Below are 72,089 nucleotides of genomic sequence, written 5' to 3'. Positions count from 1 at the left end.
AATAAGTTTTGTGATTAACATATGAAAGAATTGAAACTAACATGGTCATTATAACAGATGAGAGACAGATCAAACAATCCAAATCTTTTTCAATATATCATTTCAGTTATATCACACTGTAAACCTTGCTATAAATTCTGTGTCTTACAATCTTATACTCCACAACCACCTGATGAAGGAGCAGTGCTTCAAAAACTAGTGCTTCCAATTAAACCTGTTGGACTATAATCTGATGTTGTGTTAATTTTAACTTTGTACACCCCAGTCCAACACCGACATCTCCAAATCCTGTCTTTAAGAGTTTTTTTAATTCCAGACTACCAAAGATACAATCTCTGGGATGAACTAAGAGAGGCTTACAGGTTGAGTCCATTAGGAATTCCCTGGGTCATCTCAATTCTGTACTTTATCACTTACATTAGGTTTCACCAATAGTTTTCTCTCTACGTAATAAGTAAAACTTTTACAGTCACTTCTCATGTTCCTGGAAGCTTACTCTCATGCTCTATTTTCCTTCTTAATCAATCCCTTGGTCCTCCTTTACTGACTTTTAAACCGATCCCAATTCTCAGATCTGTTTTCTTCCTTCTAACTTGTATGCTTTTTTGTTGCATCTAATACTATCTCTAACTTCCCTCATAATCCATGGTTAGACCACTGTTCTCTTTGCACTCTTGTGCCAGACGAAAATAGACATTTTTTTTGTCATTCACCAACTTTCTGTTTGAATATTTGCTATTGTCTATCCAAGGTCACTCCTTTCAGTATATTTCCCAATCCATCAAAGCCAACTCATGCCTCACACCATCATTGTTTTCCTTATTAAAATTCAAGACCCTATTCTTAGAATCAACAATCCAACTCTCCATCTTGGTGAAGAATTCTATTGTACTATGATCAGTCAACCTCAAAGGGTCTCATTATCAATTATTCCTTTCCCATTGCATAATACCTGGTATAAGATGGCCTGATGTCTAGTTGGCTCCTCAATAGATTGGTCCATCCCATATAAACCGCATGACTTCCTCCTCTACGGTACTGTGAAAATTTTGATTTATCTAATCTATATGCAGATTAAAGTCACCCATAATTATAGATGTTCCTCAGGTTTCCTGTTTAATGTCATTCCCAAAATGATGACTACAGTTTGGGACTATGTACCACTCCAATTAAGGATTTTTACCTCCTGGTTTTTCTGAATTCTGCAATATCTGAGCTAATATCTTTCCTCAATATTATGTTTATATTCTCTTTACAGAGTAATGCAATTCCACTGTCTCTTTCTTTTTGTCTATCTTTTTGATGTACTTGATACCCCAGATATTTAATTCCTATCCATAATCACACTGCATTCATGTCTCCAACTATATCATACCCATTTACAAATAATTTGTGTGATTAATTCAACCACTTCAATTAATTCAGGCACAAAGACTGAAGCCTTAACTTTCTAATGTTCCTTGTCACATTTGTCCTATTCTGGCTATGGCCTTCTTTGATTCCATCCTCTGCCTATCACGTCTCATTCCCCGTTCTGTCATTTGATTTTGTCCTTGATTCTCCTTCCTCTCACACTTTGCATAGGTTCCCATTCCTCCGCCAAATTAGTTTAAACTCTTCCCAAACATTGAACAAATACTCTCCCAAAGGCGCCAGCCCTCATCCTGCTCAGATGTAACCTCTCTTGTATGTCCTGGTCCCACCCCTCTCAGAATTAGACTCAATGTCCCAGAAATCTGAAACCCTACACCTCACACCATCTTTTAAGTCATGTGTTCATCCAATTTAACCTGCTATTTCTACTTTGACTCGCACATTGGTATTGGTAGTAATCCTGAGATCGCTACCTTTTGAGATCCTACTTTTGAACTTGCTGTTTAACTCCTTATATTGTGCTTTTAGGACCACCACAATGTAAGCTCCACAAGTGAAACTGAACCATTTAGAATCCATCTGTATCAATCTGCATCTCCAACAGTTTCACCAATATTGCAACTGTAAGTGATAATAGTTCAGGAATTAGCAAGAGATATTGGAACAAAGTCTAACAATACCATATGAGATTGGTGCAAAAGATACAGTATTATCATGAAGGAAGCTTAGGTGTGTTTCTGATACATGCTTCAAGTGCAATTATCCTGACTAAACAAAGTCTGGATGATCTCTTTATGTTCCGGTGATAACATTTTAAAATTTAAAATATGGGTGTCTCCAGAACCACCAAAATTTGGCATTCCACATCCCAGAAATTATGCACTTACTTTGGTGGAAAAACAAATGTCCAAAATTTCTAGATGTTTTCATATGGAGGATCTAAAATTCCTTAGTTACATTACCATATGACTAGAGGAACAGAACTCAATGGGAATCTGAATGTTTCTCCAACTTTTAGCTGAATTGTTAACATCCATCCTTATTCTTCAACATTTCTGACAGAATCTGAGGCTATTGGTAAAATTGTCCATCATGAATTTTAATATTTATTGTACATGCTCTATCAGAATAAAACTAGGCCAGTGCAAGCCATAGTATTGTAAAGCTGACATTTGTCATGTCTTAATAGCATTTGCCTAATTTATATTAACCTCATATGGATTCAGATAATTTGCCTTTTAATTTATGGATCCAAAATAATTCTCCTTTAGATGTCTCCATCAGTTTTTCTTTTGACAGAATGATTAAAGCAGTTACATAAACAAGTTGCCATATTGCTTATAATGCAAATGACTTTAAAAGTTTTTATTTTTGTTCAATGACAGATATTACAAGTGAAACATTTCCAAAACAAACATTTAAATAGCACTTTTCTCATGGAGTGTGCAACATTTATCTTGGTTATCAATACTTTTACCGCAGTCAAAAGATTTTGCACCGAAGTACCATACCAGAGTTTGAGTTCATAGGACCATATGATAATAAAGAATTAGACCATTTCTGCATTTTGAGTCTGCTCCACCAATCAAACATGGCTGCTATGTTTCTCAATCCCTTGTCCTGCCTTCTTCCTGTTACCTTTGATGCCCTTCCTGATCAAAAATCTATTTATCTCCATCTCAAATATATTCTGTGGCAATGAATTACATAGATTCACCACCCACTGGCTGGAGAAATATTTCCTCATCTCAGTTCTATAGGTTTGTCCCTTCACTCTGAGGCTGTGCCCTCTGGTCCTAATCTCTCCTACTCATGGAAATATCTATCAGGCCGAGCAGTATTAGATTACCTACAGTGTGGAAACAGGCCCTTTGGCCCAACAAGTCCACACCGACCCGCCGAAGCGCAACCCACCCACACCCCTACACTTACCCCTTCACCTAACACTATGGGTAATTTAGCACGGCCAATTTACCTGACCTGCACATCTTTGGACTGTGGGAGAAAACTGGAGCACCCGGAGGAAATCCACGCAGACACGGGGAGAATGTGCAAACTCCACACAGTCAGTCACCTGAGGCGGGAATTGAACCCAGATCTCTGGCGCTGTGAGGCACCATGCCGCCCCTGCAAGTTTCAATCAGATACCCCCCCTCATCCTTCTCAAACCCATCAAGTACAGACCAGGAGTGCTCAACCACTCCTCATATGACAATCTTTCATCCCTGGAATCATTCTGTTAACCTCCTCCAAAGCCAACACACCCTTCCTTCAGTACTAGGTCTAAAACTGCTCACAAGATTCCAAATGTGGTCTGATCAAAGCCTTGTACAGCCTCAACAGTACATCCCTGTTCTTTTATTTTAGTCCTCCCAAAATAAATGGTAACATTCCTAACTGAGCTTGTATGTTGACCATAAGGGAATCATGAACCAAAGATTCCTAAGATCTTTTGTGCTTCAGATTTCAAAAACCTTTTGCCATTGAGAAAATAGTCTACACCTCCATTATTCTTAGCAAAGTGAATAACCTTACAGTCTTTGACATCGTGTTCCATCTGCCACTTCTGTACCCCTCTCCTAATCTGTCAAAGTCCTTCTACAGCCACCTCAAGGATGCCTGCCCCTCCAGCAATATTTGTGTCATCTGTAAACTTGGCAACATTGCTTCATCCAAGTCCTTGATTTATAACATGAATAGTTATGGTGACAGAAATTATGTCAAAGTAAGATCATATCTATCTGTTCCAGTAGCTTTTGTGGACAAAAATAACAAGTTTTATTTGTTACCAAACACTCATCCTTCAACCAACACTTCCAAAATTAACTGGTCATTCACTGCATATTTGTGAAGCATTATTGGCAGTAAATTAAAGTAATTAATTGTGAAGTGATTTCAAGATGATAAGAGACATGAACGCAAATATTGTAGTATAATTTTGTTCCCAAAGATGAAATATGGATGTTTCAAATACTGACAAGGCTCTTTCAATTGTGCACTTCCTATATCCTGTATTGATCCTCCTAATTTGTTTTAGTACGTGGGCATGTCAAGTACAGAAATGAAAATTGCCAATGACTCTGTCCTAAATCAAGATACATAATTGAAAATTAAGCAAACAGAAAAATATTAGCCAGCCAAACATTTTGCTGCTTTGTAAATTTGTTAGGAGAAAAGATTCAAGTATTTATTATTTGAAGGGGAACATTTGAGCCCTTCTGTCATCCTAGCCAGGAGTTATCACCCAATTTACAGCTGGATAATTGTGAACATGTTCCTGATATTTGATGAATCACCTTGTTGTTGCGCAATCCCTCTAATTTGACAGCTACATCTTACATAATGGTAATTTTGTACTTTATTTTGCATCCAAAGGAAGAGATGATTGGTTTTTATTTCTGCCTGGAAGCCAGATGCATAGAAATAATTAGGTAGATAGAAATAATAATCACAAAAAGAAACAAAAACACACTTGCCAAACTAATGCAATCAGTACAATGCCTCTCAATCAAGACAATAAAAAGGTAATACCTCTTCATCAAAGCATGTGCCAAACAAAATAGTTAAAGATTGAATTTTTCTGTCAAGTCAATGGCAATTTTTTTTCTTTCTCCAGTCATGGGATGAGAATGTCACTGGCGAGGCAGTATTTATCGCTCATTCAGCACAACATAGAGGGCCAAAGGGGCCTGTACTTTGCTGTTCTATGTTCTATGCCAAAGTTAAGAGTCAACCAGATTGTTGTGGGTCTGGAGCCACATGTCGGCCAGACCAGGTAAGGATGGCAGTTTCTTTCCCTAAAGAACATTAGTGAACTAGATAGGTTTTCCCTAACAATTGATTTATGGTCATCATTAGACACTTAATTCCAGATATGTATTGAATTCAAATTCCACCCAGGTCCCCAGAACATTACCTGGGTCTCTGGGTTAACAGTCCACTAGGCCACTGCCTCCCCTTCTAATTGGATCTAATATAACTGATCTGTCACAGATAATTACTACATTGGCATTATAGACCATCCCTGTAACTCTGACTTGAAATACCCTTAAATTTATCTAATGAGTGAATTGTAGGCATGATTATAAACATAAATTCCACTATTTTTCTTGTGTCTATTGTTAAGAATTTTTAATTTTGATGAATACTGGTTTTTTTTGTTCTGACATCACACTGGCATCCCCTATCTAAAAAGAATTATGTGCAAACCCTCAATTCATCCGCAGACATACAAATTTTAGTAGTGCTGCACTTAGGTTAAAGGCTTACCCAGTAAACAGCTCATGTTTCGACAGATCCATTTATCAGATTCTAAAACCTTAGAATGTTTCACACTTACTGTATTTTCCCTTACCTGTTGGCCCAAAATTTGCTGATAAAACATAATGATATATGATTGACGTAGAATTACTAAGATGCAAACCAGTCTGCAATATATATTTTACATATAGAAGAGATCTCTATGAATCATCATAACTGCTTGCTGATATTTGCTGTCCTACCATTATTTTTGTACCACCAATAATTCTTCATGAAGTCACTATCATTTGCAAATTAAATGCTTATTGCACTCCCCACAGAAAGTTAAATTGTGAAGTAATTAATAGCACAGATATCCTTACACTGATGTGATCATTATTAAAGACAGTCAGTCAACCTCTCTTGTACAGAATGTGAATGATTAACAGTGTAGAAACTCATTCTTTCAGGTTGTGAATTTTTAAAAGACTTTTGTAAGGTCAAATTTTACTTTTTACTTTAAAAGAGGTTAATGATTTTTTACAAAAAAAAGTTCACATAACGTGGGCATTTCTGGCAAATTCAGAATTTATTTCTCATCTATAATTGTCCTTGAGATGGTGGGTCACTTTGAACAGCTGAGCTCCACTTTGTAAAAATATACCTATAGTTCTGTCTGGCATGGAATTCCAAGGCATTTGTCCAGTAATAATTAAAGAATGATGATCTATTTGCAAGTAAGGATGGTGTGTGATTTAAAGATGTTGGAGATTCCATGTGCCTACAGTTGCATGTCTTTGTTTTAATGGCAAAAATCAGAGATTTGGAAGTGTTGTTGAAAGATCTTTGGTGAGTACTCCATCTTGTGGGTATATATTCTGCAACCTTATGGTGGTGAGGGGTGTAATAAAGTGGAATTTCAGATGGTGAATGCCAAGTGAAGTGAAATGCATTGTCCTAGATGATGTCAAGTATCTTTCATGTTGAACCTTTACTCATCCAGGTAAGTGAAACGTATTGTAACACAATTCTAGCTTGTGCCTTGTAAGTACAGCAGAAGCTTTTGGAGCACTTAGAAAGTGAGTCACTTAGCCACAGCATTTATCTGGCTGATCTGTTAACTTTCTGGTTGATGGTGCCTCCACAATGTTGATTGGAAGGGAAGATGATGGTAATTCCATTGAATGTTCAGGGTAATGGTTACACAAATGCCTTTGTGGTGCACTTGCCATATATTAGCCCATGCTTAGATTCTGTCTTGGCTTTACTGAATCCTGCACAGACTGCTTCTTTATCTGAGGAAATACCAATGGAATTTAGTACCAGGCATTCATTAGCGACTGTTGATTTCTGACCTTATGATGGAGGAAAGGTTAAGCAGCTGAAGATGGTCGGGCCTTGAACATTACCTGGAACAGCTCCTGCACTGATGTCCTACTGCTGAAATGATTGGCAACCATCTTCCTTTGTGTTCAACATGACTCCAACTAGTGGAGCAACATTTGATCAAATGTTGTTTGATGTCATGGATATTGATTTTCAACTTACACATAGATTCAATGCTTTGTTCATATTGGGATCAACATTTTTCTGTCTCTCCACGTCTCTCTCAAACAAATATTGCTTTCTCTCTTCATCTTTAAGTCTCTGGTTTGACATTGGGCTCACCCTCTTATATCTATTTGGCGATCTTTTAATTCTAATGGATAAGGAGTTACATTGCTTGTTCCATTGTTCAACGGCATCCTCAGTAACTGTAGTTATTTGCACTTGCAAAAACTTATTTGGCACCAAATACTTGAATGCCCAAACATTATCTTTCTTTGTATTACTATAGTCTTACCAGATCATAGGGCTGCTCTGTCTTAAGTTAGAACAATGACTGGTGGTAATTTAACCTGAGAGTCACCATACATCAGGCAAAGGGAGAGATTAAGAAGGAGAGTCCTTCATGGTAACCTCAGCCCATGATGGTAATTGACCCCATGCCATTGGCATCATGCTACTTTACAAACTGACTATCCAGCCAACTGAACTAACCCAATCCCTGCCCAAATGTACATGAATGAGAGCAACAGGACACACTATGCTGCAGAATCTAGATCTACATATCAGGATTGTTATTTCAGTGTTTTTAAAATAATATAGACATCAGAAGATTTATTACACATGAACATAATTCGACTTCAAGCTCAACAATGAAGCATAAATTCATTAATTAGTAAAACTATTCCCACAATGATTACTGGATTGACAGTTTTGAAATTTAATGTTTCAGTTTAAAGATGTATTTTGATTAAAATTGATCTTAATATACAATGCATGTGCATCAACTGTTTGGTTAGATTCTCTTTAAAGTGAAAAATGTCTACTCCAAATTTATTTCAGATGGAGAAGAATGCAGGAAAACCGTAATAAGTTAACCAGCCCTTGAACCTGCACCCAGTCACTGAAAACATAACCAGTCTATGATTTAACTCCATATCCCTCATTTGAATAACAGATAACTATTAATCTGAATTAACCATTGACCCATCATCAACTGCTCTTCTGGACAGGGCATTCTGGGTTTCTAATGCCCTTTTCATGTGGAGATAATTTTAACTTCACTCCTGAAAAGCTGTGCCCTCAAACTCTAATCTTGCCAACCAGTGGAAATATTTCTTTCCTTTCTCTGCCATTTCTTGAAAATATTTGATCATGTTTCTCCTTAGTTTTCTACATTCCAGTGAATGTTGGACAACTTTGCGTAATTTGTTTCTCACAATTAATGCCTGGTGTCCAGGTGTCCCTCTGATAAGTCTACACTGAGCTCAATCCAAGGTCAATATATCTTTCCTAAATTGTGGTACTCAGAACTGATCACAGTCTGCTCAAGATGTGATCTAACCAATGCTTTGTACAGATATAATTTGATGTCTAAGCAAATGGATGGTAATTCTCTAGCTATAAAGGACAACATTGCATTAAGCTTTTTGATTTTTTTTTCTCTGCCTGCTCATAACATGTTAGTGTAGACAAGCAGGAGGCTGGAAGAACACAACAAGCCAGGCAGAATCAGGAGGTGAAGTTGACTTTTCAAGTCCTGAAGAAGGGTTACGTCCGAAACATTGACTTCTCCACCTCCTGATTCTGTTTGGCTTGCTGCGTTCTTCCAGCCTCCTGTTTGTCTACTTTGGATTCCAGCATCTGCAGTTTTCTTGTCTCAATATTTTAATGATCTACGTGCATGGACCTTAAGTCTTCCATTATCTGCAGTGCTTCTAGCTTTTCACTATTTAAAAAGTATTCTCATCGATCACTTTTCAATCAAAAGTGGATGGTCTCACATTGTCGCATGTTTCCAATAATTCTGCTCTTGCATTTATTTTGTTAACATTGTTGTTATTTTAAGTTTGTGTGTCTCCTGATGATGCGATGTCCCACGTCGATTAGCACAGTGGCTGGTGCAGTGGTTAGTCTACTCGCCATATCTTGCTGTCAGACTAGCAGAATAACTTTTGAGAAAAGAAAGCTTAGTGCATAGGCCTGTCCTGCCTGTACTGAGTCTCGACATCTTAAAACTCAATGAAGTGCTTCTGTACACCAGTCAATGTAATCTGGGTACCTTACAGATCCAGGTTAAACAACAAGATATTCTGAGTAAATCAGGTGGCCAGATACATGGTTATGCAAGTCTACCAGCGTATCGTGACATCCTGCTGCCCAGGAGCCAAACTCTCAGCTTGTGTGTGTTCCAGGAGAGAAGAAAGCAAGTAAACCCTGACAGAAAATCGGGGTTGGAGTCCTTTGGATGGTAACCGGTTATTCATCAGGCAGCTTTCTAGCAACATTTACTGCAGAATTTACATTAAATAGTACTGATTTTGGGAAATACCAACAATGCCAAGATGGGTGGGAGAGCTCTGAATTTGGGGCAAGTTGGGGTTCCAAAACTATTTACCCAGGCCTCCCTCCCTGGAAAGGGCACTTCTGCTTTGTGGATAACATTGTTACACACAGGAAGAAACAATTATCAGTTGCAAGCTCTCATTCAACTCACATAAAGCACAAACACCAGGTGTTACCTGTAAGGGCTGGAGAAACAATTGTGTACTTTGGATAGCTCAATTTGTTCAGTTAAGTACTATCCTGCCATGACTTGTTTACTTCAGTAAGTACTTTGAGCTAATCTATTTACCAGGCAGGACCAGGTAATGTCACCACAGTCCCAAAGTGCCATAGGGTTGCTCCCTCGCAGGCCACGACAATTGGTGGTGAGCTAAGCTAAGGCTTACAATATCTCGGACAAGGGGTGAGGTTGAGAAGGTACGACCTTTATGGTGGTCTCAACTGGTGTAGGAATTGAACCTATATTGTTGGTGTCATTCTGCATCTTCAAATAAGTTACCCGACCTCCCCCACGGGCAATAAAAAGACACCAGTTGTTCACAATGCAATCTGGAACATTAGGACCATGCATCCTGCCCTCACTGATGATCTTCTGCAGATTATTACATTGCAGGGGGCTGCTGTCATTGATCAACTGACTTACAATGCTCAGAATAGACATGGCTATACTCAAAGAAACAAAGCTCATTCGAAGAAGCTTCTATAAAGAGAATGTTGTTCTTACAGAAGAAATTGAAGATGCAACATGTAAGTGTGGAATGGATTTCACATATAAAAACATTATACTCACTATGATTCAACCATCACCTCAGAAGGCTTACTTTACACTTCTCAACATTCGCAGGCCCAGGCAATATCATATGGGCCTGCGAATGTCTATGTCTGGACATTTTCCCTTAATCCAGATGTTCAAATTCCTTTATCTGGATATTTGCATGTATTTAGTCATTTCAAAAGATTTAAAAACTCTTTGTCGATTAAATTTCTTGAATAAACTCAGCAACATCAATTTACAACACAGTTATTCAATGGAATAATACAAACAGTTTTATTCTAAGCCAGCATATATTAGGAACTGAGTAAAACAACTTACACTGGGACTCATGGAGAAGTGGGATTTGAGATACACAGTGCACTCCTCCCTCCCAGCCATAATGCTACTGGGAGCTTGCTATCAGGCTGAGACCAATAGTTCACCTACATCTGTCAGACAATAATGTTTGCAGGCAAGACTTGAAGTTGATCAGGATCAGAGTCAAACCATAAGAAGTCTTAGCTACTAACCGGAGTGGCTGGAGGCAAATAGTCAAGAACAGGGAGAAAGACAAAGGACAAAGCAAAAAAAAACAAAAGAGAGAGATTGCCAGAAGGAAAAAAAACACATCAGTTGACCTTGGGCCAAAACTATTCACCTGTGCCAGTTGTGGAATGGCCTGCCACTCTCAAGTCAGCCCCTGTATTCACAATCGATGACTTAATACAGAAATGACATATACTTCAGCTGCAGTCTATACACTTCAGAGACAAATAGATACCATCCACACAATGTACACTGCTTAACAATGGCAGCCTCCTTGGGTCACCCCCTAATTTCTGATGATGAGCTCATGCTCCAAACATCGATGCTCCAGCTCTTTGGATGCTGCCTGATCGGCTGTGCTTTTCCAGCATCACATTCTTTGACACTGATCTCTAGAATTTGCAGTTTTCACTTTCTCCCACCTAACTTCAGTGTCAGGAGAAAACTTGGATTGTAATATTCCATCACAGACTCAAAGTCTTTAATATGATGAACAACTAAGATAGATCTTTGGAGGGTGCCACAAGTTGCATCCTGCCAGTTTACCAAAGTCATAGAGATGTATAGCACGGAAACAGACTCTTCGGTCCAACCCGTCCACGCCGACCAGATATCCCAACCCTATCTAGTCCCACCTGCCAGCACCCGGCCCATATCCCTCCTAACCCTTCCTATTCATATACCCATCCAAATGCCTTTTAAATATTGCAACTGTACCAGCCTCCACCACTTCCTCTGGCAACTCATTCCATACACATACCACCCTCTGAGTGAAACAGTTGCCCCTTAGGTCTCTTCTATATCTTTCCCCTCTTACCCTAAACCTATGCCCTCTAGTTCTGAACTCCCCCATCCCAGGGAAAAGACTTTGTCTATTTATCCTATCCAGGCCCCTGATAATTTTGTAAACTTCTATAAGGTCACCATTCAGTCTCTGACGCTCCAGGAAAAACAGCCCCACAGCCTGTTCAGCCTCTCCCTATAGCTCAAATCCTCCAACCCTGGCAACATCCTTGTAAATCTTTTCTGAACTCTTTCAAGTTTCACAGCACCTTTCCAATAGGAAGGAGATCAGAATTGCATGCAGTATTCCAGCAGTGGCCGAACCAATGTCCTGTATAGCTGCAACATGACCTCCCAACTCCTGTACTCAATACTCTGACGATAAAGGAAAGCATACCAAACACCTTCTTCACTATCCTTTCTAACTGCAACTCTCCTTTCACGGAGCTATGAACCTGTACTCTAAGGTCTCCTTGTTCACAACACTCCCTAGGACCTTACTATTAAGTGTCTAAGCCCTGCTAAGATTTGCTTTCCCAAAATGCAGCACCTCACATTTATCTGAATTAAACTCCATCTGCCACTTCTCAGCACATTTGCCCATTTGATCAACATCCTGTCATAATCTGAGGTAACCTTCTTTGCTGTCCATTATACCTCCAGTTTTGGTGTCATCTGCACCTCTTGTGCTCACATCCAAATCATTTATATAAATGACAAAAAGTAGAGGACCCAGCACCAATCCTTGTGGCACTTCATTGGTCACAGGCCTCCAGACTGAAAAACAACCCTCCACCACCACCCTCTGTCTTCTACCTTTGAGCCACTTCTGTATTCAAATGGCTAATTCTCCCTGTATTCCATGAGATCTAACCTTGCTGACCAGTCTCCCATGGGGAACCTTGTCGAATGCTTTACTGAAGTCCATATAGATCACATCTACCACTCTGCCCTCATCAATCCTCTTTGTTACTTCTTCAAAAAACTCAATCAAGTTTGTGAAACATGATTTCCCATGCACAAAGCCATTTTGACTATCCCTAATCAGCCCTTGCCTTTCCAAATACATGTACATCTTCTCCCTCAGGATTCCATCCAACAACTTGTCCACCACCGACATCAGGTTCACTGGTCTATAGTTCCTGTTCCTGGCTTGTTCTTACCACCCTTCTTAAACAGTGGCACCACGTTAGCCAACCTCCAGTCTTCCGGCACCTCACCTGTGACTATTGATGATGCAAATATCTCAGTAAGAGGCCCAGCAATCACTTCCCTAGGTTCCCACAGAGTTCTCGGGTACACCTGATCAGGTTCTGGGGATTTATCCACCTTTAACTGTTTCCAGACATCCAGCACTTCCTCCTCTGTAAAATGGACATTTTTCAAGATGTCACCATCTATTTCCCTACATTCTATATCTTCCATATCCTTTTCCACAGTAAATACTGATGCAAAATATTCATATAATATCTCCCCCATTTTCTGTGGCTCAACACAAAGGCCGCCTTGCTGATCCTTGAGGGGCCCTATTCTCTTCCTAGTTACACTTTTATCCTTAGTGTATTTGTAAAAACCCTTTCAAATCTCCTTAATTCCATTTGCCAAAGCTGTCACATGTCCCCTTTTTGCCCTCCTGATTTCCCTCTTAAGTATACTCCTACTGCCTTTATACTCTTCTAAGGATTCACTCGATCTATCCTGCCTATACCTGACATATGCTTCCTTCTTTTTCTTAACCAAACCATCAATTTCTTCAGTTATCCAGCATTCCCTATACCTACCAGCCTCCCCTTTCACCCTGATAGGAATATACTTTCTCTGGATTCTTGTTATCTCATTTTGGAAGGCTTCCCATTTTCCAGCCGTCCCTTTACATGCGAACTTCTGCCCCCAATCAGCTTTCAAAATACCGACAAAAATGACCTTTCTCCAGTTTAGAACTTCAACTTTTACATCTGGCATATCCTTTTCCATCACTATTTTAAAATGAATAGAATTATGGTCGCTGGCCCCAAAGTGCTCCCCCACTGACACCTCAGTCACCTGCCCTGCCTTATTTCCCAAGAGTAGGTCAAGTTTTGCACCTTCTCGAGGAGGTACATCCACATACTGAATTTTCTTGTACACTCTTAACAAATTCCTCTCCATCTAAACCCTTAACACTATGACAGTCCCAGTATATGTTTGGAAAGTTAAAATCCCCTACCATAACTACCCTATTATTCTTACAGATAGCTAAGGTCTTCTTACAATTTACTCTGCCTCTGACCGCTCAACCTCAAGTTAAGACTGTCAACTGTAAGCGATTTTATATGGGTGTCAAGAAGGCATTTTTATAAATAACAACAGATATTCCTCCATTCAATACATAGTCACTTCTTCAAAAAAGTCAGGAATATAGGCATTTATACATGAATAAATTCATACTGCCTCCCTCTATTCAACTGAAAATATTCAAGGTGTTCACTTTTATTCTATCTCTAAACACAGAATCTAGCAATATACTGAAAATTGGTATTAAGGTTACTGGTCTTGAATTCTCCGTTTCAGTTTCTCACGTTTCTTAAACAAAAGTTTTCAATCTAAAGAAATACTTCCTAAGTCAAAACAACCTTGGCAGTGTTTAGTTAGGAACTCTGGAATGTTCTAGTGTTAAACACCTTCAATGGGACAAGCCAGAGACTAGATGAAAGTGAAAACTGCAGATGCTGGAGATTAGAATCAAGAGTGTGGTGCTGGAAAAGCACAGCAGTCAGGCAGCGCCAGACAGAAGGAGAGTTAATGTTTTGGGAAAAGCCCTTCATCAGGAATGAGGCTGTGAGTTAAGATAGTGGGAAGATAAATGGGAGGGGTTAGGGCTGGGGGAAGGTAGCTGAGAGTAAGATAGGTAGGTGGAGGTGGGGGTAATGCTGATAGGTCAGACAGGAAGGTGGAGTGGATAGGTAGGAAGGAAGATGGATAGGTAGGAACAGGTCATGAGGGTGGTGCTGCGCTGGAAGGTTGGAACTGGGATAAGATGGAGGCAGGGAAATGAAGAAACTGGTGAAATCCACATTGATGCCATGGGGTTGGAGGGTCCTGAGGCAGAATATGAGGCATTCTTCCTCCAGGCGTTAAGCGGTTAGGGAGTGGCGATGGAGAAGGCCAGGACCTGCATGTCCTTGGTGGAATGGGAGGGGGAGTTAAAGTATTCAGCCATGGGGCGGTGGGGTTGGTTGGTGCAGGTGTCTCAGAGATGTTTTCTGAAGCACTCTGCAAGTAGGCGTCCTGTCTTCTCAATGTAGAGGAGACCACATCAGGAGCAACAGATACATGTGTGGAAATGTAGATGAAAGTTTGATGGATGTGGAAGGCTTCTTTGGTGCCTTGGATGGAGATGAGGGGAAGTTGTCAGGAAGGGATGGTGGTTTGGTGGGGGGTGTGGACCTGATGAGGGAAACGCTTAGGGAAAGCGGATAGGGGTGGGGCGAGAAATATATCTCTGGTGGTGGGGTCCATTTGTAATTTGCAGAAATGGTAGAGGATGATGTGATGTGTACAGAAGTTGGTGGGGTGGAAAGTGAGGATCATGGGGGTTCTGTCCTTGTTGTGGTTGGAGTGATGGGGTTTCAGGGCAGAGGTGCGGGAAGTGGATGAGATGCACTTGAGGGAATAATCAACCACGTGGGAGGGGAAATTGTAGTCTTTAAAGAAGGAGACCATCTGATGAGATCTGTGGTGGAACTGGGCCTCCTTGGAGCAGATGTGGCAGAGATGGAGGAATTGGGAATAATTCCTCCACCCAAGCCAGAGACTGTCCACTAGGAAAATCCATAATGAGTAAACCAGCAAAAGTCTTGTTTAAAAGCATTCAAAGTTTTAAGTTGATGCAATACCATTTTATATCCTTAAAAGGACTAAAGAAAACTCTATTCACCAAAGAAAAGACCGTGGTGACAGTAAAGGTGAAGGACAATGTAAGAAGAAAAGAACAAAGCACTCCAGAATGTAAAAATATAACACAAATCATAGGGAATGTAAAAAATCTAAAGAAAGTACTTCCTATAAAACCCTGGGAAGGAAAGCATCTGCAGAGAAATATTTCAGTACCATTATTTTTATTAGTTAATTTGCTTATTCTAATTACGATAAATCCCTATCCTGAATACAACATTAGTTTTTTCGGGATGTCCAGGATTTCCATGCTACTTTCTCTACAATAGATATTGATGCTGTATAATTATTTAACGCACTTTCAATTTCCTTGTTTCACTCAAAATATAACCAGTCTGTTTTAAAAGGCTTCAATTGTTTGTAATTTTGTTGGATGTGGCATCCCTTGCAGGTTTCTTTTTATAACTACTTTTTGATGCTCTTGCTATTTGTCTTCTCACTCTCGGCATTTCTTGGAATCTTTTACATTCCCAATGATTTGTGTGATATTTTTACATTCTTGAGTGCTTCATTCTTTTCCTTTTACATTGTCCTCACTGTCATTTTACTACCACTATGGTCTTGTCTTTGGTGAGTAGAGTTTATTTTGTCCTTTTAGAGATAAAACAAGGCACTGCACCAACTTAAAATGTTTAATACTTTGAAACAAAGCTTTTGCTGTTTTACCTATTATGGATTTTCCTTGTGGACAGTGAGTGTCTCGTCCCATTGAAGGTGTTTGTTGTAAATCTAGATTATTTTCCACTGTTTAAGATTTTACTGATTATCAAGCAACAGGAAGCATGCTTTTGAGAACAGAATTATATCAATGTGTTAATGTTATACCTTAAGTATGAGCTCAGTAAAAATAGCTGATAACTAGTAGTTATTCATTTCAGTATAGCACTGTATAGAATGGGACTGCATCTTCATCTGAGCTCAGAGAAACCTAAACATGTTGTGACTTGTAAACTGCACATGTTGTGACTTGTAAACTGCATAATGTATTTTATAAGCAATGCTGATGTATTTGAGGAGGGTGTAGAGGTGCTATATATGTCTTATGAGCCAGTTAGAAGTGCTATCCCAGTGCTCCAAAACAATATTCCATCTCCCAATAATGTTAACTTGCTCACCTCATTTCCCTCATCCATAACACATGCCATCTCATACCATCCCTCTGTTGATCTGTATCCTTAATGGCCTCTCAGATCACCCTCAACACCTCTCTGAGCCCACGTATCTTCTATAGTCCATACGCACAATAAACAGAGTTCAGTTTCTATGCAATATCAAGGAAAACATCTTACATTCTTTGATGACAAATAGGTCAGCATCTAATAAAATACACATCATTGATTTTGAGGAAAGAAATACATTCTGTTTTTCAAAATATAAACTTTGTGAGATATATAATCTTACAAGCATACACAATAGCAGAAGTAAGCTATTTGGTCCCTCAAGTTTACTCCTCTATTCACTATGATCACGGAAGGTTTGTTTGCATTGTGAATTCTACATTTCTATCTATTCCTGATCATCCTTGATTCCCTTGCTTGACAAGAATTTACACCTATCAATCTTAAAAATGCACATTCCCACATGGCGAGTCGACAGTGTTGTGGTATTATTGTTGGACAGTTAATCCAGACACCCAGGTATTGTTCTAGGATTCGTTTGAACCCTAGTTCTGGATTTGAATTCCACCATGACAGATGGTGTAATTTGAATTCAATTAAAATCTAGGTTTAAGAGTCTAATGATGACCCTGAATCCACTGTTGATTATTGGAAAAACCCATCTGGTTCACTAATGTCCTTCAGGGAGGGAAGCTGCCATCCTTACCTGGCCTGGCCTACACATGACTCCAAACCCACTGCAATGTGTTGACTCTTACCTGCCCTCTGGGCAATTAGGGATGAGCAATAAATGCCGCTAAGCCAGCGATTCTCTCATCCTGTGAATGCATTTTTAAAAAAGAACCATGACTTCACATCTTTCAACTCTCTGAGAGAAAATTTCACCTTCTTCTCTGTCTGAAAAGGCATTCCTTATTTTTAATTTTGTGTCCCCTTTTCCAGGACTCTTCAAGAAGAGGGAATGATCTTTTGCCTGTCCATTTTGTCAATACCATCAGGATCTTTCGTACTTCAATCAAGTCATCCCTCACTCTTCTATAGTCCAGTGGATCCAAATCCAGTCTGTCCAACTTAACCTCCTGAGATCATTCATTCAATACACATATTGATCCAGTAAACCTCTTCTGAACTATCTAGATAAGACAATTGCTGGTCTCTAATTGACCCATAGCTTTCATTAGCTGGAAGTTTCACCTTGGGTCCTTTATCTGAGTAAACATCTGATGGTGTTCAGTTCAGTACTTGACTACTACTTAACATCGTGGCTTTTCCAAGAGCTGATTATGAGGGTCTCACAATGGCTCTGCAGCTGGCCATCGAAACCCCAATGCACAAAATTCAACTTTTCCCATTGAATTTGCTGCTAGCCTACTGTCACAAAGGGATGCTGAAGCTTCAATCCAGGGCGTACACACAACGTTCTTGTGGACCCTTAAGGGAGCAGTTCAATTTTAAAATAAATGGTCAGATTTTCATGGTTCTAATCACCAACAAACAGAATTAGGGCAAGAAAAAAAGGGCACTGAGCAACACCATATACTTCACTCCTCAGTTATTTTCAAGCGTGCAGGGATGAAAGAAATCTTAGAACATACCTACTCCTATTAAGCAGGAGGGCATTAACATCATAGTCAGCTTATTGAGAGTCCAATTCTAATTAAGACCTTTACATGTTTGGAAAAGTGGCTGAAATTTACTAACTGTTATATTTTACTCCAAATCCATGGAGGCATGAATCATTGACTGGTGGCAGAGAGTTTAAAAGATAAGCGGTTTTGTCTCCTGTTTTACAGTTCATCACAAAATGCTGCTCAATGAGTTGTATCTCTATTCATTCAGGTTAGTCATAACAGTGCTCTGATTGCAAGATGTAACTATTCATTAAACAACGTATTCGTCAAACTTTTATTTAGGCCAACTGGCAAACTGTCAAGTAAGGGTTCAACATCTAAATGTAGTAAAGTCTTTAGTTGGATTTTTAAAAATTCTCATGAAATGGTTAAAATGATAAAAATGCACTTTATAAAAATGTAAGCATAGATTAGATTGAAAACAATGTCCAATTGTTTCAGCTTTTTTGATTGCTTTATGTCTTCAGTGTAGACATCTATTATGATAGCAATTTTAAAATCTATTTACTTTGGGCATTTTACTGGTATTCGAGAACTTCCAAGTTCAATTAAGTTTGTGAGTTCTGCTCATGAAGTGGATAATGATGGAGGAGCTGAGTGGGAAGAAGAGCTTGTAAGGCTGAGGAAGGTGAGGAAGATTAAAAGTGAGCAGGAAATTCAAGAATATATAAATGAGCTGCTGATTGCTCCAGAAAAATCAGGCTGAGTCTTTGTTTTGTGGAATAGAGATTGACCGTTCAACCTGTCTTACTTTGGACTTACCCTGTCACCATTTTCACCTCCAGGCCACTTGCACCATGTCAATCTTGTAAATCTTGACTTCCAGCAGTCCTGAGGCGAAAGTGGGAGCTGGATGCAGGATTACTGTTCGGTCTAAATTTCTACCTTGGACAAGAAACTTGTGGCCAAGATTTCATGTTTGAATAACAACAAGGAGTTTCCCCCATTTTTCAGTCCAACATTCATCAATCAGTCAACACCATATGAGAGAAACAGTGGGAGAATCATTTCTCCCATGTGTTGTAAGCTACTTTTAGCTTTGTAGTGCTGTCTTTAATTTAGTTACAATGCAGTAAGAAGAAACAAGTTGCCTTCAGAACATATGATCCATTCCAAATGCAGACAAGTATCACAAAAGTGATTTAGTTTGGTTAATGAGCAGCTAATTTTGTATTGAAATTAAGTAATATAATTCGAGTAATCTTTTTTAAAAGCTCAATTTAATCAATTGTGTGTATAACTGAAGCTTCCTTTGAATTTCAGTTTTTCCATAAATTACTCAAAGAGTAATAACTGCTATTCATCCCATTGTTGTTACCAAGAACTTGTTATGGACAAAATGGCTGCTACTGGTGACTGCATATTCACTATACTAAGGTAACCTTTTCTACATAAAACACTTTGGAGCATATTGTAGAGACAGGTTTATATAGCATTTTTATCTAACATTTCTTTTCATTTGTCAAAAATGATTACATATTTCCAGCCTGGATAATAAGTTTTTTTTTATTAAGAGAACAGGCATAATGACTTATTTACTGGTAAGAATAAGCAAATCAGTTTTCCCTTTTATAATAAAGCAACTAACTTTTATATTCTACTACTCACATTCACGCCAATCTAGAAATCTAACGAGCACCTTTAAAAAAAAGCTTCATCTCACATTCTCACATATAATGTCAAAAAACAAAATCACAGAGTGAGGAACACACAGATTGTAGGTGTGATGGCAACAGGTACTAATAAAGTTTGTGTTAGATGCAGGATTGTTCAGAAAAAACAGGAGAATGACACTGAGTCCCAATGCTGGTTCAGAGAGCTGGTACAGACACAATGGGCCAGATGGCCTTCTCTGCACTGTAACAATTCTCTAATCTCAAAAAAAGTTGAAGTAACCCCAAATATAAGATAAAGTCTGACCTTGCTGCATAGAATTCTGATACTTTGGTATCAATTTCCACTATCAGCGTGTGGGTGGGGCACAGCAGGAAAGGGTAAAGGTAAACAGGATCTTAGTGATAGGAGATTCAGTAGTTATGGGGACAGATAGGAGATTCTGTGGCCGCAAATGGAAATCCAGAATGGCGGGTTCCCTCCCGGGTGAGGGTCCAAGATGTTGTGGAGCGGCTGCAGGAATTTCTCAAGGGGAGGGTGAGCAGCCAGAAGTCACTGAGCACATTGGCACAAATTACATGGGTAGAAATAAGGATGTGGTCCTGCAGAGTGATTACAGAGTTAGGAAAAAGTTTAAAATCAGGATCTTGTCAGTGGCCATCTCGGATTACTTCCAGTGCCATGTGCTAGCGAGGGTAAGAACAGGAGGATGTGGCAGATGAATGCGTGGCTGAAGAATTGGTGCAGGGGCAAGGGGTCAGATTTTTAGATCATTAGGATCTTTTCTGGGGCAGAGATTACCTATTCAAGAGGGACAGATTGCATCCCAACTGGAGGATGACCAGAATGTTTGCAGCCAGGTATGCTAGTGCTGCAAGAGAGAGTTTAAACTAGATTGGTGGGGAGGGTGGTGGGATCCTCAACAGCGTGGAAGCAAGTGGGAGGCTAGAAGGAGATACAGTAGTCAGAAATAGTGAAGTGAAGAGACAGGCCAGGCTAGAACACGAGAGGGAGCAAGGAATGCCTGTTGGATTAAATTGCATCTATTTCAATGCAAGGGGACTGACAGGTAAGGACGATAAACACAGGGCATGAATAGATATGTGGGACTGGAGTATTATAGCCATTACAGAAACATGGCTAAGGGATGGACAGGACTTGCAGCTTAAGGTACCAGGGTATAGATGCTTTAGGCAGGACAGGGGCAATGGAAGGAGGGGAGGGGGAGTTGCATTTTTGATTAAGGCAAATATGACAGCAATAATCAGACACAAAATAACTGAAGAATCATCCAGTGAAACTTTGTGGGTGGAGCTAAGAAATAAGAAGGGGATGATGACTTTATTGGGGCTGTATTATAGGCACCCAAATAGTTAACAGGAATCAGAGGAACAAATATGCAAGGAGATTGGGGAGACTTGCAGGAGCAATAGGGTGGTCATAGTTGGGGATTTTAATTTTCCTAACATAGAGTGGGACTGCCAGAGCGCTAAGAGCTTCGACGAGGTAGAATTTGTTAAATGCATTCAGGAAAGTTTCCTCAAACAGTATATCGAGGGACCTACATGGGAAGGGGCAAAATTCTTGAGAAATAGGGCAGGACAGGTGACGGAGCAATATGGGACCAGTGACCATATTTCTATTGAATTCAAAATAGTTATGAAGAGTGTCAAAACTGGCTCACAGGTGCAAGTTCTAAATTGGGGCAAGGCCAATTTTGATGGAATTAGACCAAAGCATGCAGGGATTGATTGGAGTAGTTTGTTTGTAGGCAAAGGGACCTCTGGCAAGTGGGAAGCCTTTAAAAGTGTGATAGCTAGAGTTCAAGGACTATATGTTCCTGTGAGGGTGAAGGTCAAGATTGACAGAAATAGGGAAGAGATGTTGAGGCTTTTACCAGAAAAAAGGAGGGGTGGCTCAGGTACAGGCAACTGAATCAAGGGAATCCCTGGAGGTATACAGGGGATACCAGAGTTTACAGAAGGTGGAAATCAGGAGGGCAAAAATGGGGCACAAGATTGCCTTGGCTGAGAAGATTAGGGTGAATCCAAAGAGGTTATTTAAGTATATTAAAGGAAAAAGAATAACTAGAGAGAGAACAGAGCCCCTCAAGGACCAAACTGGACATGTATGTGTAAATTGTGGGAGATGGGCAGGGTCCTGAATGAATATTTCACCTCTGTGTTTACCATGGAGAACGACATGAAAATGTGGGAACTTGGGAAGTCAGTTGTTATATCTTGGGGACAGTTTATATCACAGTAAAGGAGGCATTGGACGTTTAAAATGTATGAAGGTGGATAAGTCTCCTGGTCCTGACTAGATATATTCAAGAACACTGTAAGAGGCTCGAGAAAAAATTGTGGGGGCCCTTGCTGATATTTTTGCATCATCGTTAGCCATGAGAATGAGGTCCCAGAAGATGGCAAATTTTCTTTAGTTTTCTTTGCCTTTCTATAGTTCTCAGATTTTTCTTTGCAGCCCTTCTTGAATAAGGGCTGCAAAGAAAAACCTGAGAACTATAGACCAGTAAGCCCAACATCTGTGGTGGGTACGTTCCTTGAGAAGATTCTGGGGGATAAGATATACACGCATTTGGAAAGACAGGATTTAATTAGGAGTAGTCAGCATGGCTTTGTGCATGGGAATCATACTTCACAAATTTGTTAGAATTCTTTGATGAAGTGACCAGGAAGGTTGACAAGAGCAGGGTGGTAGACGTAGCCTATATGGATTTCAGTAAAGCCTTTGATAAAGTTCCACATGATAGGCTGCTCTCGGAAGGTTAGATCACATGGAATCCAGGGGAAACTGACAAATTGGATACACAATTAGTTTATCAGACTGGAGGCCTGTGATTAGTGGAATGCCTCAGGTTGGTGCTGGGCCCATTGATGTTTGTTATCTATATCAAAGATTTGGATGAGAATGTACAAGACATGGTTAGTAAGTTTGCAGATGACACTAAAATAGGCGGTATCGTGGACAGTGAGGGAAGTTAGCAGAAATTGCAGCATGATCGTGATCAGCTGGCGAAGTGGACTGAGAAATGGCAAATGGGGTTTAATACAGATAAGTGTGAGATCTTGCACTTTGGCAAGTCAAATCAAGGTATGTATTTCATAATGAATGGTAGGGCCTTAAGGAATGTAGTGGAACAGAGGGACCTTGGAGTTCAGGTGCACGGTTCTCTGAAATTGGAGTCACAGATAGATAGGGCAGTGAAGTAGGCTTATGGCACACAGGCCCACATCAGTCAGGGGATTGAATATGGAAGTTGGGAAGTTATGTTGCAGTTGTATAGGATGTTGGTGAGGCCGCACTTGGAGAGTATTGTCTTGAGGTTTGGTCAGCTTGCTATAGAAACTGGAAAGAGTGCAAAAGAAATTTACAAGGATGTTGCCAGGACTCAAGGGATTGAATTATAGGGAGAGGTTGGACAAGATAGGACTTTTTGCTTTAAAGCGTAGGAGACTGAGGAGGGGATCTTATAGAAGTGTATAAGATCATCAGAGGCATGGATAAGGTGAATGCACTCAGTCTTTTTCCCAGGGTCGGGGAGTCGAGGACTGAAGGGCATCAGTTTAAAGTTAGAGGGGAAAGAATAAAAAGGAACCTGAGGGGTAACTTTTTTACACAGAGGGTGGTATGCATAGAAATGAGCTGTCAGTGGAAGTAGTTGAGGTGATTACATTAATAACATTTAAAAGGCAATTGGATAAACACATGAATAGGAAAGGTTTAGAAGGATATGGGCCGAATGCAGCATGGCTCGACATTTTGGTCGGCTTGGACTTGTTTGGGCTGAAAGCCTAACTCCATGCTGTAGGACTCTATCATTCTAATAGAAACTGAAAACAAACAATTATAGACATGAATATATTCTAAATTTTCAGGCTCAATTAAGCTCCCTATACTACAGATCACAATATTTTGGTAACCTAAAATGTAAGATGAACAATCTTTCCATTTCAAACACCATGTTTCAGCCAATATTTTGTGTGTACTCAACCACTGTATTCCTTGTAAGAAATTGTATGTTTGCATTAAAAGTCAGTCTCAGTTTTTCACCTCAGGAATGCATGCTTTAATCATATTGTCAACGGTTGAATGGGATTGAACAGGCGAGTGTGGACCATGTAGTTAAAATGATGTGTGGGAATTCAAGTCACACCTACTCAGAATATTGGATTTAAAGCATGTTCTAGCTCGATGGATAAGTTGTCACCATGTGATTATTTGGTTACAAGCTCCCTTGTCATCAATATTGATGCAGCCACACTGCAAGGAGAGTTTTGAGGCAGAGTGACAGCAAACAAGGAAATTCCAACAAGGAAGCAAATTCTGCAGTGTGGATCCCATGAACTTGTGAGATATCCTGGTCCATAGATGGAGAAATCTGCATGTCAAGAATTGACCTGCTCAGTCATATGAAAACCCATAACAGGTACTCACTCACAACCCTCAGTAGGCATCATCCTCAAATTGAGCGACAGAGGACAATAAGTTACAGCAAACTGTACATGACAAATGAGGAACAGAAATATCCATCAAAAAATTATGAGGAACATAACTGGTTCCAAACAAAAAGAGAAAATGTGGTTTGAGAATAGAAGAAGAAAGAATCTGCCCAAGAGAAAATGCACATGTCCAAATGTATCATCAGAACAAGGACCAGTCACTGTCTTGATCTTAAGAAACATATTAAATTGACTCCTTGTACATTGTCAAATTGTTAGCTTGTTACCAGAAATGTGAAGTGTGCCATCTGCACTTAAGTAGTAAAATCAAGCCCCTAGTTGAGTAAGGGTTTCAGTGCAGCAGTGAGCTAGTATAACTTCTTTGTGGAACAAATATATCTTGTATTACAGCAGAAGACCAAGATCACTCTGAGACTACGAAAATACCTTAATGGTAAAATGACCAGCTTTCAGCTTTTCTATTTAGGCAACAATCCTCGAGAAGGTGTCATAACTAAAGTGACTTTGAATGAATTCACTGCTCACAATGTGGTCTCCTTTACTTTGGCAAGACCAAACATAGAGTTGGTGATTGCTTTGTGGAACATCTCTGCTCTGTATGTAAAAATGACCTGACCCTCCCAGTTGTTTGCCATTATAATTAACAACATTGCTGTTATGTTAACCTTTCTGACCTTGACCTGCTGCAATGTTCTAATGAAGCACATTGCAAGCTCAAAGAACATCTCCTTTTCTGATAAGCACTTCACTGCCTTCAGGTTTCAATTTTGAATTCCATGACTTCAGAAACTGACTACTTTATGCTTGTTCTCTATGCTTCTTTCTCTCTCCCCTGTGCCCACCCTTTCCCAGCCTTGCCTTGTGTGTATATTTATTTTGCTCTTACGGAGGTCCAGCTCTCCCTTTTACACCTTAAATTATAACCATTTCACATGTCTTTTTCTCTCTCACTATAATTCACAACCCCTTTGTCTTTTGCATTGGGTTTCTACATCATCTTGATCCTCCTCTATCTCTATCAAAAGTATTTTAAAATCAGTTTTCCAAAATCTTTCAGTGCTGAAGACGAATCATACCGGACTCGAACTGTTAACTCTGTTCCTAAATCCACATACGCTACCAGACCCTCTAAGATTCTCCATTTCCCATGTTTTTTTCAGATTTACAGCATCCGTGGTATTTTGTTTTTAGTGAAATAAGTATTCCCCCAGTTTATAATCATGCTAAGTAGCTGACTGATTACTGATTATTTTCTTTCTCAAGACTCCTCAAAGCTATCATAAAGGAAGCTTCTTGTCACCAGTAGGAGGAGCCTAATCAATATTCATTATGGTAAAATCTTTCTGCAGTTGTTCTGCAAATCCCAGTTGGACATTTCTGAGATATAATACTCAATTTCATTGGAGCAGGTGTTCCAAGTGTTCTCATTGTCATATAATTAAAAGCATACAAGTCACTGGTATTTTGGGTTTCCTTTTATATATTTAACATATATTTCAATCAAGAATTGAGGAATCCAGAAATAGACACAGATCAAAAATAAGTTGTCTCTCATTTAAAATGGAGATTAGAAGGATTTCCATCATTCTTAAATTTTTTCAAGTTTGATTGCCTCTTCCCCAGTGAACAGTGAAGGATGAACCATTGAATATATTCTAGTCTGACTGACTTATAACGCAATCACATGTTATAGGGGCAGGCATGAAAGTGGAATTAAGGGCAAATTCATAGAAACCATGAACTTATTGAAATGTGTAGCAGGCTTGAGGGATCTAATGGCTGCCTCCTATTTATTAAATTCTTATGTTCTTGCATGTATTTATCTTCAGTACTGGATCACCTAGATCTGGATCTTCCTTGATAGTTAATTCCATGAGAAGATTTTTGGACATTGGGTTTTATCTTTCCTTTCCAGTGAAGGACTCTTTTATAATTACAGTCACATCTCTCCATCTTCCCTTAAAGTATGGCAGTTTCAACCTCAATACAAAAATGTCTTCATTCCCTTCTGCAGAATGTTAAATAGTATACTTTTCCAATTTCCATACTTAATTTTAAACTGGAAAGAAATTACTCTGTAAAATGTTTGAGTCATGATATTGTTATTTCTAAATGAAATTATTCAGCTCCAATTCAATAACTAAGTCTTAAGGTTGTTTCATGTCATCTTAAATAAACAAATTCTAAATTAATCCCTATAGCAGCTGCTCAGGTCACCTTGAATGATAGATGCAGCAACAGAGAATCATCATGTCTGCTACTTGACCATGAGCTGCCTGAGAAACAGGGTCAAGCTGCAGGTGCCCAGGGCCACTGTTCCAGCTGCTCAGATCTCCTGTAAAATAGTGGCCTTGGTTAATTTTCAAGTGGTAGACATTAGACAAACAAGTGTTAAGCTACATACTTTCACCTGATACTTTGTTTGCAGTGAAATCATAACAAGAACTTTTCATTTATCATACTGACTTTGCTCACACGGGTAAGAGTCCTTGATCACACGCACATTTCTTTGATTAAATAAGACTTTTTGTATTGAAAGAACTTGAAGAAATAAGAAGTGCATTGTAATGTTTATTCAAAGGAGTTTATAAAATAATAAGATATACAAAATAATTTACTTTATATTTGTGATATGTAATTCAAACCCCACATTCTATTAAAAGTCTTTGCAACATTTACATTCCTTTTGTTTTTCAAGTAGATAGCTGTGCCATTAGAAATTCCTGATGAATTAATGGATGATTGTTTCTCTTTTTAATTGACTTATCACATTTTGTCAAACTATTAAAAATTATCAGCATAATTGTTATAACAAGCAAAATACTTCGAAAGTATAGCATTCTGTTAGCAAATTGGCACATTTCAAAAGTCATTACTTCTGTTAAATTTTAGTATTCAAGTAGAATTTTTGTAGATGTGTATCAGATGCTTTGTAAACTCACATTTTCCTCCCATTGGCTCTTCATTTACCTCACTATAATCCTTATGATTACTGTACACTTTATCCATAACAATTGATGTCAGTTCACTGATACATGAATTGGTCAAATGCCATTTCATTACATGGGCTTTTAGAGATTTTACTTATATTCTGAAAATGCATTCTGTGATTCATCCATTCAAAATTCATAAGATTAGTTTATGATTATACAAGTCAAATTCTGTTTATAATACAAAATTCTATTAGTTTTAATCAATGTTATCTGATTTTGCAATTCTATTTGTTTTCAAAATTACATAATTATTGGAATTGATTGCACGATTTCTCAAATTACTGTATTTTCCTAGATACAATTTAAGTCATAATGGTTGAGTTAATAATAATTAATGATCCACAAAAACTTCAACAATTCAACATCTCCCATGTTGGGTGCTCAGAGCAGTTCCCAATGTCAATTGATACTGATGCTCAAATAGATTGTTATTTGGATACCACAGCAGGGATGCACTCTTATGTCAACCAGAATGAGAGAACATCACAGACTAAACCACAGTCCAGATACAACCTGCCGAAGGCATAATGCAAATGTAATAGATTTGTGTATTAAAAATGAGGGAAATAAAATCAAACACTAACTTATTTGTAAAATATCAAGTTCAGCAAATAAGTGCATCAACTTTACGAAAGCATCAAGCTAAAGAAAAGATTACTAATGTATATAGAAACTACAAAGTATTTCACCAATTTACATCATCCTTTGGTCATGGCATTATTGCCACAAAAAGATTATCTTTTGTTCTGTATGCAATAAGAAAACTAAAGAAGGGAATTTATATACTTTCACATTCATTTAATAATCTTAATTTATAGCCATATCCTGTAAGGGCATTATTAATGATGTTGTATCTAGATGAAGGCTCGAAGCTATAGCGACAATAAGTTGGATATAGTCTTAAAGAATGTTTTGAAAACAAAAATGAGCTCAGATGTGTAAAAAGGAATTCTATTTCTATAAGGTTGTCATAATTCAGACCTAGTGATCTATAGGAATCTTCTCTGCACTGAAGTTCTCTTGCCAATAAATCGGAGAACTAGGAAACAGAGACTAAGCCTAAAAAGGTAAAATGAATTGTTCACATCTAATGGAATTTTATGTCGAATAAGACTGAAATATCACATGCAGAGTGCGTTGGTAGTTACCCACAACTTTGCTGGACAGTGTGAAGCAAAAAGTCATGTTGTAGAATAAGTAGGATATTTATACGTACAGCATATACATGAAGTAAATGTGAAGACTAGCTGTGCTCATTCAGTGATGACATGCTGTGAGGAAGACACACCCATCTATCCAGCCCCCCCCAAACTAATTCACACCAAAAGCTTTACATCGGGATGAGCAAGTTTGTTTAGATATAATTGACCACTAATTATGTCTTGAAGACTTAATAAAGAATGAAGCACTCACTGCTTAATCATTAAGGCTAGTACAATGAGCTGATTTTTTTTTTAAAAGGCCTACACATCTAAACTTATGGTTAAGATTGTTTTGCAATATTGCTTTGATCGGGCATTTTCCTCCCCCTCATTTATATTCAGACGTTGTCTGCCTTTGCTGTAAAGTGCTAAGGTATAAGAATAGCTTGAATGGAATTCTCTTCACAGAATTCAGCCTGATCACTAAAGGAGAGAAGTTTTCTTATTGTGCATTCATGATTATTAAACTGAATTCATATATAGTCTAATGTAGCACTTAGTATTCATTGCAGTAAAGAAAGTGTAGGTGGTGTGCTAAACTACAGGGATTAGCTCTGCAAGTAATGTAAGTAGTAGTGTACGTGCAGCACAGTGACAAGTATTGATTATTGAATAAGGACCACAGGGACAGAGTTTGGTGAAATAATGACAGATAATGGAATCATAATTGAAAATTGCTCCTGAAAATTGCTTCACAATTGTTCTCATGCCTACATGTTGAGGCATCAAACAATACTGTATAAACACAAATATACCAGAGAATGGTGAATTATATGATGGAACATTTAACAATAATTCAATGTAAAATAATGCCACCAACTCCCAACTATTTAATTACAGCTCTGATATCCTTAATTAGTGGTCAATTATATCTAAACAAACGTATTCATCCCGATTTAAAGCTTTTGGTATGCATCAGTTTTGGGGGGGGCTGGAAAGGTGGGTGTGTCTTCCTCACAGCATGTCATCACTGAATGAGCACAGTTAGTCTTCACATTAACTTCATGTGTTTGCTGTACATGTAAATATCCGATTTATTCTGAAACATGACTTTTTGCTTCACACTGTCCAGCAAAGTTGTGGGTAACTATCGCGTCCTCTGCATTGTGATATTTCAGTCTTCTTTGACGTAAAAATCCATTAGACGTGCACAATTCATTTTACCTTTTTAGGTTAAGTCTCTGTTTACTAGTTCTCCGATTTATTGGCAAGAGAATTTCATTTAACTGAAATGCTGACAGTTTCACAGTACAGGTCCCCCTACAAATACGATGTCAACAAGTTCGTGTTATAAATCAATAGTTAACAATATCAGTCAGGTACATGCTCCTTAATGACCATTTTTTAATCAAAATTTCGAGAAACGTTCTCACAACTACTTGAACAGACATACCCCACCAAGGTAATATGAAGAGAGGCTCTGTTTATCACTTCTCGCTCGTTTGCTATTTCACTCATTGAAATTGACAGTGAAAAAAAATTACCTGAAATGTTTCTGGAAATTGCACTGACTGTAATAATCTCAAGAACTTTACACTATATTTACCTGAAATATTGAATCGCACTGCAGTCTCCAAACGAGAGAGATCCAGCACGACCTGAAAAGTTTCTGTTACAAAAGGAAATAAGGAACCTCTGTAGAGCGGAGACTGACAGCCGGGCTGGCAACCCGGCGGCTGTGAAATGTTGAAGCCGTTCTTATGTTCTGACGAAGGCATCCAGATTTCTTTGATGACCTTGCCGCAGGTAAAGCAGTTACTGGCCAGCGGTAGGGAAAGGAGGGGAAAAGGTTTGGAGGGGCTTTGCGAGAGGGGTGCACTCAGCGTCCAGGTTTTGTAACGCTGCCCGGAGGCATGTCTCGCACAGGAGGGAGTGTTCACCGAGATGCGTTCTGAAACGTGTTACAAAACTGAAGCTGGGGGGATATTGGTAGCACTTTATAACTGTGAAATATCACACGGTTGCGCCTGTTTTATAGGAAAGAACATTAAATGCAAAAAAAAACCGTAGAGCTATTTTTTGTGTGTGAAAATTGCAGCTATAAATCTGGTCATGTTGTTTGAGTAGTGAATAAGATTTGCAGCTGCCGCATGTGTTTATAAAGCTTGAACGTTCGAAACATTTCATCAAAGTCCCAACGAGTCCCATGCTGACACTGAAGTCTGTTGTTTTCACACTGGGGCGAGAAAACAGCTCAAGGCTCATCCAATAAAATAGACGATATTAATGTATTATTTAATGTCTAACAGTTATTGCAAGTCAAATCGGCAGGTACTATGTATACAACGAGCCATCCGATTAACATTGAATACGGGGCTACATACCTGAGTTAAACTGTTGACTGTTCCCATGCCCGCTCACTCTCCCCAATCTGTCTTCTTAAACCAGTGCTGCTGAGCTTTTCGTTCTATCTGTCAGTAGGTCACTGCTGACACATGTGGGAGTCACCAGATGTGACAGCACCTCTTCCACTGGCTCCTTGTAACGCTGACACGAGAGTATTGCTTCCCTCTTCCGACGGGCGGGAGGAGTTTCTGAGAGTGGAGCTGAGAGGCAGGGCGCTGTATGACTGCAGCTCCCAAGTCAGTGCACTAAAGCTCACACACTCTCTCTCTCACACACACACACACGCACATCAGCTGCCTCCTATGGGCAGTGCGGTGTGACACGCATACTAAACGAGCTGTGCCGGGGACTAGTGCTCCCGGAGCAGACCCTGAGCAGCTCTGTTAATAATTACACACAAGCGACCTCCACACGGCACACATCCACGCAATGAAAACACTGCGGCCGTGTTCTCTGCTGGATAATTCCACTGCATGTTGCGCCGAAACAAGGCGCACGGAATGAAGCAACTCCACCAATTTTTCTCTTACCCCGCGATTACTAATTTCAATTGGAAGTCCCGCTATTACTGTCGCGCTTTAACCGAATCGCTCCATTCTCTCTGAAGTAACCTGAGATAGCAGAGACTGAGAGGTTTGGGAACCTCCGCATAGCAAAGCTGCCAAGGGATGGTGAAGATCTGCATGCATTTCATACAAAGCAAACCATTATTTGGTATGAATTTTGGATTCAGTGCGTTGGTAGATGGTTGAAAATAGAGATCGGAGTGCAGCTGTGTGGAAGGCTTTAGCTAATTCTAGCAAGTGTTAAACACATTCCCAAAGCGTCACATTCCCAAAGCTTCTGAGACTTTTCTTAAAATCTTGTTCGAGTTTGAATAAAACACATTCGAAAATAAGATGCAGGAAGTGAATATAATTATCGTTTTCACCAAACTTGTAAATAAACTAAACAGGATAGTAATTTGCAATAACAATTCCGGTTAACGTGTGTCTAAATAATGGAGACTAGGATTAAAAAAAAGACCGGTCGATCTGAATGTTGTCCCTGTTGTTGACATAAACTCTTGTGTTTTCACTACGCGTTCCTTAATGATTATTATAATTTTTATTTGGCTAAACTTATTTAAATTCATACAGTTTGCTGATGTTCTCGGATGATAGATAACCATCCAGCCACTGTCCCATGCAGCAAAAACAAAATCAGCAAAGGTGACCAAATATGGGGATATTGCGATAGAGTGATATTGCGATAGAGTGATATTGCGATAGAGTGCTGAAACTATCAGAAACTTTGTCATCAGCTTGCCTGGTTAAACATAGTTAAACGTCCCAATATCAAGAAAAAGAATACTGTCTAATCAGTCTTTCATTAGCACCTATCAAGAATGCTGTGAGTTGCCTCCATATTAGATTTTGCTGAGTTAGTCCAACTAATTTGTAACACCCAGCAAAAGTGCATAACAGTCTGGGATGCTGCAAATGTTTGTCTCACAGAAGTTTTTCTTGTTTGAAGAATAGTATAATTGAAACATGACTAAGTGCCCCCTGAGATAAATGAGAGACAAAGAGGAACTAAATGAAGAGAAAATATCATTAATTAGTAGTAGAACTGTACAGCATGGAAACAGACCCTTCTGTCTATACATCCATGACAACCAGGTATCCTTAATTAATCTAGTCCCATTTGCCAGCATTTGGCCTATACCCCTCTAAACCATTTCTATTCATGTAACCATCTAGATGTCTTTTAAATGTTGTAATAATACCAGCTTCCACCATTTCTCCTGGCAGCTCATTCCATACATAAGAACACAAGAACTAGGAGCAGCAGTAAGCCATCTGCCCTTCGAGCCTGCTCCACCACTCAATAAGCTCAGGGCTGATCTTTTCTGCCCTCAGTTTCACCAACCAATCCTCTCACCATAACCATTAATTACCTTACTATTCAAAAAAATTGTTTATTTGAGCTTTAAAAACATTTACTGAGGAAGCCTCAACCACATCACTGGGCAGAGAATTTGACAGATTCATAACCCTCCAGGTGAAGAAGTTCCTTTTCAGTTTGGTCCTAAATCTGCTCCCTCTCATCTTGAGGCTCTGCCCTCTTGTCCTAGTTTCAGCCGCCAGTGAAAACATCCTCTCTACATCTATCTTCTATATTCCCTTTGTAATTTTATATGTTTCTCTAAGATCCCCCCTCATTCTTCTACATTTCAATGAATATAATCTATGTCTATTCAGTCTCTCCTCAGAAGCCAACCCCCTCATCTCTGATATCAAGCTAATGAACCTCCTCTGCGTCCTCTCTAGTGACAGTGCATCCTTTCTCCAGTAAGGAGACCAAAACTGCACGCAGTACTCAAGGTATGGCCTCACCAGTACCTTGTACAGCTGCCTGCTTTTAAAGTAAAAAGTGAGGTCTGCAGATGCTGGAGATCGGAGCTGAAAATGTGTTGCTGGTTAAAGCACGGCAGGTTAGGCAGCATCCAAGGAACAGGAAATTTGACGTTTCGGGCCAGAGTCCTTCATCAGGAAGGCTCTGGCCTGAAACGTCGAATTTCCTGTTCCTTGGATGCTGCCTAACCTGCTGTGCTTTAACCAGCAACACATTTTCATCCCTGCTTTTAAACTCAATCTCTTTGGAAATTAAGGACAAAATTCCATTTGCCTTCTTAATTACCAACATTATGTGATTTATGGGCAAAAGTGAGGACTGCAGATGCTGGAAACCAGAGTTTAGATTAGAGTGATGCTGGAAAACACAGCCGGTCAGGCAGCATCTGAGGAGCAGGAAAATCGATATTTTGGGCAAAAGCCCTTTACTATTTACCACAAATGCACTTACCATTTACCACAAATGCACTTGATATTTCTCTAGGCCCGAAAACTCGATTTTCCTGCTCCTCGGATGCTGCCTGACCTGCTGTGCTTTTCCAGCACCACTCTAATCTAAATATTATGTGATTTATGCACAAAGAAACCCAGGTCCCTCTAAAAGCATACTGCAAAATCTTACCATTCAAGTCATTGTCCTTTTTATTGTTATTTCTATCGAAGTGGATGACTTTCACATTTGTTAACATTTTACTCCGTTTGCCAGACCTTTGCCTAATTCATTTAAGCTATGACCCTTTGCAAAGTTTCACAGTCCTCTACCATTCATCTTAGTGTCATCCACAAACGTTGACACACTACACATGGTGCCTAACTCCAAATCATCTATTTAAATTGTGAATAGTTGTGGTCCCAACACTGATTCCTGAGGCACACTACTCGTCACTGATTGTCATCCAGAATAGCATTCATTTATGCCCACTTTTTGCTCCTATTGGTCAATCAATCCTCTATCCATGCAAATATGTTGTCCGTAACACCTTGCATCTTTATGTTATACAGCAGTCTTTTGTGCGGCACCTTTTCCAATGCCTTTTGGAAAGCTAAATACATCACATCTACTGAGTCCCCATTGTCTACCATGTTCATAATCTCTTCATAGAATCCCAAAAGATTAGTTAAGCATGATTTGCCCTTCATGAATCTATGTTGCATCTGCCCAACGTGACAATTTCTCTCTAAATGTCTTGCTATTCATTCCTTGATAATGGATTCAAGCATTTTCCCCACTATAGAGTTAAGCTAACTGGTCTATCATTCCCCATCTTTTGTCTACCTCCCATTTTAAACAGTGACATCACATTTGTTGTTTTCCAATCTGCTAGAACTGCCCTGGAGTGCAGGTAAATTTAGAAAATTACCACAAATGCACTTGCTATTTCTCCCACCACCTTGGGATGCATTCCATCAGGGCCAGGAGACTTGTCTCCTCTTGGCCTCATTAGCTTGCCCAACACTACCTCTTTCATGATAATGATTGTTTCCAGGTCCTCACCTACCTCCATCTCCTTGTCAATTACTGGCACATTATTCATGTCCTCCACTGTGAAGACTGGTGCAAAATATTTGTTTAATGCCTTGGAAATTCAATCATGTTCCATTACTAAATTCCCCTTCTCATCCTCTAAAGAACCAATGTTTACTTTAGCCACTCTGGTTTGTTGTATGTATTTATAGAAACCTCTGTTGTCTTTATATTCTAAGCTAGATTTTGCTCATAAACTATCTTGCTTTTCTTTATAGCTCTTTTTGTGGCTTTCTTTTAACCTTTAAAGCTTTCCCAGGGATCAATCTTCTAGTTTCCCACTGATCTTGGCTACTTTGTCTGCCTTTTGTTCCAATTTGATAGCCTCCTTTATTTCCTTAGATACCCATGGCAGATTACCCCTTTTCCCACAATCCTTCCTTTTCACTTGTATATACTTTTGCTGAGCATTTGAAAAATTGTTTTGAAGGTCCTCCATTGCTGGTCACCATAAAGTCTTTGCTTCCAATCTACTTTAGCTAACTCCTCCCTCGTCTTATTTTAATTTCCCTTGTTTAAGCACAGGACCCTGGTATTGGATTTTATCTTTACACTCTCCATCTGCGTTTCCTAAATTCAGCCATTCTGTGATCGCACCTTCCAAGAGAATCCCTAACTATGACATCATTAATTATTCCTGTCTCATAACACAGGACTACGTCTAGGGTAGCTTGCTCCATCATCGGTTCCATTACATACTCTTCAAGAAAACTATCACAGATACATTCAACAAACTCCTCCTAAAGGCTACTGTGACTGAGCTGGTTTGAGCTCAAATTAAAATCCCCCATGATAATTGCCATACCATTTTTATAGGCATTTATTATTTCTTGTTTATTGCCTGGCCCAATGTGATGTTATTCTTTGGTGGCCTATAGACTATCCCTATCAGTGACATTTTCTTCATAGAATTTCTAATTTCGACCCAAATGGATTCAACCTCATATCATCTCTCACCACTGCCCTGATGTTGTCCTTAAATATCAGAATGACACCACCTCCCTTACCTCTCTGTCTGTCCTACTGAATAATCTGATACCCCTGGATATTTATCTCCCAGTCATGACTGTCCTGCAATCATGTCTCCGCAATGACTACTAAATCATATACATGCACAATCCTTTGAGTGAAAAAGTTGCCCCTTTGGTTGCTTTTAAATCTTTTCTCTCTCACATTAAAACCAAGCCCTCTAGTTTTGGATTCACCCAACCCAAGGAAAATACTTCGTCTATTCACCCTCACCATGCCTCTCGTAATTGTATAAACCTCTATAAGGTTACTCCCCATCCTCCAACACTCCAGGGAAAATAGCCCCAGCCTATTCAGCCTCTTCCTATAGCTCAAACCCTCCAACCCTGGCAACAGCTTTGTAAATCTTGTCTGAACCCTTTCAAGTTTCACAACATCCTTCCTATAGCAGGGAGACCAGAATTACATGTAAATGTTCTTTTATTATGTTCATCTTCATATTATGGTTAAATAAAAATGTATCTAGTCCTTAGGATTAAATTGTCAACTCAAAACCATAATTATATATTTCATTGTAAGGAGTTGAATTCAAGACTTCGAAATCTATTAGCTGTTATGGAGCTGAATCTTATTTTATTTTGGCAAATTTCAAATTGTGTTGAGTTGTTTTAGAGGGTTTGCCACTGTGAGGTCTAACACATTCACTCATCTTAACTTATCAAACTCATCACATTCATTGCCTACTCCTGCTCCATGGTATCTCTCATGTCTGATTTCCACCCCATCTTACCAGGCACCATCCCAGCACAACTCACCCTTTAATGGATACCTGTAGAAAGCTAGGCATCCCTTGTTCCCCTCATCATCTTTAACACTCCAAAGCATACCTGGACAAGCTTTGATTTTCTTAGTTTACCTACAATGAGAATAGGAGAGGAAATGTATGAGATTACAGTGTGTAGTATGGTTGCCACTGCTAATACATGTGGTAGAAGGTGGTCAGATGTAATGAGTGACAAAAGGATGAACAAAGAGTGTACAAACGTTGTGGTGTGGGAAGCTGAGTTGGAGAGTGAGTGAGAGGTGACTTTGTGACAGTAGTGAGAGGGGTGGGCCTTAGCACGATATGTGTGCAGTAACAGAGGTAGAGTAAGCGTGAAGAGGTGAGAGGAGTGTGGCAATTACCCTGACAGAGCAGAAAAGGTGATTGACCTTTTTCCTCCACTGCTGGCAGCTCCTCCATGCTCCATTGACTCAGGAGACAACCTCAGATCAGGCTTGCAGGGTCTAGTGGTATGGCCTCCTTTGGCAGTTTTCCAGGTCATCCAGGTTACTGTGCCATCATAGTGCCACTTTCCTTTTCTCCCACATCTTGTGGACATATCCATCCTCAAACATGTTGAGGTTACTTTGTCCATAAATTTTGTTGCCTGCAACTTTCATACACCCGTTTTTGAGTTTTTCTATGTAGGCGCTAAATATGCTGTCACATCATCTGGCAGCAGTTCACAGCCAGCAGCAATCAGGGGGAACAATGTGAACCCTTGGCACATTTAGCCCTCCTGGATGATGATCCCTAATGTTTGGTTCCTTATGTAGCTGTCAAAAAGCTGTCCAGCATTGATTGTGCTTGTGAGGTGAATGTCTTCATAGAGGGTCAATGTGCAGGTGGCCAAGAAGCTTGCATTCTGTAAGTTGTTTTGTTAGATTTTTTAGAGACATATGATGGGTGTTGGTTTGCTTTTCCTCTCTGAACAGGCTGTGGTGTAGTCCGCTCCCTCACAGGATGTAATTTACCCTACCTACTCTCAGTGTGGTCTCAGCTATTCTCTTCCCATTGTGGACATTCTATTTTCACTGTGATAGAAGACGACAGCAAGCATACCACCTCTGCAGCCCCCTGCTCAGCCTGTCTGTGTCAGTGAACCCTCAACTATCCACATCCCTTTCCAAGTAGCATAGCCCATTAACACCATTGGATTCACACTCTCATAAGTTTCCATTTACATTCACTGATCCATCTCTATCCTTCCCACCAAGACACAGGCCTATGAGGTGAACAATGCCTGGAGTTATCATTCTGGTTTCCCTGTTCACCCCTTGAAGCCAGTATAATACTGATTGCACCCTTCCTAGATTTGCATTATAATGTGGCACTTTCAAAATAGTGCTGCCCCCTCCCCATTGACCCCTTACAACTGTTCTGTACCATTGCTCAGTGTTTTCAGCCCCCAGCACTGATGCTCAATGCCATTTCAGCCACTATTTCATCCCTACCATAACACAAAAACACACACACCCTGCTCCAAAACACATCCCTAGAATGTTCAAAGCAAGTGACAAGCTTAATTTACCATGAGCATGCTTTGGTTTCTTTGTCAAGTTTTCCTATCATCAAGATTGTTTGGTGAATTTGCTGAGATATGAGTTTGAATATGAATGAAATGGTGTAACTAGAGAATTTAACAAGTGTTCATCCTTGTTAATCAGAATCTCACTCTTAACACTCCTGGTGAGAATCGAACCCCACTGCTTGTGAAAAACACATAAAATGGAGTAAGATGATCTCAATGTTGAGATCAGCCTCATCGCACCTCTTCCATACCTGATTCTGCCGCACGTCTCACCTTATCCCACGATGCCCCGCACATCCCTAAAAGATTTTGCCCACAGTTACTAATATCTATTGGCATCAGATTTTCTTCTTCCAGGATTGTATTCCTACACAGACAGGCTATAACCATATTAAGGCATGTTTCCATTCTATCAGGACAAAAACTTCTCATGAGCTGAAAAGCCAAAACAAAATTCGCCTTTCCAAAAATTATGAAAAGGTGAATTGCAGATGGCAATTGTTCAAATTGTTCAAATATTTGCATTATTACATGAATTAAAATTTAGCAGCTTTTATGTTACTATTTCAAACACATTGGCTTCTGCTGCTCATTCAGGTGAGTGAAAGTGAAGGCACAAATATGGAATCTGTTTCCTAACTGGCTGCAGAGTGGACTACAATTGAGCAGTTTTAGATTTATGGGGATGGGATAAGTTCATGCTATCTATTCTTGGCTCTGTGGAATATGACATCAGTGTGGATATTAAATAAACATTTAAATAATCAAGGAAATGGCTCTGTCATGATGAACAATGTGCATCTTGCTTCCCATAACATAATAGGTTGTAAACTTCATAATCTGAAAGCAATAGACGCTATACATAACTACACCTTTATTTTACTTGCCAGATTATGTTATTCTAAAGCAATGACGTTTGGGCTTAAATTGAAAATTAATATAATTTTCAGGCTGCTCCAATGAAAAGGTTAAGAAATGCATTAGATTGTCTGTTACATAATTGTATGTACGCGTAAAGCTGGATCACAGTACCTGCTGGGTGCAATCCTATCTTCTAAATTGCTTAACTTTGCCATTCCATCCAGTTGAACAAGTTTTTAGAGGAATCTGTATAGCTTGAAAAGAAATTGGGTTTTAAATAAAAACTCAATGTCCTGTTGTAAAGTTCTTATGAACAGTCACATTTTGCCTTGAACATTAGGTTATTATGTTGACTAAAATTCATAAAATTTATTTGGAAACTGGGAAATGGCAAGCAGTTACCTTACAAAGGGAGGGGAACAAAGGATACTTTAATAGAAGATGAGAACTGACCTCATAAATAACAGTTAATAGTAGTTTGGGAGTACAGGACTTGAATATTGCTGAAAAAGAAATTTTGTTGAAAGTTTTCATCTTGTACTCTCCTGAACATTTGAAAGAATGCCATTCGATGGGAAAGCCAACACTTATATTGAATCAGTATTCTTGTAAATTGGTCTAAAGAGTACAAGAAGAAAAAACTTCTACAAAATGTCTTTTTCCAGAATACTCAAATGACTGTTAATATTTAAATTGCCACCTTATCTGATTGTTAATAAAATGCTGCATACATTACGTTTAAACATTGTGATGTACTTTTTTACAGTCACTTAGATAGGCAATTGAAAATGATTTGAAAAATTGTGTGGTAGGAACTTTATATTTTTCAGTATAGCAATTGGTGGCATGATAAACTGACAAAAATTAAATTGCAATTCAGGATATTATTAAAAAGTACTTTTTACAGGTTTTCCACAGGTTGAACTGAGTATGTTAGGAAATTAAAATATTGGCCTGTCATATCTTGTTCACTCGGGATTCAGTGAAAGACATGTTATGGTGATTACGAGTTGTGTGAACTTTATTTTAAATGTGATAAATGAGCCCGGTGGAGAAGAGCAACAACTACACACACATTGTTTGAAACCAAATACACTCTTCTATGATGGGGTCAACTGCAGTACCTGACAAGTTTTTATTACATTGCTACTTTTCTATCCTAAGGGAATGCTGCAACCAATTTTGCTAAGTGGATATACAGTATTACAAGCTTTATGCTCTCATGGAAGCACAAACTGAATTAAATTCAGCAAGAACATGCAAATTGAAGAAAAACAATGGTGAATTTGTGTGTGGTATACTGAAATTGAATATTTTAATCGGAAAATTGTTAGGATGTGGGGAATACAGTCAAAACAAATTTAGAGCCTGTTCCTAGTTGGCCTGAGGGAATTGAAAGTCTGTCACAAAGGGCAGGATTTCCAACTTTGGAAGAAACCCTGACATTGCAGTCCCTTCAGGTTCCAATGCTAAATTCCTACAGCAACATGGTCATGCTGCAATTTTAAAATGGAAAACAATTTGTTAACCTAAGCAGTTGCGCCCAGAACAGCACTGAGCCTGGTTTGCAGATTGGGTGAGACCATTAATCAGGCTGACATTCATCAAAAGGGCTTAGAGGAGGAGCAGTGAACAGGAAGACTGCTGTGCCAGGACAGGAAAAGGATAGTAATGAAAGGGCCAGCCTTGATGGGGCTCCAACATAACTGCCTCTATGCTGTCACCAATCAACAAAGCATCTGTAGAGTCATGACCTGTGGCTGGCCCTACAATGAAGCCAGTGCAGTACCTGTGGCAGGCAGTACCTGTGGCAGAATCCTTCTCACCTCCATGCCGAAGCCATCCTGCTCAAACATTATAGAACTGGATAGGCGCTAGTGAGCAGTCTGCCTGCCATCCACAGGAGGAATAGCTTTTAGGAGGGGCATTGAAGGCACTTTACGAGTCACTTGGATGTTTTTGCAAATAATTAAGTGAGAAAGTAATTGAAAATTTGTCACAAAAAGTTTAAAGCATGATTACATCTCATCATAACACCATAAGAAATAGTAACAGATGTAGGCCTTTTGGCCCATCAAGTCTCCTCTCTCCTTCAATGAGATTATAACTGATTTGATAATCCTTAACTTCACTTTTCTGCCTTATCTCCAGAAGCCTTGATTCCTTTATTGATTATAAACCTGGCCATTTCATCATTGAACATACTTAACAAAATAGCCTGCTCAGCCATCTGTGGTAAATAATTCAACAGATTTTCTCTCCTTTGAGAGAAATAAAAAACTTCCTCATCTTTGTCTTGAATGCCTTTACTCTGAGATGATGTCCTTTAGTCCCAGGTGCTCCCACAAGGAGAAACAACTTGTCTGTATCTGCACAGTCAAGCCCTGAAGAATCTTTTGTGTTTCAGTAAGAATCCTGTTATTCTTTTAAATTTCATTAAGTACAGGCTTGATGTACTCAACAGAAAATTATTCTATATCTGGAATTAATTGATTGAACCTTCTCTGGACTGGCGCCAATGCCGGTGTATTTTTTCTTTAGATACGAGGTCCAAAATAGTTCACATATTTCCAGCTGTGATCTGACTAGCCCTTTGTATGGCTTTAGTAAGGCCACCTCGTATTTATGCTCCATTGTCTTTGAAATATAGGCCAGCACTCAATTTGCCTTCCCCATTACCCTCTATAATATATGGTAACTTTTTGTGAGGCATACTCAAGGAGATCCCAATCTCTCTATGCAACGGTTTTCTCCAGTCTTTCTCCATTAAATAATATTCAGCTCATCTATTCTTCCTACCAAAATGCATAACATCATATTTCCACACATTATATTCCAACATCAAAGGTTTTGCTCCCTTATTTAACCTTTCCATATCCCTCCCGATACTTATTGTGTCATCTTCCCTACTAGTCTTTGAGTCATAGAGTCATGGAGATGTACAGCATATTTTGTGTCATCCGCAAATTTGAAAGTATATTCACTTTTGTCATTCAAATCATAAACATATATTGGAAATAAATGTGTCTTAACACTGATCTCTAAAGCACTCCAGTAACAACTTTTGTCATCCTGAAAATGCCCCCTTTATCCTAACTGTTGATTAGTCAATCCTCCATCCATGTTAACATACACTGTCCCCTCCACCCACCCACCCACACACACACACACACACACATACACACACAGACACAGACACACAATCAGCTCCTATTAAGTACCATTATGTGTGCTCCTTTATTGAACAATTTTTGGAAATCCAAATATCTTACAACAACTGCTTCCTTTTACCTAACCTGCTATTCTCATAAATTTGAGTTGAAAAGTGTGGCTTTGGAAAAGCACAGCAGGTCGGGCCGCATCCGAGGAGCAGGAGAGTTGTCATTTTGGGCATACGCCCTTCATCAGGAATGAGCAGATGAAGGGCTTATGCCTGAAACATCGATTTTCCTGCTCCTCGGATGCGGCCCGACCTGCTGTGCTTTTCCAACGCCATACTTTTCAACTGTGGCTTTCCAGCATCTGCAGTCCTCACCTTCTCCTAGTCTCATGAATTCATCAGGCATGATTTTCCCTTCATGAAGCCATTCTGACTCGACTCTGTTTTACAATTATTTCTAAATGCTGTGCTATTCCATCCTTTATAATGGACTCTAACATTTTCCTAAGGACAGAAGTTAAGCTAATGAGCTGATAATTTTTTTTTGTCTTCCTCCCTTTTTCAATAAAGATGTTACATTGGTAACTCTCCAATACCCCAGCACCTTGCTTGAATCTGTGATTCCTGGGAGATTGCTATCGGGCGTCCGTATTTCTGTAGCTACATCTTATAAAATCCTAGGTTATGACCCATCAGGTCCAGAAGCCTTATCAGGATTTAACCCTATTAGTTTCTCTTGTGCTTTTTCTGTAGTGATAGCTGTTGCACTTATTCTCTCCCCACCTTCTTTGGACCTCCTGATTATTTAATCCTTTTGCAAGGCTCTTAATGTCTCTACCATGAAAACAGATGCAAGTTATTTATTCAAACCCTCTGCCATTTTGAGGTTTACCATTGTTATTTCACCACCCTTGTACTCTAATGGGATACATTTGTTTTTACCTTTCTTTTCCTTTCCTAGTTTAAAGACAGTCTCATGGCCCATCTTAATATTGATTTGGAGATTACTTCTTAATATTCTTAATATTACTTGTTAGTTTGTCCTCATGGTATATTTTCTCCTTTATAAATTTTTGGTAATCTTGGTGGCTTTTAAAGTTTTCTCAATTGTCTGGTTCACCACCAGCCTTTGCTGCATTGGGTATTTTTTCTTTCAAGTTGATACTATCCTTAACTGCCTTGGTTAACTATGGTCAGTTCATCTCCTTCTGAAAATCCTTCTTCCTCACAGGAATAGATCTTTGCTGTGAGTCATTGACCTGTATTCTTAAACATCTATCATTGTTCCGCAACTACCCTTCAGCTAGATTCCTTTTCCATTCCATTCCAGCCACATTCCTGTGTAATTACCCTTAATTAAATTTAGCACAGTTATTTCTAACGTAAGCTTCTCACTCTCAAAATGAATATTGAATGCTAAATCCTGCCATGATATGGCAGTTGTTCCCTTAGAATATCATACTCTGAGACCATTTATTACACCTTCCTCATTACACAATTCCAGATCCAAAATAGTCAGATCCCAGATTTGAGCCACAACAAATTATCCCTGTTAACTGTCCCAATATATGCTATGAACTCTTTCTCACGGCTACCTTTGCAAATTTTATTTTTCAAATCTACATGAAGATTAAAGTCACGCACAATTAGTGTAGTATTTTTTTTACATGCCCACCTATCTCTAATCTATTCACTGTCTTTCAGAACAGCTAAAGTTGTTGGGTTGGGGGCAGATGTAGACTACTCCTACCAATGTTCTCTTTCCTTTTTTATTTCTTACCTCCAACCATATGGATTCTGCTTCATAAGAACCAAGATCATTCCTTGCTATCACACTTATTCTATAAAGCCACCCACTACACTTGTCTTCCTGTCTGTCCTTTCAAACATCATATGACCCTGAATATTTAATTCCCAGCTATGAGCTGTTTGTAATCATGTCTCTGTAATGGCTACATGACCATGACCAGTTAACCTTTATTTGTTCTGTTAATTCATTTATTTGTTCTGAATACAACACACATTCAAGTACACAGCCATTAGTTTTGTCATTTTTTCCAACATTCCCCCTTTGAATGTATTTGCTGCAGTTTTCTCACTCTTGTACACTCTTGCCCCTCATGTTCAACCCTGGGTGTGAATTTCAAAGTAGTTGCCCTACAATGCTGCCAATGCTGTTGCTTTGTAAACCTATGTACCCCTACTAATTTGTTTAAAACCCTCTTTACTGCTCAGGTATTTGATTTGCCAGCATGGTTCAAGTGAAACGGATCCCTCTGGAACAACTTATTTCTACCCCAATACTAGTGCCTCTCCCCTCGAAACTGAAATCTATTCTTCCCACAATTTCTAAGCCACACATTTAACTCTTTCACTTTATTTACCCTGGCCAGTTTGCCTGTAGCTCAGAAAATAATCAAGATTTTTTACCTTGGATTTTTTACTTTTCAGTTTAGCTCCTAACTATTCAAAATCATTCAGCAGAAACTCCTTTCCCGTCCTTTCAATATCATTAGTACCAATGTCGATGACAGCTGGAACCGCCCCTTCCACATTAAGTTCCTCTCTAGTTCTGTTGAAATGTCCTGAATCCTGGCATGAGGTAAACAATGCAGCCTTCATGACTCCCACTGATGGTTGCTAAGTGTTCGTGCTAAGGCTTTACTATGATCGCATGCATTCGTCTTTCGTCTTAGAGCCAAGACTGAATTTATGACCTACTGCTTTCCTACCTCTTGTTCCACAGCCATACACCCCAATTATTACCCAGGATCTGTGAATGTTGCTCTTCATCACTGGTCAGATTAGGCTAAGAATAGCTTAAATCCATACCCTTTTATCTCCTACACTGTCATTGACACTATGGGCTAAATGGTCTCCTTCTGTCTTCATCATCTCCTACCACCATCCCTTCACCCAACAATATGAACCTTGGATACCTAAGTTCCCACTCAGTATCCTCTGCCTCCCAAAAATAGGTATCCCCAAATTATCCTTAACAAGAGGACAGAGGTATGATAGATAGTTACTCTTACTGAGTACAAAAGACTTGCTATGAATGAGGGCCTACTTTGATTCTTTACTCTTCATTGGTGCTTCCAACTGCTTTCCTGCTATTCTAGCTTGTTCCATGCTGTATTATCGCATCTCCCTCCCTGATTGAATCCCAGACCAGAAAACAAACATTCAAAACTGGATCTTAACTAACTGATAACAAGCTTGTTCAGAAGCATAACAGGCCATTTAAGCAATTTGGTAGGTTACCTCTCTTGCCTCCCTTTTGCAGCCTTTAAATCTGGAAAATGCCCACATGCAGGGAAAATTGGCATGCTAAACAAAAGGGAAAGGTTAAGCCCATCTGCCTCAATCCTACCCTCTCAATCAAATGAACATACAGGTTAAATTGTATGTGAGACAGTTATCACATATTGACTGGATTAGGCTGACCTGTCACGTCTTTTGAGAAAGGCACTTATGAACTTAGTTAATCTTTTTTGTGAGGGAATTAGCTTCAAATTCCACCCATTTAGATCTGGACCTGCCCACTGCAAGTTGCAGCTTCCACATGGCTACATACTCAGGTCAAGCAAATACATCTGGTTAACTGAGTGGTATAAACCATTTGCACATCTCAGGTAATCTACCAGGATTGACTTGATAGGAAAAGAAGTGATCACCATTGTAAGGCACGCACAATGGGAGTTCCAGGAAATAAAAGCCTTAAACAAGAAAAATAGAAGTAGGTATTTACACAGGGACTAAATATCGATACTAAAGACTTTCATGTAACTGCTATTTTTTAAATTCTCTTGATACTTTAAACTTTGATGCAAGATTTGTCAGGTTTTAATGAAATCACCAAAAAGCTTGATGAGAGAAGAGTGGTAGATGTTGTTTACTTGTACTTTAGGAAAGCCTTTGATAAGGTTCCACATGGTAGACTAATTAATAAACTTAGATCACAGTGGATTCAGGGTGAGTTTGCCAACTGAATACAAAATTAGCTCCGTGGTGAGAGACAGAGGATGGTAGTGGAGGGTTGTTTTTTGGATTGGAGGCCTGTGACCAGTGGTGCTCCACAGGGTCAGTACTGGGTCCACTTTTGTTTGTCATTTCTGTAAATGATTTGGGTGAGAATATAGGAGGAATGGTTCGTAAGTTTGCAGATGACATTAAAATTGGTGGTATCATGGTCAGCAAAAAAGATTATCTAAGATTACAAAGAGATCTTGATCAATTGGGTTCATGGGCTGAGGAGTGGCAGATGGAGTTTAATATGGATAAATGTGAGGTATTGCAATTTGGTAATACAAACCAGAACAAAACTTATACAATTAATGGTGGGACCCTGTGTAGTGTTGTAGAACAGAGAGAACTAGAAGTTCAGGTACATAATTCTTTGAAATTTGCATCACAGGTAGACAGGGTGCTTAAGAAGACAGTTTACCATTACAACTTCCTCCTTCCTCTGTATCCAAGGGCCCAAACACATCTTCCAGGCAAACCAGCACTTTACCTACACTTCACTCAATTTAGATAAAAACAATGACTGCAGATGCTGGAAACCAGATTCTGGATTAGTGGTGCTGGAAGAGCACAGCAGGTCAGGCAGCATCTGAGGAGCAGTAAAATCAATGTTTTGGGCAAAAACCCTTCATCAGGAATACAGCCCTTCACTCAATTTAGTCTACTGCATTTGCTGCTCACAATATGGTCTGCTATACATTGGGCAATCAAAACGTAGGTTGGGTGACTGCTTCGCAGAACAGTTACATTCTGTCTGCAAAATGGAGCCTGAGCTTCCAGTGGCCTGCCATTTCAACACACCACCATGTTCCCTAGCCAACATCTCTGTCTCAGACTTGCTGCAGTGCTCTGGTGAAGCTCAGTACAAGCTGAAAGAACAGCATCTCATTTCCTGCTTGGAAATTTTACAGCTTTCTGGACTCAATATCAAGCTCAATAATTTTAGGGCTTCTGGCAACTTCTTGAATGTCTTTACCCCACACCTGACTTTATCACATTGTCTGCCATTACACACAGCCCATTGTTAGCCATGAATTGTCCCCATTAGTAGCTATTCTCTCCCCTAGCCTGATTGTTATCCACTCCTTTGTCTGTCCAACTATTGTTCTTTTCTCTCTCTCTCTCTTTCTCTCTCTCTCTTTCTCTCTCTCTGTCCTTCTTTCTCTCTCTCTCTTTCTCCCTCTCTCTCTTTCTCTCTCTTTCTTTCTTTCTCTCTCTCTCTTTCTCTCTCTCTCTTTCTCTCTCTTTCTTTCTCTCTCTCTTTCTTTCTCTCTCTCTCTATTCTATCTCCAGTGTCATTGATTTCTTACCCCTCCCCCCACCCTGTCTTCTGCATTAAATCCAACTTTTTCCTATCTACCATCAGTCCTGAGGAAGGGTCATTGGACCCAAAACATTAACTCTGATTTATTTCTACAGATGCTGCCAGATCTACTGAGTTTTTGTTGGTTAAGAAGGCATTTAACACACTTGCCTTCATTGCTCAGATTTTTGAGTATAGGAGTTGGGATGTCATGTTCAAGTTATGCAGGATGTTGGTGAGGCCTCTTCTGGAATACTGCGTGCAGTTCTGGTCACCCTATTATAGGAAGGATATTACGAAACTGGAGATGGTTCAGAAAAGACGTAGAATGATGTTAGCAGGAATGGATGGTTTGAGATATAAAAATAGTCTGGAAAGACTGGGATATATTTCCTAGAGCATAGGAGGTTGAGTGGTGGTCTTATTGAGGTTCATAAAATCATGAAGGGCATACATAAGGTGAATGACAAGAATCTTTTGTGGAATGAACTGCCAGAAAAAGTGATGGATGCAGGTACAGTTGCAACGTTTAAAAAATGTTTGGATAACTTCATGAATAAGAGAGAAATGGGCAAAGTGTAGGCAGATGGAACTAATTTAGTTTGGGGAACTTAGTCAGCATGGCCTAGTTGGATTGAAGAGCCTGTTTTTGTGCTGTATGACTTCATGACTATTTGATGTCTTGCTAAGGCATATTCATCTGGTACATTTGAAAGATGGAAAAATCCCAGCATAAGTGAATGATTTGTTTAGGTACAGAACCCAACACAAAGCCAAAGTATGTGAGTAGCATTTTGGTTTTGGATATTTCATCGAAATATTCAACTGTTCTCAAGGAAAAAAAAATATTATAAATGCAGTATGAATGTAAGACCAGATTATTTTTCCAATCAAGTCCAACACTTTTTGATTATTGACAAATAGTACTCTCAAAGGAGCAACATCAATAAGCTGCCAATCACTTCCTCTGCATAGATCACCCAGTCTAATTGGCTGACAATGATTTTGCATAACTAATCAACTAATTTGATTACCAATAATGGATTTGTTAATGAGAAGCATCCTCAGTTTATTGAGAACCATCAATCTGAATGTGATTAATTATTGATGTTATAATTTCATAGTCAAATATATTTTAAATAATGGAACTAGACAGCCTGATTTTGTGATTTTGGTTGGGGTGAGTAAGGTAGATTATGCAGTTCAAGTCTGCTTGTTCCCAGCTCCCTCTGCGATTTTAGCACAGTGGATCAAACATGACAATCAGCAACTGCTCAGCATGAAGATCAGAGAGTGAACATTGACACCATACCTGTCATGGCCCCAGAACATAATATGGGATTGCCTGTTGGTATATTGAACTTTATTTTCTAGGTTCTTTTTTCCAGAGGAGGACATACAGCCAACAGTTAACTGGAAATGTCAATATAGTGGCTTCCTGGAGAGACAGAGAGATTCTGGAATGTCATACCTGACAATATTAAAAATTATGCAACACCATGTTATAGTCCAACAGGTTTATTTAGAAGTACAAGCTTTTGGAGTGCTGCTCCTTCATCAGGTAGCGAATGGAGTTGGATCATAGGACAGAGAATTTATAGTAAAAGATCAAAGTTTCATACACAATGTGATATATTGAACAAACTTAGATTGCTGTTAAGTATTTCATCTTTTAGAATGGCCTGCAGATTTTGAATAATCAATATGTAATTCCCAGAACTTCTTTCAAGTCGCATTCCTGAGGTAACTTGAATTAATGAATTAATGAATTCTTGGAGCATGGAGATAGAGAAGTAACCTTATAGAAGTTTATAAAATCATGAGGGATGTTGATAAAGAGAATGCCAGGTATGTTTCACTAGAGTGTGGGATTTCAAGGTTAGGGGGCATATTTTTAAAGTGAGACAAGAAAGATTTTTTAAAAAATACACAAGGGTCAATTTTGTGTACAGAATGTGTGGAATGAACATTCAGAGGAAGTGGGTACAGTTACAGCATTTAAAATACACTTAGAAAAGTACATGAGTAGGAAATGTTTGGAGGTTTATGGGCCAAATGCAGGCAAGTGGGTCCAGTTTAGTTTTAGATTATGGTCGGCATGGACTGGTTGGACAAATGGGTCTGTTTCCATGCAATATGACTCGATTTTAATTCAGATCCTGATCCATGCATCTCACATTTTGAACTCACCTCTTAGTTATAATCTGTGTGATCCATTAATATTTCTTCTTTTGTTTAGCAATTAATAGATTCATTCTTTGTTAAATAATGAAAGGCTGGTTGAATTTCCATCTTTAAGAGCGCAAGTTTATTTGAACCTGGGGGAAAGGTATCCACAAGTGGAAGGATCCTTTAAAATCAATTTTGTGACCAACTGAGTGAATAAGCAAGAGAGTCAGTTCACCCCTCCTCCCCTGGCAGCTTGACATTTTAATGGATCTGATCTGGGACTGTATCAAACTGGGAAACCTCATCTAAAAACTAGATGTAACAAATTCCCCGAAGAGGGTGTGTAGGATGGGATGTCCAGGAGGTGAAAAGGTGAACCAACAATCAGTCACAGCATCTATTTAAAGTCACAGTGGCATCAAGTTAGTATATTTTCGGGAGAAATCCAAGTGTGGTGATCTATGTTTGATCAAATCACTCTGGGAAGAAGGCAGCTTGTATAACCAACACTATGCATTGGAGCAGTAAATGGGTGAGAATAAGTTTCCTTTCATTCTGGTTACTATTGTGCCAACAGTGACACATTCAGACCCCTTGCCAGGGAGCAAAGAACATCTGATTATAATGGACATGAAGTTTACCTTACTTGGTAAGCATATAACAGTGGCATTTGATTGGCATTCAGACAACATCTGGACAGAAAGAGTTAAGAAATGAGAATACTGCTGTTGTCAGCATGTTTTATGGGTAAAAATGCTCAGATAGTTCAGGTGATACTTAAGAAGGATAGAGTGTGTTGTCCAATATGAATCACTAATTATTCATAGGTTGCAGTTAGGTCAATATGATTTTAGCCACATTTACTAATTTTAGTAAAAACATGTTGCACAAATGTAAATACAGATAGCTTTAACAAATATTCAGGGGGGAGAAAAACAATCAGAGGAACACTTGAACACTGAAATTTTCTTAGCAACTTGCTGAGAAACAAAATATGAAATATACAATCTGTGCCAATGATTATTCAGAGCCTTAATGACAATGTCTATTATATTTTCAAAAACGTAATTGACCATATCTGGTTTATCAATTAGTCAAGCAAGGCTAATGTATTGAACAAAATAGTGCAATAACATTGAGTGATTGTATTCTAAGACAGGATAAAATAAAGGCAATATTTGGTAAAATAGGGAAAAATACCAAGACTGGTTTGTGAATAAGTATCTCTCATGATGAATTGCAAAACTATTGCTTGATTTAGTTCTAAGAAACAAAATGAAGCAAATAACTAATTGTGCAAAAACAGTAATGAAATAGTAACCTCAACATGGCTTTATCAGAAGAGGAGAATGAAGAGTTCAAGGTAAGAGTACTAAACTCAGAAAAATAACAAAGCTGCGCAAGATAGGATGTGTGGACCCACATAACTAGATGGGAAAGTAATCAAACAGGCAGTGAGAAATCTTCAAATATGAAATCATTACATTTGCACTGACTGTGTGGAGTTTGCACATTCTCCCCGTGTCTGCGTGGGTTTCCTCCGGGTGCTCCGGTTTCCTCCCACAGTCCAAAGATGTGCGGGTCAGGTGAATTGGCCATGCTAAATTGCCCGTAGTGTTAGTTAGGGGTAAATGTAGGGGTATGGGTGGGTTGCGCTTCGGCGGGTCGGTGTGGATTTGTTGGGCCGAAGGGCCTGTTTCCACACTGTAAGTCTAATCTAATCTTAAACTGAAACTTTGGAGAACCATAGGATAACATTTAAAGCAAAGAAAATAATATCATTAGGAGCATAAAAAAGTGAGAAAGTGAAGAGGGATATTAGAGAGAGTGAAAGGGAAATTTGAATCCAAGCTAATAGATAAGATGAAAGGAAATTGCCTTGACTTGTGTTGCATATAAAAGAGAAAACAAAGTAATTAAAGCGATGGTCAGATCGCTTAGAGGAAGGAAGGAAAGAATCAATTTGATGAAGGCATTTATCATAATAGCACTTATTTCATAAATGGTAATTGAAATGAACAAATACCTGTGCTGCAGGAGCATGCGGAATATTTGATAAAGATAACTATAAAAGAAATGATTTTCCTCTGAAGAATATCCAAGCTGAAGCAAATTGGTGGAACTGAGATTGGTAAAGGTTATGTCGTTTATTCAAAGGATGAGAAATTGGATTCCTTTTATTTCTGTCCAGGTACTACAATTTCCAATTCTTGATAACAGAAGTAGGAGACATTAACAAACAGAAATGAAAGATGCAGGAAATGATTAACAGGTAAATAGATTAAACAGAAGGTTTGCAGATTAATTTCAATGTGTGCAGAGTATATTTATGCACGTTGACAAGAAAACACGCAGTGAAAATAGACATTCAATGGGAGGATTCTGAAGGAAGTGAATGAACATAGAATTCTCATGACTGAAATGGAGAGGCTCAGGTTTTGTGTTCAGTGGTGAAGGGAAAGTGCTTACTGCTAATCTCAAAGGTGCCTGCTGACAAAAATGTACTAAATCCTGGGGGATTGTTGTCTACCCTGTGATATTTTTGTGGTGCTGTTAAAGGCCATTAACTTTGAAAGAGAAGTCCAAGCACCCAGTCAATAACTGACAGAGCTATCCCTCAAGACTTTAATTCATTAAAACAAAAACCAATTTAATGTTAAGAGAAAATTAACTAAATTAAACAACACTAATTTAACATTATTGTTTACAAAGACATACAAACATAGTTTGAGTCTTTACTTCCCTATAGAGTTTCTTACCAAAATGCACCAGAATTTTTACTTTAATTTTCCACAGTATTGCAGTATTCAACAAGGTTAAAAAGAGAGGATCCAAAGCAAACCTCCTGTTTAGCTTTTCTTTAAAGACCTCGTTAAAGAACCGTGAACTCTTCTGCACCTTAATGGAACGACCAGCAGATATCCAACTGCTCTGCAAATCAGCATATAAAATAAAACTAGAGTATTTGCAATAATTTTTAGCCAGAAATACCGGAGATCGACCAATTTAAACTCCAAAAGTTACTAGCATCACAGATGCCAGTCTACAGCCAGTGCAACTCACTCCATGTGATGTCAGGAAATGGCTGAAGGCACTGGATACTGCAAAGGCTATGAGCCTTGACAACACTTCAGCAATGATACTGAAAACATGTGCTCCAGAACATGCCCTAACCATACCAAACTGTTCTAGTGCAGTTACAACACTGACATCTACCTAACAATGTGAAAATTTACCCAGTTATGTCCTATACACAAAAAGCAGGGGAAATCTAACCCTGCCAATTACTGCCCCATCAGTCTCCTCTCAATCATCAGTATATTGACATAAGGTACCATCAACAAGGCTATCTATAAAAGTGTTGGGGTGTTCTTAAGAGGGAGATCAGGATATGAAATAGCTTTGGAAAATAAGATTAAGAATAATCCAAAAAGATTCTACAAGTACATTAACAGCAAGACAGCAACTAGAGAGCGAGAATAGCCCCCCCTTAAAGATCAAAGAGGTCATCTTGGTGTGGAACCTTGGGAGATGGGAATGACATTAAATTAATATTTCATATCAGATTTTACTGTGAATAAAGAAATGGAGGCTAGAGGACTCAGGGAAATAAACATTGATATTTTGAAAACAGTTCATACTAGAGAAGAGGAACTGCTAGTGGTCTTAGAAAATATGAAGGTAGTTCAAACTCTGAGACTGGATCTGATGTATTCTAAGGTGGACAGGATTGGATGCAGACATAACTGCTTTGGTGGGGCAGTGCCAAGAGTGCCAACAAGAGCAAAAATTACCATCATCAGCTCACCCCCATTCATGGTAATAGCCAGGTAAACCCTAGACTAGACTATGCAGATTCATTCATGGGCTTCATGCTCTTAATCATTGTGGATGTCCACTTAAAGTGGATGGACATGCACAGAGTTCACACATTAAACACAGGGATGATGATAAAACAACTGTGTACATCTTTTGCAATACATGGACTCCTAGAAGTGTTGGTCACAAATAACAGGATATTGTTTCCCAGCAGGGAATTTGAGTATTTCCCAAAAGTCAAATGGTATTGGGCATAAAAGGACTGCTCCATACCATCCATCATCCAATGGTCAGGCAGAAAGAGCTGTTCAAAGTTTGAAGGCAGGGTTAAAGAAATACCAACAGCATCACTTGACACAGCATCCCTCTCCATCAAATATTGAAGACAAGTATTGAATCTGAGATGGACATGATGGTTGTCGCTGCCTCAATGCTTTTGCTGCCTGAGGAAGTGAATGAATTTTTGCCAAGCTGCTTTGAGTGTAACAGATGAGCTACAGTTTGTTACACACCACTCATATCAGGGGCAGAGTTGGAGGAACCTGACCCGGTGCTAAAATGCCCTAGGATAATTGACAAAAAAAACCAACTGGCCCATGTCCTTGGACTCAACACCGAAGGGATGTAATGATTGTAACGATGTCAACCAGGTGAACCTCATTGAGTATGAGTTCCCTGATTGGACCAGATTACCAACACCAATCAGAGAGCCCTGACTGACAGAAAAGAACAAGAGTGTCGGACATCCTGTTCACTCTCAGAGCTGGTTCTGAAGGAGCTGTATCAGTGTCAAGACCCTGTGAATGAAAGGTGTTGGGATACTGGCCTCTGTAGAATTATACAAGACCAGGTTGAAAACTTGGAGCCCTACAGTAACTGATTTCCTGCCTCCCAAAACCCTATCCACTATCTACAATTCTTCTGTAACTGTCTATTATAAGGGTCAAGTCATGAGTGTAATGGAATAATTCCCACTTTGTCTCTAAGTTCCTTTCTGAAGTTCCTCTCCAATCCACCCCAGCATTGTAACTTCTCAATATATTTACATTCTTTCTATGTTACATGGTAAAAGTCCTGGAATTCTCCCCTTTTGAATGTATCTGTATCAAATGAACTGCAGTGGTTCAGCTGACAGCCACCATTTTCTAAATTGGAACAAGGGATGGACAATAAATGCTGCAAAATGTGGAACAGGTGGCTTGAAGAGTTGGATAGATTGTGGGTTTGGAGGCTTATGTGTTCCCCTGATTATTTGCTTTCACCTGTGCATGTTCCTGCTAAAATCTCCCTCTGTATTTGATACTTCCCCATACTCCATTTCATCTGGTCACAATCCAGGGACTTCCCTAAGTCAATGGCATTTCCAGTTTCCTCTTTACAGTTTCCTGTCATGACTGAGTTTTGAGTGGAACTGTTACCTCAGGGTTTTGGTGCCTGACACATAACAGTGATGTCCTGCCCAACAGAACTGGCTTTGAATAACTGGTTCTCAAAGCTGGACAAGTAAAAAGCCTCAGATAATAACCAACCATTAAGCATATGTTTTCCACATCTGACATCCCAGAAAATTACCATTCTTGACTGCTCCATGTAAAGCACACTGGCATGTGAAGCCGAGCATATCAGAAATAATCAGATGTTTTTGTTCTGGTTTTGATCCTTCCAGTGTTCTGTGAGGGACATATTCCACTCCAAACCTAAATTCACAATGGATTCCATTTCATTAATACCCAATTAGTCTCAAATCATACCATTAGAATTATATAAGGCATAGTCAGATCTGCACGATCTGTTTACCATTCAGCAACTAAATATTTCTCCACTTTTTCAGTGATGATTGAAATGTCAAAGGTGGCTGCTAAGGGACAAAGGCTTAATCCTACTAAGGCTCACAATTACTCAAACAAAACTCTATGATGTTTGAGTGGATAAGACATAATCATCACCATGGCGTTGCAAACAGGAGTGTCAAGTTGTTTTTAGAAATTCTCAATCAAAAGCTGCACTAATTTTAAAGATCTGGAGATCGCACCTATTTGCATCACAGAGAAGCTTGCAAATAAGTGTATCCTGTTACATGCTTCATAAAGCAACTGGTCGGTGACCATTTCAGAAGGAGACAGTGTGAACTTGAGGAGCTATCTGATGCAGAGCAGTTGGTCAGAAGCAAGACTGAAGCGTGAGAATGAGAGGTAATGTAACACTGTTTATTAAGAATTTAATTACATAACAGTTTAGCTCAAGAAGTTTAATCAAAATATTGAAGCCCATCGGGATCAGGACAACAATCTTGAAGTGACTAGTCACTGCTCCTTTAATCCCACAATCATCAACATTGAAATCATTCTGCCAAATTTTCACATCCAAGAACCATAAATTCATCTTTATGAAAGTAAGAGGGAGCATTATATTGCCTGAGCCAGTTCTGCCATCCAATTAGATTATGGATCATCTGGAACTCATTTGCATATATCCACCAATATATGTTTTGACACCCGTAGAAAATAAAAAAATTGAAACTTTCATTTCTGAAGATTTAAATAGACCCAAAGTTTGTTTTTTGGAAAAGTGTGTTCCTGAATTCCACTATCCTTTGTGGGAATAAGTACTTCCTATTTTCACAAATTTTATCTTTAATATTCTGTTCTCTGAGTCTAGATTTTCCTAAACAGAGAAAATAATTTATTTGCTTTTATCCTGTCAAATCTCTTCAAAGTTTTGAACACTGAAAAGATACTTTATCCATGATGCACTCCCAATGACAGAATCAGCAGACATTTCTGTTCTCCTCCATTTGCCCTGTTCCCACATTCTAATGATTGCTGTTAAAAATTAAAGGCCAGAGGCAGGCAAAGGAGACACATGTAATCACACAGTAGGGTGCTTTTCATAGGTATAACTTACTGTGAGTTAACAATGCATCACATACTAACACAATAATGGAGCCTGCTGTGTAACAGGGAGGCTCTGCAGCACAGTTTGTACTGACTGAAGACCTGAACATTATTTATTTATTTGTCTGTTTGCAGAAGCCGGTAGTTAATCTCAATCCACTCTGCCTTCAATCCTCCCCTCACTGCCTCAAACGTTTCCATATGGGCATGTTACTGTGCACTAAGGTATCATAGTTTAAACGAATGACTAAACATCAAATTTTCCAAAGCTCCGAGCCATGTTGTTAAATAAACTACTTATTTTTACTTGTTTTCTTACTTAGTTTCCTTGGATCAAATATAAATATGGCCTCATTTTCTCATTATTAAATTCTAATCTGCCACAGATGTCTTTTATTTACCAGTACAAGGTAAACCTATCCTTAGTATAGTTAATGGTGAACAGAATTATAAGCATCTTTTTAATTTGCTCATGTGATGTAACCATCCCTGGCAAACTCAGGATCTGTGGTCCTCCCTAATTTCACTTGAGAAGTTGCCAAATTGAGAGTATAAAATGCTCCAAGATGTAAACTAGTGGATGGACAGCTCTTTTAATATCCCTGCAATGGGATCAATATCAGCGATCTAAGCATGAACAAGATCGAATGATTGCAAATTAATTTTTTATTAGAAAATCTGATTACTTTGTGATGTAGAAAATAAAATATACAAACAATGGGCTTGGCATGGCAGATTTGTAATGGGCTAGTCCTATACAATGGGCTGGTTCTCAAAAAGCTTGATTTTTAAGCAATCTTAAAACAAAACATTCATCTTGGCACTGATACTGATGATGTACAGCTGTAATACATATATTAATGCTGTTCTTTCATGTATTACTTACTTGCTTATCTCTCAAATTCTGCTCTGAAATTCTGGCTTGTACCTAACAAATGCACAACTTATAATTTAAAGATCTACATAATGTGAAAACATATCATTGCTTTTGTTGACATAATTGGCTTTTCACTATTTTTATTAATGGGCACTGCTTTTAGAGGTGGAAGTGTTGTCTTTTTTATTTATTCATAGATTAGCTATACTGGTGAGATTAGAGCCTGTTGCCTATTCCTAATTGATAGAGAGCAGTTAGGAGTTAACCACATTGCTGGATATCTGGGGTCATATTTGGGCCATATGAAGCAGATTTCCTTAATTGAAGAACACTAGTCATTCATTGTATTGCTGTTCTGGACAACTGGCCCAGTGACAGCCACTGTAACTTGTCTCTTCTGCTTCTCCCTATCACTTAACAATAAAAACTGAAGTTTTGGGACCTTTCTGAAGCATCTTAAAGAACACCATTAGGGGCTGTTATTTAAGTAGCTCAAGTACAACTTGACAGAGAGTGCACAGTGCAAGCTTCATCCACTATGATGTAAAATTCATGGTGTGAGTCCTATCCAATGTTAATTGATGTTCCATGTGAACACTTGCAATATTAATATTGGTCATTCCATAATGGTATCCAGTGCACTTCTCATTCAGATCAGGTGGGAATGTATTAAAACTTATAATTTCAAGGTTTGATATCTTTTTACAGGCATAAACTGGGATGCAATAGTTGAAATTGTCTATAATTTTTGTATCTGTAATAAAAACTAAAAGCACAATTTGCTAATTATATAGGTCTACAAAAATCAATGTATGGTTTCTCAACTAACCCTTGGGAAAATAAATCTTAAATGCATGCCTTTTCGTTATTCTTAACTTAATCATAATTGTATTAAGTATTGATGACACAGGACCAAAGATTATTCTTTACAATTTTCTTCAATATTTATGAATATTCCTGGAAAGAAAAGATAAAATACAATTTAAAATAAACAGGAATGATCTGTGATAATTAATTTTATCTTTTAGTTTTCTGTAATATTTCCTTTTGATCTGAAATTACCATTTTTCAAAATAGTTCATAAAATAAAATATATTTGCAATGAAAACACCTTTGATGTAAAGCTACAAACAAATGTTTGGTTTCCATCAGTGGAAACCTCTATTGATTGGTTAAGCATACAAGGTTTTCATGAGGTTAACTATGTGTCTGAAATACACATCTCACTAACCTCTTTCAAATAGCTTTTGATATCAGGATCAGAGAGGACGCATGTGTGTAACATTTTGAAGATAATATGTTCAGCTCAGATGAACATAAATGACCTTTAGCAAAGACTGTCATTCTCAAAGGCAACATTGCAGGCAGAGGGATAAAGTGGCAGCATTTCAGTGCAGCTATCGGGTTACTGCATGGTTCTGCTCCGTCATCAATCACCATAGACAAAGCTGCAACTCCTGACAATCATGGAATAGCAACAGGAACACAGAATCTTTCTCTGCAGTAAAAACAAGTGGTGTGGTGGGTCATTTAGAAATCTCTCTTTACACCATTTAATTTTTTAAAAATCAAAATCATTTTCTTTTCTAACAATGGAAATCTCTAAAAAAAAATCAAAGAAGATTGGATGTTCTTTAACTGATGCCTTTCACCACAATCATTGTCATCGAACACTGTGCTCAATGTATGGATCAAAATGTTTTCTACTTGAGAAACTTGGGACAGTAAATTCAACTCCACAGCACCCAGCTTTTCTAGTGCCAGTCACTCTGGCTGCCATTTTTGTGAGGACATCAGCACTCATTTAGGGAATATAGAATACAGATTGTACACCAGTGCTGCTATTGACAGGCTCTACACTCCAAATTATACACACACTTAACTTTGCACAGCTGAACACATGTTCAGATGCAAAAATATCCTGTTGGCCAGGGAACAAGGTGGTGTGTTGAAGTATCAGGCAACCAGATATTCAGGGTCATTTTTGTAAACAATAATGTTCATGTTCTACAAAGTGGTCACCCATTCTATGTTTGTGGAAGAGACCACATTGTGAACAGTGAATACACAAGTGCAGATAAATTGCTGCTTCACCTGGAAGGTGTGTCTGGGTCCTTGGCTTGTGAGGATGAAGGAAGTGAACAGGCAATTGTTGCAGCTTCTGCAATTTCATAGGAGGTGCCATGAGAGTGTGGGAATGTGTTGTGAGTGGAAGAGGAGTAGACTAAGGTGTCCCGGGGGTGGGGAACAGTCCTTGCAGAATGCTGACAAGGGAGGAGAAGGGAATATTTGCCAACTGGTGGCATCCTGCTGGAGTTGGTGGAAATGGCAGTTTTGATCTTTTCACTGTGGATTTGCTGGATGGAAAGTGAGGACCGGGAGACCCTATCATGGTTCTGAAAGAGAAGAGAAGGAATGAGGGCAGAAATGAGGGAAACGGGTCAAACATGCCTGAGGGCCCTGTCAGCCACAGTGGCAGGGAACCTTAGGTTGAAGGAAAAGTTGAACATTTCTGATGCACCTCATTGGTTGGTAATATCATCTGAGCAGACTTCTCATCCGAGCAGAGATAGAGAAACTGGAAGAATGGAGTCTTTACAGGAACCAGGATGTGAGGATGCATAGTCCAGGTAATTGTGGGAGTCAGAAGTGTCTGCTTCAGATCTCAGAATTGGTCACCTTGCAACTATGGCTTTGAAATGTTTACTAGATCATACACATTTATTTCTGGCTGCATGATCAATTCATCTATTTGGTTATGAATGTACATGCAGGGCTCTAATTCTATGCTTGTAATTCCTACAAATTCTGGCCTTATCTGTTACCACTCTTTTAAGTTTTGCACTCTGTCTCTTCCTGTAACACTCACATTATCATCACCCACATCACTCGTCTACATTGATATCACAGACAGAATGTGGGTGGAGCTCTGATGAAGTATAAGATGGATGAACGAACAGCAAAGTAATTTCTTTTTTAATGAGTTCAGAAAGGCAGAAGGGAATGAATCCAATGCGAAGATGTTTGAAGTAGAACAGCAGAATGGAACAAGCATGAACATCAGAAAGTGAGCTAAAAGAAAAGCATGACTAATGTTCATACAAGATAGAGTTCTGGTGAATGGCTGGTGGGTTATTTATGATGTGTATTACTCTTTGATGTATCTTTAGTTAATATCTCTTCGGATGGCCTAATAAATAGAGGGCAGGGCACATGATCCTTCATGTTACACATCTTGGACAAACACATTCACAGAGGATGCTATCAGCTGAAAATGTTTGACATCCAGGTCTCAGCGTTTGAGCAGCAGCTAGAGTCACTATGGTGCATCTACATGGCCAAAAGCTACATGGACAGTGTGCTCCTGGAGGTTGTCAAGCCACAGGTCAAAAAGATGTGGACAGACGAGAAATGCATGACCATCAGATAATTAAGGACCAGGCAGACAGTGCAGGAATTCCCTGAGTGAATATCACTCTCTAATCAGTACAAAGTTCTGAATACTGATGAGAATAATAGTTTGTATGAGGAACCATTGAGCTGCAACCAGCTCAATGACATTATGGGTAACTCAGTTTTACACAGGGAAAAAGGAGATTGGGAAAGCAATCATACTAGGGAATAGGAGTGACAGTGGATAGACAAAGGACCAGTTGAACCAAATACAGTGACAATAGTTGCAATATAGAGATCAGAACCAGTGGGAGAAACACCAAGACAGGAGCAATAGTATAAAAAGCAGGATCAACCATAGAAACATAGTGAGATCAACAATGGTAGAAAGAGTGAGCTCAGTAGCAGGAGCATAGTGAAAACGATGGCTATTCAAAGAGCAGCAATAACAGTATAAACACAGTAGAAGTGGCTGTGCTGTAATGTGTGAGATTACTAGAAGAAACGCTGAGTGCAGAAATGGTATAAAGAGTAGATGCAGTGGTGGGGACACAGTAAGAGTGGCATCCAGTAGATGATGAAAGTTTGTCGGATATTATTACTTTGGAACTTGTTTCTAAAGTAGATTTAAATTGGAGTTTTGGTCTTGGTTCTGCTGAATTGAATTTTTGTTAGGCAAAGGTCAGAAAGCCATACTTTGAACAGGGAACTTCAAAACAGCCTTTTCAAAAAAACCACGTGCATTTTATGAATTTACGAGAAAGCTCCATGTGAAGATAATTGCTGGGGTGTTTACAAAATGGATCATATTTTACATATTGTAAAAGAAAAAGATGGCCAGGAGCTACCGGCAGATTGAGTTCAGAAGAATGATCCGTTCCAGTAGAAAGGCAATTTTTAGTTTGCGGAAGACTTCAGACCAACAGAGCTGGAAAGAAATATTATGCTGTCGTAATCATTCAGCAAGACAGCACTGCATAAAAATCTGGGTTTTTTTAATGGTTCTGTAATAAAAAGTTACTGAGTTAAAATGACTGTGTTTTTCAGGGAGATATAGGAAAATGGCATCTGGTGAATGTGCAGAAAGTGACCAAAAGGGAAAATTGCGACATCATCTGTTGAGTAAGAAACTTTAAAGTGAGGATTTGAATGCCATTTCACTGAGGTTGAGTGCTGCCAAAAGATATTGCAGGGATAAATATTTAAATTTGTCTTTTTGCTATTTGTTCAGTGTCTGACCACCACATGACCAAAATGCAAAACTAAAACATATGGTCTACTAATAGTTATTTCACTCTAGAATCTGACTTGTCCAAGCTCACAATCAGCAGGAATTAAAAACCTCATTGGGCATACAGTGAAAAGAATGGGTGCTGTAGAGGGGACATGGTGACAGTGGAGATGGTGTAAAGAGTTAGAGTAGCAGTTGGGACATAAAAATAGTGTAAATGGTGTATTAAGTGAATGCAGTGGTGGGGATATATTGAGAGTGATAATGGTATGAAGCATGAAAGCAGTAGTGGATCCAAAGTGAGAGCAGCAGTGATTATAAAGAGTTGAAGCAGTACTGGATGCAATGAGAGTAGAGTTGGTATCAGAATGGGAATAGTAATGGGACACAGTGAGAGCTGAGGTGGTGTAAGGAAAAAGAGAGAGAAGTAATGGGGCACAATGACATTGGAAGTGACATAAAGAGTGAAAGCAGTAGTGTGGACAGAGTGACAGTGGGTAACGTGGGAGAGCAGAAGTAGAGACACAGTGGAAAAGTTTTTCTTGCCTCACATTTGCTTCTTTTGCTGTAAAACTGTGCCTCTTAGTGTGCTCAATCTTCTTATAAGCAAGTAGAAGTTTGTCCCTATATGCTGTATCCAGATTGCTTATGAATTTGAAATCTTCTGTCTTTTTAGCTGACTTATTTTCAAAGAAAACAGGCCTAAATTCTTCAATCTATCCTCATAACTGAAGTTTCTTAAATCGAGATGATGAACCATCTGATGAAGGAGCGGTGCTCCGAAAGCTAGTGCTTCCAATAAAACCTGTTGGACTATAACCTGGTGTTGTGTGATTTTTAACTTTGTACACCCTGGGCCAACACTGGTGTTGGTGTGATTTTTAACTTCATGCTTTCACCAGTGTATCATATTTCTTGTAGCCCCAGTTAAGACGTTACCTCCATGCTTAGTCACCTAGCTAATCAACAGGTTATTAGCTAGTTGCTGGATGTTGCAGCTTGCTTGAAGTTTACATATGTCTGCTTCATGAACAATGACTAAGACTTGGTGAGCTGTTTAATCTAGCCCTCTCAATGTGACTAGATTTTTGAAAAAGCTAACAGAGATTTAGGCTGAATTGCTAGAATGACACAGTGTTAAGATAAGAACAAGATAAATTATTTATACAAGGTTTAGTAAACCCACACTTTCCAGTTTCTGAGTCATATGAGTATTTTCTGAGGCTTTGGAAGTGCTGTAGAGGATTGTTACTCAAAGGATATTCAGTTTTAAGATTTTGAATTATTGTGATAGGTTCTCTGAGTTGGTGCTATTTTGTTCAGGCAAGTATAAGTTTAGAGACGATATGATTAATGTTGTTAAAATGATGAAATAGTTAAATTCTATCTAATGGTGTAGATTATTTGAGAAGGCAAAAGCAGGTAGAATTAAAGTGCATATAGGTAAAATATAAAGTTGAGATGAGACATTCAGAAGTTTTTCCAGTTTACAGGCAAGTAATAATAAAAAAACACTTGGGAAGAAGCACTAAACAATGGTCATGTATGCCTTCCTGTATCCCAGCAAGGACAAAAGTGCTGAAAAGGGATGCCATTTCCATTTTTGCAGGTGAGTTGCAGGTTAGCTACCCCTAGACCATTTTTTTGGCCTCTTGCAGTCTGCTAAAACATTTGTTCATTAGTTCAGACGGTCACAGAGGAGTTTTTCGATTTTTCGAAACTGACCTGAATGTTTTTGTTTTTCAGTATTTGCCTTTTGAAAAATATGCTTTGATTTGAGTGTGGGCTGACATTGTGAGTAGTTGGACTGTGTCATTTTGATGAAGATTTGATGTACTGGATAGTCTTTTCCTGTCCTTCCTAAACTCATATTAATTACCTCAACTAGCTTTGCTTAATTTGAAACTAATGAGCAAATTGATTGGTTTCATAGTGATCTATGAATAGACCCTTCATTAGGTCACTGAATACATCAATAACTTCACAATAATACCCACGCTTTAACCAATGGTCATATTTAATCACAGAATAATCAATCACAGTGCAGTAACAGTCATACATTTGGTACAGAATTGATTTAATACTCTCCTTTTCTCACCAGTTTATTTCCTTTGCCCCCTCCTATTCTAAAGGTATTAGCCTCTAGCTGAGGTATATTGCCAATGACTCTGAAGGTCCTTCAGCATCCTGTTCACGTGCCCCTTCATTTATATATCTATAAAGGGATTGCTGCATCAAAGGAGAATTATATCTTCATATGCAAAACATTGAGTAGAATAGGAATCATGAGCAGAGATTCTGACCAGTTTTCTCTCCCTAACTCAGTAATATTGTGGTCCAATTAGCTTTCCTTGCCTTTTTGATTCTAGCCATGGATCAAACTTGACACCATTTCGGGAAGTGTGGCTTCATAATTCACTCTATTAAACCACTTCACCATCAGGAAAACCCAATACATGTTTTTGCAAATCCATCACAAATAGTGCCACATTTTCCAATATTAAACCAAAAGAGGTCAACAGGTACTTAAAAGTCAGTCAGATTTTACCTCTCAAATTTAACCTGAGAAAATAGAAGAACACAAGCAAAAAAAACTAAAGAATTCGTCAATTATTACCTTCATCTTAAATTAAGTGCAATTTTTCCTTAAGCGCATACAGCATATCATTTGTTGTCTTGTTTTGAAAGTTAATTTATTCATTTTGCTTGTCTAGTGTGAAAGTTATAATCAAATAAGTTGAAGTGTCATAGCAATTAGAGGCCACATTCCCTTCTCAGTTTTGTAGTGTCAATGAAAACAAAAGTTAATGTGGCTTAGCTCTGTAACTCCAATTCAGCAAATAGCCACTAGCATCTTATTTTTAAATGCCTATCACTCACCCTCATGATGCTTTACGTGGGCAAGACCATAGGGGTATCCATAGGGGTATCCTGGAGAAGTGTGTGAGATGATGCTTTATGTGGACAAGGCCAAGTTGTATCCATAGGGTATTGATCCCATGGGAATCCAAAATTATCTATTTGCAGGCAAGCTACTGAACTGAGTGCCAATCAGGCAATTAACCAGCATCAGCAGGCCTGCTCCAGGATCAAGTGCCACGGGGTATGAAGTTCATCCTGCTAAGAGTTGTCAACAAATCTGTGATATAGCGCTGCAAATTACTCAGGTAAATGACTGGGCATGCACATTCCTGAGGCCCACAATTACAAGTGCACACAAACAAAGATGAATAATGATGGGAATGGGGGATGGGGTCTCCAGGTTGAAGCTACAGTTTTTGAATGGAGCGTTGGCTCAGTTTCTGATTTTTGGCCCTTAACAGGCATGGACTGTCTTAGAGAGAGCTGGATGCCAGCAAACAGCTCAGACAACATTTATTTTTATCTTTTTGCATGATGATCTTTTTCCTGTCTGTAGTCAAGCAAATACCAAGGATGGAGGTAGGACCATTAAATGGGCACTAAAGCTCCCAGAAATGCATATGGTCTTAATACGTGGTGACACAATTAGTTTATGATTTTTTTGAGCCATTTAGCAGGGATCCCAGCTCAGAGTGCTGAGGATTTTAGTCAATATTATGGTCAATGACCAAAAAACATTTCAAATTAAACGCTGGAGCTGGAGTGTCATGTCTTTCTGACATAGGGCAATAGCTGAAGTCTTATTTTCTCCAGCCATCAACTATCCATCTTCATGCTTGACAAGACATTGAATTCAACTTGTAGGGAATGTTGAGTGCTATGTTTTAATACAATGGAAGTGAAATGTTCTCTGTTATTTAATATTAGGACTGCTCAGTTTATGTTGGACAGTTGGCTTGGATTTGCAACTCATCTCCAAGATAGAGGATCTATGAAAGCCAATACAAATGAGAGAAATTGAAATTAGAATTTCCCAAATGATTCACAGGTCTGGGGAAAATGTACATGTCTTACTGTATAACATTATGGCAAGTTATCAATATGTATAAATGTAGTAAGTTAGATGCAACATTGGCTCAGTGACATGAAACAAAGGATAATTATTGACAATCAAGCAAGATGAAAGGACTCAATTAAAAGACAAATTTTGAAGGGTGTGAAAGTAGTTGAGGACAGTGAAGGGAATGTCCATGGATCACTGATGTTAGATGGTCAGATCATTAAGGTAGTTAAGAAGGTATGCAGAATATTTTGCTTTATTAGCTGAGGTACATAATGTAGGAATAGGGAGGTTATGCAGAACTACACGAGTCATTAGATAGGCCACAATTGATGTGGTTGTACAAGAAAGGCTATGGAGGAGATTTATGACAATATTGCCAGGATAGGAAAAATACAGTTATGGGGAAGATTGGATAGTCTGGGGTTATTCTCCTAGAACAGATAAGCCTGAGGAAGAATGTAAGAATAGGGAGGCTATGCAGAAATGTACAAAATTTTGAGGGACATCATTTGAGTGGATAGGCAGAGGTTATGTACCTTTAATAGAGAGATCAGTGACTAGGGAATATAGAGTAAAGGTTATTGATAGAAAGAGTAGAGGAAAGATAAGGAAATTACATTTTCAGGATAGTAGGGCTCTGGAATTCACCATTTGAAAGAATAATAGAGGCAGAAACTCACAACTTGTTTTAAAAGTGTCTGAATATGCACCTCAGCCTACAGGACAATGGGGCAAATGTTGGAAAGTGGGATTAGGCTAGATGGCTCATTTTTCAAGTTGAGCAGGTACAATGGGCCAAGTGAGCTTCCTCCGTGCTGTAAATTTTCTATCGCTCTTCAATTACCAATAAAACAATCTACCTGTTGGCATTCAGGGAGTATTCCTGTGCCCAAACATAGCAGCTCACTGCAGGCTTACTAAGCTAGCAAAGAGATAGATTTTTACAAAGCTGAATGCAAAAAATATCTTTGAAAGCAATTTAAATCAATCATGAAATTCATCACATCTTTTGGATGACATTGCATCAGCCACCTATCACCTATAATTGCCTTGGTTCTGGAGATATTTCAACATACCATGACCAACATTTTGGAAGAGCTGAAAGGGATCTTCTGTCACACAAACAATATCGTTCATGGAGCATGATGACAGGACCAGACAAATATTGCAATGCTTGCAGGCTGCAAGCCTCAAACTCAACATAAATGTGAATCCCAAAACAATGTGTCCGGTTTTTAGTCTACGTTGTTCATGCAACAGGTATCAAGGCTGACTCACAGAAATGAGAGCCATCAATGCCTTTCCAACAACCCTTAAAATTATATTGCTTTAACAGATAATGGGCAAGGTCAGTCAATTGCAATGTTTATGCTCAATTTAGTTTGCATTAATGAGCCACTACTTGTGAAGTAGGACCAAGCTTGATATCAGGATGAATACCAATATTCAACAAATCACTAAATAGAAAGAAAGAAATGCTTCCTTGAACAGAACTGCTGGCTCCTTATGATCCAGATCTGCACAATACCATCAAAACTGATGCATTGCCCATTGGAGTAGGGGCTGAATTGATCCAAATTCAGTGTGATGGTTAGAAAATAGGAACAGGCATAAGTCATTTGACCATTTGAACTTGCCTTGCCATTTACTATGATTATGTTGATCATCCAAATCAGTACCCTGTTCCTTCTACCCTCCCCCCCATACCCTTTGATCTTTTAATTCCTAAGAATTTATATCACCTCTTCTTGAAAACATTAAATTTTTAGTCTCAACCATTTTGATGCCAGCGAAGTTCAGTGAAGAAATTTCTCCTCATTTCAATCCTAAATACCTTACCCTGTATCCTTAGGCTGACACCACTGGTTCTTGAATCCCTGGTCATTGGGAATATCCTTCTTGTGTATACTCTGTCTAGTCCTGTTAGATTTTGTAGGTTTCTGTGTGATTTCCCCATGGTTCTTCTAAATTCTAGTGAATCTGGCCCTAGCAAAGTTACAATCTCTTCAATATCAATCTTGCCACCCTGGGAGTCACACAGTTCTTGCAGAACAATATACTATGCCTCCAATGCACTGACAAAAGCAAGTGGTCAATTTGTTGTAAGGGGATGGCTTTGATTAGTTCACAGATCAGATCAACATTGAGGGCTGAAGGGCCTGTTCTGCGTTGTATTGTTCTATGTTCTATGCTGCAATTGAAAGTAGCCCTAGCTGTTACCTGACAGTCTGTGAATATTCCTGACAATTGTATTTTAAATAATACTTCAAACAATGTTGCCACCTCAGGTGTTCTGGATGACTTGTCGAAATATGATAAAAAAGTTATAGATCCTTTAGTTTAGAACCTTGTTAGTAGTTACACCAAGGATATCTCAGTATAATTGAGTGTCAGACCAGGACCCCAATTTAATTGGGTGGTCAGAAATTTTAAACATTTATACTACAAAGAAATGATTTTTGTCACTTGAGACATCCATTGGCAAGAACAGAAGGAACCATTGATGTGTCCTGTCTCCCATCTCAACCATCTCTTTGGATGAATCTTTCCATGTTCCAGAATAAAATATTCCTGATTGTAGTTTGTTATTACAGTTCACTGGATTGAGGTCAAAGCATTGCTTTTCTTCACCTCAGAGATTTGCCAACCTTTGGTTCAAAGTTTTTCACTAAGATCTGTGAACATTGTCTACATCTTTCCATCCATTGTCTCCATCTACACGTCTTGCTGCCTCAGGGAGGCAGCCAACACAATCACAGACCCCTCCCATTCCAGTTATAATCTCTTCCAACCTCTTCTATTGGGCAGAAGATACAAAAGCTTAAACACATGTATCAACAGGTTCAAGAAAATTTCTTCCCCACTGTTATACGATTTCTGAATATACAGCTCAAATTTAAAATTTAATATTGATCTTGCACTTTAAGCACCTTCTCTGCAGCTGTAATGTTGTATTATTCGCTCTGTTCTATTACTTTAATATACTTTGTGTGGTATGGTCAGCCCGTATTGCCCACGAAACTGAAGTTTTCACTGTACCTAGGTACATAAGACAATAATAAATCATATCAAACATCACCAGTTTGCCCAGATATCCACAGGCTAATAGGGAGTCTTACAACTCTTTATTCAAGAGCAATGATAAGATTACATTGCTTGTAAAGACATCAGTTTATGCACTACAAAATCACCTCACTTCATCAAAAGTCTTGGTGGGCAGATGACTGCATACACACTACTCCCACCTTGTCCACATACACTTTAATGATGACTCACAGCAGTGGAAATAGAAATGGTGATGTGAAAACAACACCATAACTGTGCCACCTGAACAATGAACTTCAATCCTTGCCATAAATTACAAGATCTACCAACGCATCAGCCAGGCCAGTTGATGTGATCCGTAATCACTGTAAAGCTGGTTAGATTTTGAACCAGTCAACTCATCCATAATTTTAATCTATGCACATTGATCACAGAGTTCTCAGGCAAAACAGCTTTTCACTGTCATCCAGTATCAGAAGGCCTTTACACGATTGGGCTGATTTCCCCTGACAGACTGAAATACCCAGTAATGGATTCACATGCCCTTCTGCAGTACAACACAGATCCTGGGCCATCTCCAAAGTAGATAAAGTTAAAGCAGGTGGGACTGATCAAAGCATACCAGAATTTATCACTATGACTTCAAGATGCCATCAATGGCTTTCGGGTGGGAGGAACAGTGCAAGGATGAGTTGCCCTAACCACTGATCGACAAGAGCAATGGAACATCTATATGGTAGGTTAATAAAAAGAACTAACTGGCTGAGGATAAATGTATTATCCTAAGGGCCTCAACTGAGTGACTCACTAAACATCTTGCCTTCTGTTCCTAGAAATGTAGTAGGATGGAGATAAAAAGGCTGATGGTGTGCCAGAGTGTTACCATTAATATACAGGTCCATCTGCCTTCTTTCCCACCTGTACAGTCCTCTATAGTACAGAACAATGTTTTAAACAAGTGTTCAGTTAAATCTCTAATTCTCAGACTCAGTCAAGAAGCTAATACAAGTAAAATGCTCTGTAAAAATATTTTCTGTAAGTTTTGATATGTTGATTTACAGAATATGTTTCCATAGAGTTGTAGATTTATATTTTCATTAGAATCTCAGAACATATTAGATTAGATTAGATTACTTACAGTGTGGAAACAGGCCCTTCGGCCCAACAAGTCCACACCGACCCGCCAAAGCGCAACCCACCCATACCCCTACATATACCCTTTACCTAACACTACGGGCAATTTAGCATGGCCAACTCACCTGACCCGCACATCTTTGTGACTGTGGGAGGAAACCGGAGCACCCGGAGGAAACCCACGCAGACACGGGGAGAACGTGCAAACTCCACACAGTCAGTCGCCTGAGGCAGGAATTGAACCCAGGTCCCTGGCGCTGTGAGGCAGCAGTGCTAACCACTGTGCCACCGTGCCGCCTATGTCTGAGTCCATAGTCACTACTCACCACTCCTCAAGAATCAGAAAATATATTTTCACAAAAATGATTGTTAAAACCAACATAGAGTGATAATTTTTGTTCGTTCATTCTAGTCTGGTTTTATTACAATTATGGGTGGCTTGGTGGCTACTTGGTTAACACTGCTGCCTCACAGCACCAAGGACCTGGGTTCACTTCCACATTCAGGCAACTGTCTGTGTGGTGCTTGCACATCCTCCCTGTGTCTGCATGGGTTTCCTACTCCAGTTTCCACCCACAGTTCAAAGATATGCAGGTTAAGTGGATTGACCATGCTAAATTGCCCATAGCCTCTAGGGATGTGAATGGTAGGCAGATTAGCCATGGACATTGCAGGGTTACAGGGATGGGGTGGGTCTGGGTGGGATATTCTTTGGAGGGTTGGTGTGGAATCAAAAGGCAAAATGGACTGCTTCCATACATTTGGAATTCTATGGTTCGGTGAGGTCATAGAAATAAGAACTAGGAATAGAAGTAGGCAGTCTGGCCCTTCGAGCCTGTTCCACCATTCAGTAAGATCATGGGTGATCTTTTCATGGCCTCAGCTCCACTTACCTGTGCTCTCACCATAACCCTCAGATCCTTCATTGTTCAAAAAAATTCTACCTTAGCTTTAAAAACATTTACTGAAGTAGCATCAACTACTTTACTGGGCAGGGAGTTCCATAGATTTATAACCCTCTGGGTGAAGAAGTTCCTCCTCAATTCAGTCCTAAAGTTGCTCCTCCTAATTTTGAGGCTATGCCCTCTTGTCCTAGTTTCACCTGCCAGTGGAAACTTCTTCACTACTTCTATCTTCTCTCTTCCCTTCATAATTTTATATGTTTCTATGGGATCCCCCTCATTCTTCTAAATTCCTATGAATACAATCACAGTCTACTCAGTCTGTCCTCATAAGCCAATCTCCTCCACTCCAGAATCAACATAATGAATCTCCTCTGCACCATCTCTAGTGCCAGTACATCCTTTCTCAAGTAAGGAGACCGAAACTGAGCACAGTATTCCAGGTGCATTCTCACCATCACTCTATACTACTGCAATATAATCTCCCTGCTTTTAAATAAATCTATTCAGCAATCTCTTTTGACAAAATTCCATTTATCTTCTTAATTACCTGTTGTACCTGCAGACCAACCTTCTGTGATTCATGCACAAGGACACCCAGGTCCCTCTGCACAGCAACATGCTGCAACTTTTTACCTTTCCATTAATAGTCCTTTTTTACAGTTATTTCTACAAAACTGGATGACTTCCCATTTAGTATTCAATCTGCCATTCCTTTGCCCACTCACTTAAAGTATTTATGTCTCTGTGCAAAGTTTCACAGTTCTCTACACACATTGCACTGCCACTCATCTTAGTGTTATCTGCAAATTTTGACACACTACAAGTGGATCCCAACTCCAAATCATCGACATAAATTGTGAATAATTACGGTCCCAACACTGATCCCTGAGGCACACCACTAATTATGGATTGCCAACCAGAATAGCATTCATTTATCCCCACTCTTTGCTTCCTGTTAGTCAACCAATCCCCTATCCATGCTAATACTTTACTCGTAACGCCATGCATCTTTGTCTTATGCAGCAGTCTCTTGTGCAGCACCTTGTCAAAGGCCTTTCAGAAATCTAGGTATATCACATCGAGTGGGTCCACTTTGTCCAACATGTTCATAATATCTTTATAGAATTCCAAAAGATTAGTTAAGCATGACCTGCCCTTCATGAACCCATGCTGTGTCTGCCCAAAGGGACAATTTCTA

This window comes from Hemiscyllium ocellatum, chromosome 6 (assembly GCF_020745735.1).
Source record: "Hemiscyllium ocellatum isolate sHemOce1 chromosome 6, sHemOce1.pat.X.cur, whole genome shotgun sequence".
In the NCBI taxonomy this organism is placed as follows: Eukaryota; Metazoa; Chordata; class Chondrichthyes; order Orectolobiformes; family Hemiscylliidae; genus Hemiscyllium; species Hemiscyllium ocellatum.
This window is presented reverse-complemented; position numbering follows the sequence as displayed.